Here is a 72089-nt window from a genome sequence, read left to right on the forward strand (position 1 = left end):
TTAATATTGAGGATAGAAGCTTTTTAAAGGTTGATTGTGAGAGTAGGGGCTTGTCAAAATCATAGCTAATAAATAGTGATCTAGTATTCCTTTTTGCAAAAGTCTATGAAGTAATTTAAAATAATATGTATTCAGATAGCTTTCATCAACATACATATACCCACAGTTCATTTTTGTGCATTCAAGAAAAATTCATAAACTCAAAACTTTATAAGTATTTTTTTTCTTAAGCCCTTAGGACCATATTTTCTCAGCCAACCTGGTAATTTTGTTCTGAACGGTTGTAGTTTTCATTAGGTAAAGTTAATACTTGCATGATACAGGACCAACTCTCTACCATAACTTTATTATTTAAAAGAACAATAAAAAGTGCTGGGAAAAGAAAATCAACTCAGGTAGAAAAAACTAGAGTCCCTAACATACTTAATATGATTAAATAGCAAGTAAAAAGATTGCAATTCACATTAAGAAACTCAGATGGCCAATCTGATGCCACAATTTGTATACTGTATCGCAACTCAAACACTGAGTGGTAAACATGGCATCAGTTTCACTATTGGCAACAGTATGAGAACATGGAAGAAGCTGTGAGATCACACAGCCTGTGATGTTTCCCTACTGCAGTCTGACTGGCTCAGATGTCACTGTGCCAGAGTAAGTAAGAAATCATTCTACACAAATATCAGAGAATCCTGTTCCTAAAATGCCTAGTGGAGTTGGGTAAATAAAAACAATACTTTGATAGGTTCTATCCATTGAAAGTCAAAAGTCTATGACAATCCTTCATCAATCTCTATTGGTCTCTCAATAAACCAAATAGAAATCAATTTTCGAAGCTAAAATTTGCTCTCAGATTTCAAGGAGATACGACACAGATGCTTAGAAACCAAGCTCAAAAGAGAAGAGGTTTTAAAAGATCTTGAAGATCAACAGGTTCAAATGCGTAAAGTAATTTTCTGTGGTGAATGTAAGTTTTTATAAAATTAAACCCACACATGGCAAATTTCAGAGCATCTCCTGTATCCTTGCTGTGACTCTCACAAAGAAAAATGATATTAGAGGGTCAATGATACTCTCTAAATAGTTGATCCAGCTTTTATTCTCAAAGTCAGGAGTAGAAATTGATGTAAAAGAGTTGAATTCATTAACTGTCATTTGAGAATTACTTATTTAAAAGAAAACTCCACCCAAAGGAGTTGAAAATTTATGTCCCCACAAAAACTTGAACACAAATGTTTATAGCAACTTTATTGATAATTGTCAAAACTTGGAAGCAATCAAGATGTCCTTCAGTAGGAGAATGGATAAATAAACGGGGTACAGCCAGACAATGGACTATTATTCAGTACTAAAAAGAAATAAGCTATCAAGCCATGAAAAGATCCGGAGGATATTTAAATGCATATTACTAAGTGAAATAAGTCAATCTGAAAAGGCTAAAAAACTGTGATTCCAATTATATGACATTCTGCAAGAGGCAAAATTATGGAGACATAAAAAGATCAGTGGTTGCCAGGGGTGGGGGCAGAAAAGAATAGTCAGAGCATAGAGGATTTTTCGGGCAGGGAAAATACCCTGAGTGATATTATAATGATAGATATACGTCATTATGCATTTGTCCAAACCAATAGAATGTTCAACACCAAGAGTAAACCGGAAGGTAAACTATGGACTTTGGCTGGTTATGTTGTGTCAATGTGGGTTCATCCTGGGTAAAAAAATGTGCCATTCTGGTGATTGATTTCATAATGGAGATGCTATAGATGTGTGGGGCAGAAGGTGTATTGGACATCTTGGTACCTCTCTAGCAATTTTGTTGTAAACCTCAAACTGCTCTAAAAAAGTAAAATCTTAAAAAGATGTTGAAAATTATTTGAATAGTCAAAATATGCATTTTAAAATTAATTACACTATCATCACATCATGGAATATTATTTGGACATTAAAATGATGATGAAGATATACATATGCTGACCTAAAAATACGCTCTCCTAGTATAAAGAAAAAAAGCAACTCCACAAAAACCAGGCAGTCCAGTCTCATTTTTGTTAAAAATTATTGCTCTTTTAAAAGTTATTGGAAAAAATAAACCTATTCTTATTTTTAATAAAATTTAATATTTTTAATTTAAAAAATCAGTAATTCACAAGGGAAAAAAAGAAAACTCCAGATTTGGAATAGTTCTTCCTTCCTATTTGCAAATTACCTCTCTTTTTTTTTCTGATTCTCAAGATAAAGATCAACTAACCAGTACATAAAGTCATTGGGCTGCTATGAGTGGCTGTCATGAGTGCATGAGTTTACTTGCAACCATTTCTGCTGTCTGGAGAGAACCTCGTCTTCTGTCCATCCCAACCAATGTCCTGGAGAAGGAGGCTGGTTAGCCTAGCTTGGGTAATAGATCCTCCTCTGGACTGATCAGTTGTAGCCCCAGGGAATTGTACTGTGCAAAAAACAAGGTTGCTAAGAATTGAACACTTTAGGAGAGGCAGGTCATTTTCAGAGAAAAAGTGAAAAATTAGATTATTGCCCAGCAGAGTTAAACTGCTTTATTCTTCGCCCTCTAGCTGCTATAATAGGGGATAAAGAGTAGAACATGCTCTCTGTTTTACAGAAGCTTGTAATCCTGTTAGGGAGAGGATGGCATTAATACAATTAGAATTATATCTAAACAATTAGATTTTTATAAAGAGTTCTAAAAATAAACTTTAGGCAATAATTACCCGGTATTTTATCAAGTGTAGCAATCTCATTAGAATATTGAAATAGAAGATCTTACCATTTCCCTTATCAATAATAATCAAGGAAATATGGCAAGATTTTCTAAGTATAAATTTCTGATTTTAATGGGAACTGCATAAAGAGGTAATTAGGTGTCTAATGAAATGAAATGGTTCTGATATTTGAAGCTATAAAGTAGTAGATATCTGAAGGAGTATTTAGTTTATGGCCTTCATATAAAATATGCTAAAGACTGAAGTAGTATGACCACTTATTAATCAATTTCTGAGCCAGTGAAATAAAAATTTAACATTATACATCCTTTAATGTTTTCTTTGGTTTTGAGTTGATAATCATTAGCCTTGACTACACATGTAATAAAAACACCTGTATAAAGTTACTTTGCAAATAACATCAACTCTAATACAGCTTATCGTATCTATCCTGTCAAAAGGAAGAGAGGTATCCGAAGAGGACCTCTAAAACTTCTGTCCTAAAGCTGAGCCATCATCTTATAAAAATGGAAGTGTCTGAAGTAGTTTAGGACTAAACCGATCTAGGTTTTCCATATACAGAACTGATTTTCTCTTACCACAAAGAATTGTACATCAGCTTCAATGTGCAAAGAAAGGCGTCACCCTTTTGTCATATTAGACTGGAAGTATCTTGAGAATTGGATCTTTTTTTTCCTGCTAACTCCAGTGTCTTTCAAAATAGCTGCTCAATATGGGTTCAAGAAATGATTGTTGAATTTTTAATAAAGTAGTGACCATACACTCACTGAACATCAATAATTTCTATTGGTGACTTTGTGAAATACCACCTTTAGTTACCTACTGGTTCCATATTTGCTTATCTCCATTTTTTAGGATAAAAACATCCAGGAGTTATAGCAGACATTAGACAATAAAATTAATGCTATCATATTTGCTTATTGCCTTTCCTTCATAACATTATAGCTCTGTAGATCAGAAATTAATACTAGGGAAGTAAAAAATTATAAAGAGACTAAAAAGGCATTGATTAGGGGTCTTCAAAGATGTTTAGACCCACAGAGAAGCAATATGTATGACTAGTGAATTGGATTATAAAATATTCAAAGTATGATTGATATATATATATATATATATATATATATATATATATAACTTTATAAAAGTCTCCAGAAGCTTTGTTTTGTTTTGTTTTTTGAGGAACATTAGCCCTGAGCTAACATCTGCTGCCAATCCTCTTCTTGTTGCTGAGGAAGATGGGCCCTGAGCTAACATCCATGCTGATCTTCCTCTATTTTATGTGGGATGCCACCACAGCATGGCTTGACAAGTGGTGTGTAGGTCCGCACCTGGGATCCAAACCAAGGAACCCCAGGCCGCCAAAGCAGAACGTGTGAACTTAATCACTGCATCACTGGGCTGGCCCCCAGAAGAAGTTTTAATATATTTTTCTACCAAATAAATAATACTAGATTAATTTGTGTTGATACATTCAAAATTGGTGAGGAACTTTAGGAATGAGTGGGCTGTTTGGTTGGTTACCTATGGAACCATATTACTTTGTATATTCTAAGATTTTCTTTTACAAGGTTGCAGCTCTATTTTCCAGGATCAAAATTTCCCAGGTGTAGTAAATAAGAACCATAAACTCATCTCCAGCTTGCTAACACTGAATTGCTCAATTTCAAATTGTTTTACATTCAATTTAGTTCTAGCTTTTTCCCCAGTACCAGTGGCTTGATGTTGAATCAACCAATGGCGTGGTTACTTGTGTCAATTAAATATGAAAATGTAATTGTGATCTTAACTATAATAAACCTATGTTTTGTGAAGCATAGCAGGATACATACCCTACTCCCATTTAAAGGACACTATGTTGTCACTTTTCTGAAACATCAAGAAATTAACCACTTCACTGAATCATACAAATCTTTCTGTTTCCCAAAGAGGTAGCAATCATTTAAGATTAGCAGAATTGAGAAAACACACAAATTCATTTTTAAGGACCTGAGATTCTAGAAATGACCTAGTTAAATTAACCTGGTGGTTAATTTCTTGATGTTTCAGTAGAGCGTCTAGTGAGGAAATACGTTGAGGATGTTGGCAGACTTTTCAGGTGCAATTACCAGCTGGCATCCCAGAAAAAGTAAAGGAAACAGTCCTTTCATGTAAATGCATCTGCTGCCAAATCCTCTATTTCCCTTTTATAAATGCCAAAAAATCCCTTCCTCAAAATTCTTTGTTCATATTCCAATCCAGGCCATGATAATCTTTTAGTTTAAATATTTAAGTAGACTATCAGTGAAGTGAAGCTTTGCTGTCAACCTGTCAAAGCAATTTTTAGTGTCATTGTCAAAAGCCTCAAATGATGTATGATGAAAGTATATGTCACACTAGATAATCTCCTTTCTTAGGGCAAAATTCAGGTCTGTGGAATTTAGTGAGAGTAGTGACACCAACTGACCTCATTTTTATTCTGAGCTTTTACTGCCCCTAGTAGTACTGGTGATAAAATCTAGTACCATTAGCATAGCCTAGGAGGTCAGAACCAGGTTCTGGCATTAGGTTCCCTGGGTTAGAAGCATGGCTCCTTCACTTACTAGCTGTGTAAACTTGGACACATTTCTTAGCCTCAAAGTTATTTGGTTTCTTTATAGGGATTATATTGTGTATTTTAGGGAATTTTATTAGATTTAATAAGTTAACCCACCTAAAGCACTTAAAACAGTACCAGTCATACAGTAAGTGCTACATAACTAAATGTTCAATAAAATAATCAAGATGTTATTTCTTCCCTAAATTGTTAATATTTCCTCTCACTGTACTTTCTATAAAATAGCTGTAAAATTCATTGGTCATATGACCCTTAAATAAATCAGCCTTTAGGCTTTCAATTTGGAGTTTACATAGTCAGCAATTTGTCTGTGTTTCTAAGACATTCCGGAATTTTGAAAAAAAAACACCTTGAAATTATATTGATGGCTCTGACTAACCTGTACAGAAGTATAGTTTCTTCGACTTTTATTAAATCCATTCATCACTTGAATTTGAATACTGTATTCCTCACAATAGGTTAGGGCAATTCGTTACTTACTATTTCAGTTATCTATTGCTAAGTAATAGACTGCAAAAATTAGTGTCTTGAAACAACAATTTATTATTTCTCATGGTCAGATGGGTTGACAATTTGGCCGTTTCTTCTGCTAGTCTTTTCTAGAATCATTCATGAAGCTGTAGTTATCTGACAGCTCAACTATGGTGGATGGATCCCATAGAACCTCATGCACTAATCTGGTACTGCAAGTGGGATTTCTGAAATGGCAGGAGGCTGGCAGGTTTTTTCTTTCCTCTCTCTCTCTTTTCTTTACTTTCATTCTCCAGATCTTCTTTGCCATGTGGCCTCTCATCTTCATAGAGATTGACAACTCAAGGCAGTCTCAGCCACTTCTACAGCAATCTATTCATTAAAACAAGTCATAAAGCCAGTCCTAATTGAAGAAGAAGGGAAATAGGCCCTAACTCTGGATAAGAATGGTAAAGCCATTTGCAAAAGGGCATGGTAGGAATCATTACAGCTGTTTTTGAATATCTACCACAATCTGCCTTCTGGGCACAGCAATTTGTATCCTTCCCACTTGCAAAATATCCTTTTTCCTTCTAATACATTGTCTCCAATCACTTTTAATCCAGTTATGACATTAGTCTCAGCATTTAGTCTCACGTTCTGAATCAGGTCTGAATGTGGACGAGAATCCTCAGAGACAGTTCCTCACTATGGTTCCTCTTGATCTAGAGGCCTGAGAAGTTAAAAGACAAGTTCTCTGCTCTCACACACCCAATACGCAATGAGAGACAAAGAGAATAGAACCTCAGTAACATACCACTCAAAAGAGGAAGGACTAAGGAGCACATAGTAACCAAAGATCCATAGCAATTCTGCCAGGCACATGTTTTCAGGTTTCTGTATCCAAAAGCCAGATTTTCTTTCCTCTGACCCAGGAAGCCTTTTCCAGCCACTAAGACACTCCACTTGTAGGTCCTTGTGCCTGCAGAACTCTCTGCCAAGATCGTCAAATGAATGGCTCCTATCTTTCCAGTCTTGGGTCAAAAGTCACCTTTACTTAGAGATGATGCTGACAACTCTACCTACAGTTGATCTCTCTCTCTCATATGTCCTTCATGGAATTTACCACTTTATATAATTATCTTCCATATTGATTTATCTACTTAAACATTGTATGCTTCCATCCATAAGAGAAACATGAGAGCACAGCCCCTGTTTCTTTCCTATCTCATTAAATTATTCCCAGAGCTTAACACAAAGCTTAGTACTTGAGAAATGACCAATAAATATCTGCTAAATGAATGAGTGAATGAGACCTTACAACTACCCTATATAATTGATGTTTTCCTGTTTTAAAGATAAAGAAACTCAGTGAGGCTGAAACAGGTTAAATCACTTGCCGAAGGTCACACGTATCTAGTCAAGAGCAGAACCCAGCTTCATCCTAGCAACATGCTATTCCTACAATTTCCTATTCTTTATAAATGGAAAAAGAGTACATGACCTTCTGAAGGTTGACATTGTTTCAGAATCTTCACTTCTTGCATCATTTCACCATTTCATGTAACTTCAGGTCATATTATGTCAGACAACTCAAGAAGAATGCCAGTGACTTTCACCTTGTTCTCCATTTCTGTTTATAACCTTTTTACAGACACTGTATATTATTTAATAATTGAGCAAATGGGAGCCGGCAGATGAACCCACCCCATAGTGAGGAAAAAGACAGTGAACACATGTTCTCTGCCTAATTTCCACTGGGTTGGAGTCAGTCTGTGTCCCCCTCTTGGAAAGGGTATCTTTCTTTACTCTTTCTGCTTATCCTTAGAGAATGTTCATTCATTTATCTAACATGTCTGTTTTGATTTCCAAGCATATGCTTCCACAATGTGTAAAGAATTTCAAATATAAAAACAAAATTTTTGTATTAGTCTTTCCTTAGAGGGGCATCACTGTTGGAAAAAAAAAACGTACTGAAACATTATTAATTAGCACAATTGCAAAAGAGATTTTAGAAACTAAAATCCCATCTTTCAAGGATTACCTGAAGTTTCAAAGGCAAATAAATTCACTTAAACACACACAAACACATACACATTGCTATGGACACAAAAAGGGGAGTGAAAATACATTCAATTCTATTATCGTTAGTAAGTATGAATGAGTACCTACTATGATCCTAGCACTCATTCTTCTTGGTAATGCCTATCGTTTGCTTAGGCTCACAACAAATCTTCCAGATCGTTACTTGCAGTCCTATTTTACAGCAGAGGACCCTGTGTCTCAAGAACTAATAAATTTTAGCAATTCCAACCCAGTTTCTATCTATCACACCGTCCTAGGCTGTTTTGCTTTCTCTTGTGATATGAAAATTAATGAGATAATATAATTTAAGGCAATAAAGGAAGATCAGGGTGCTGAAGTGCACCAGCTCCAGTAGAGGAAGAAAATCAAAGCTTTGCTCTTTGCAATGTTTGTTTTTTTCTTCTTCTTTTCCTGAAGAAGGAAGTGACAAAGTCCACTCTCCAAAAAGTATGTCTAGAGTAATTACCCATTAGATAATCAAATCATTTAATTAATGCTTACTGTAAATATTGCTAGCTAACTTTTTATTAGATCAACTAAACAATAAACATATAATTTAACAAAAGTAACGGAACATTTTTGTTCCATTGAATCCAAGTCCTGAAGGTATTTCCACCATTAACATAAACTGTGCAGTACAGTTAGGACACTTTCAGCAGCAATTCACAGAATCACCAACACAGATCGCCTTTTTCAATGAAGAGAAATTCCCTATCACATACTAGAATGTCCAGAGGTTAGTCTGGTGGGAAGCCATAGGCATAATATAATCAGCTGCTTTAAAATGTTGTTAAAAACCACCAGAAAATCATTTTGCTTTGACTTGAACTAAAATGTTATAATTTAGTTTGAATAAATTTTATGCACTGTGACCATACATTTAGGAAGAATATACATCTTTAGCTATATCACTCAGTATTGGTGTGATATTGGGCAATTTGTGTACACTTTCTGCCCATTAGTTTTCTCATCTGTAAATACTAATGATACATACCTTATAGATCACTGTGAATAATTAATACAATCCATGAAGGGCGTTTACCACAGTTCCTGGCAAATGGTAAACAGAATTTAAAATAAGATACTATAATTGCTACCAATTTAATTTTCTAAAGTGATTGTATCAAGGTATATTGTAAACATATAAAATTCACCCATTTCAACTGTATGATTCAATGATTTTATTAACTCTACTGAATGGTTGCAACCATTACCATAATCCATTCAATTTTAACACTCTTATCTGGAAGTTTTTGGTTCACATTGAAAATCTGTAAAATGGAAAAATAGGATGGTTGCCAATATTAGAGATTTAATATAGAGATGTGCGTATGTATGTATATATATATATAGTTAGCTCAAAAGACAGATAACACACATAAATATTAGAACTTAGAAAGAATTAGCTAAAGTTTAGTCTCTCTACCATATCTGAATTGAATTTGTGAAATAATTGTTTTTTCAATGATTTAAAAATTTATCTTTCTCTGTTCCATAATGTGATAAACATAGTTTTCACTAAGATATACTCAAAATTGTGTGTGTGAGTATGACAACAACCAACATTTTTTTCCAAAAGGAATTCATATATTTCACACCGGAGAAGCCAGAATTTGGTTCTTCCATTGCAGAATATCCTGAAACTATGTTTGTTACTCCATCCTGTTCCCCCTTTTGCACTTCCTATTAATAGTAAAAACCGTAAATAATTCTGAGATGTGGGCATGGAAAAAAGGGGGAAATTTGCATGTTAATTTTAACATCTGTCCTTTGATATACATGTCATTAATTATTATATATAATATTTTATATAATGCATAGCAATTATTTGGGAAACTAAGCAAATGAGGCTGGAAAAGCATTTATTCAGGACCCAAAGTGTATAAAATTCTCTTAAAAATGCAGCTGTTTACTCAGTTTTCCAAGGTTAATAATTCTCACTATTTTATGAGACATGGTTGCTTTTTTTATGCTATTATTACTGCTTTATTGGTACAAGAACATTGAAAAAAAGAATATTCAGTGCCTTATTTCCAGTAAATGACACAAAATGTAAGTCCTGAAAAATACAAAATATAATGGTAAATCAAATGGAGAATCACACAGACCACCCCATGAGTTCAATTTTACTGCCTGTTTCAAGCTTTCTTTGAGTTTTCTTTAGCTCTCTTTTAAATTTCTTCTTCTGCTGTGGTCAAAGTCACTAGTTATATTTAAGATTATCCTGCTCCAGCAAGGATTCTAATTATAACTTTGAGTACGTTAAGTAAATACCAATTACACGTTAAGGGCCAAATTCTGGCCTTGAATTTAAACAAAGAATTTACACTTACTTCAATTAAACCAGAACATCTAACACATTTATTACAAAAAATCTTTAACGTTGAGATTCATCCACACATGTAATGATATAGCTGTCTAGGGAAATAAAACATTTAATTAAGTATGATTTGAACTGGCATCAGGTGTCACCAAAAAATATTCCATGAGCATCTTTCTATTTTACATTGAGCCTCTCAATGCTAAAATTCAAAGGCTAGTGTGATTTAGTTATAGAGAACTAAATATCATAAGTGTCACAAATTTTGTTTTTGGAATATTTTTCCTTGTCTTCATGTCTTGAGATTCCTTTAGCAAGAATAAGAGATGAATCCCATAGACAGAAAGGACGAGTCTCTCTTCTCACAAAACTTACAACTTAGAAAAGAGAATGAGACACATGAAAGGTGAAAACACAACAACTTGTACACTAATGCTCATAGCAGCACTATTCATAACAGCCAAAAGCTAGGGGAAGAAAAACAGTGTCCATCAACTGATGAATGGATAAATAAAATGCGATAATGTAGAAACTGGAATATTACTTGGCCATAAAAAGAAATAAAGTATTGATACTTGCTACAATATGGATGAAACTTAAAAATAATATGCTATATGAGAGAAGCCAGTCACAAAAGACTACATATTACATTATTCCATTCATATGAAAGTTCAGAAGAGGGAAATCTATAGAAACAGGAAGTAGATTCGTGGGTGCTTAGGACTTGTGGATGGGGTTAGAGGATAAGGGTGTGATAGCTAAAGGATTTGGGGTTTCTTTCTAAGGTAATAAAAATGCTCTAAAATTGGCTGTGATGACAATTGAACAAACCAGTGTATATACTGGAAATCATTGAATGGCACAATTTTAAACAGATGAATTGCATATTATGTGAATTATATGTCAATAAAGTTGTTACAAAATAAAAAGAATTAGAAAAAGAGTCCGTTACCTGCTAATAGTCTAATCCAAGTTTGATTTATAGCAATGTCCCAGGACATTAAATGCAGCCTTAGAGATTGTGTATGTGTTTAATTTAGTTGTTGGTGACGTTTTCCAGAAGTTGAACTGGACTTCTGTTCTGAACTATTGACTATTATGAACTATTATTTTAATACAGTGTTTCCATTTTATAGTCATCTATTTTTAGACTAGAATTCATTGAAAAATGACTTTAGATGTTGAATTACATCAAAATGACCTAAAGTGCTTTTCACACATAAATATTATTTGTCAACATGTGCTACATTCTACGTAATAAATTATCCAAATCTAATGCTCTGATCAGTTACACCACACCACACTATTTAAAGCTTGAAGCCCAGCAGGGCATTTTTTTTAATTTAGAATAATTTTAAACATTACAAAAATAGGTCTCTTCCAGCTCCCCTGCTGTGTCTTAGATTGTTGCCAAGGCTTTTTGTAATACGTTATCACTAGAGTAACATCCTTCTATAAATATTGCATCCTTGATTCTAATGTCACCCAAAATAGTAACATGATATACAGGATACAGAAAGAAGAACTGTAAAGAAAGAAGCTCAATTTTTCTGTATTTTATAATCATCATAACTTCCATATCATCACGCCTTTCGAAGGATCTGCATACCTTCTAAGTGTAGAAGTCTCCCATGGGATTCAGGATGTTTTTTTTCAAGGTCAAAAGACTTTTTCTTAGAAAATTAAGCTCAGTTAGATAGCTGATGTGTCATTTGAAAAAAATGTCACTGAACTTTGTTGAGTACTTCATAAAAACCCTACTAACCATGTCTCTACCGCTTGGAGATTTCTCATTTCAGTGACCCATTTCACGAAGGAATTTCTTCACTGTACAAATTTTAAAGACATAAACCAAAAAGGCTTTGGGTACAGTCTGAATCTAGACATGAATTCTAGAGAGAATGGAATTGACATAGTTTGCTTTCATTTTTTTCACTCCCAAATTTTAATCCTTTATGTATTATGAGGAAAATGTAGTCCACATGTGACTAATTGTCAATCATACTTTATTCATCAAACTATATTTTAAAAGAGCTACTTGAGGCTCTAACTCAAATAGCTTTTGAAATAGACTTTGGACATTGTTTTTTAATAAGCTATTAAAATATTGTTCTTGAAAAAGAGAAAGTCATTATTCTGAGCCCAAAAGACTCAAGTTGAACTTAAAATATTAAACCCAAAATGCTCAATAATTCCTATATTTAATACAACTAATTTAAGTTCCCATTCTGGCAATCTGCCCCTTTGCAACAGCCCTCAGCACATGCGACCATGTGAACTGCCAACTTTTGTATGACAAGAAGAAAGTGTTTTGTGGGGACTGCAGACTGACTTTTAATCCCTGGATAATAACCTACTGATTTTGTCAGCTTGATTAGGCAGCTACATAGGCCAAAATATTTTCCTCAAGTTCCCATGGAGCCCCTAATAACTCATTATTTTGGAGCCCCTAACAATTTATTAGCAAAGGCAACCGAAAAAATGCAGTCAGAAAATTAATTCTTAGATGACACCATCATTCATCCATAACATTAGACTGAATTCTAGGAGCAACTGTATGCTTATTTGAAACCCCATCACCACCATCTTCCTGCACTTTATGAAGTAAAACTATAGAAGAATGGCAATTTTTAAAGTCCAGGAAGTGAAGGTACAGTAGGCAGGGAAAAATTAGGAGGGAGATGGGAGAGTGTTAAAAATAAGTTTGAGATTTAAAAAAAACCTCAACAACTGTAGGCATAAAAATAAGCTAGAACTGTAAGTTGTAGATATTTTACACACTGGAGAAAATTTGAGAATTGATAATAACATACCCATAAATAGTAAGGAAAGATGTTTCTTGGTTATAGATATAACTGTCATTTCTGAAGGATCTAATCTAGCTCATAAAAGCAGCAAAACCAAAATCAGTTTCCTATATTTGCTCATCCCACACTCCAACTTTCTTGCTCAAATGACAATTCCACATACATCTTTAAGGGTCTTAAATCCCATGACATTGAAGTAGTTTAAGTTTATTTTTTTATCCTTACTTTTGGGCCTTTATTGTTTTTACAACAGACCTTCTATCTTTTACTAACTTTAGCTACCTGACACTCTCACCTCTGAATGTTTCTTAGTTTCTCTGCATTTCTGCATTCCACGGGACCCACACTGCAGAAGCACATTGGCCATACCACTGCATATGCCAGAATGAATATGGTTTCTAGAATGCCATGACTTTTCCATGTTAGTATCAGTATCTCCAGGCTTAACCTAATTCCAATAGCTGCCTTCAATTTTTATTTCTGAAATACTGAAGTGAATGTCCAAAGTATGGGAGAAAGAATAATGCTATGAAATTAGGTTTAAGTTTTCTTACATTCTTTATGAAGAGTGACATCTCAGAGAAATATTTTGTACTTAGGGAAACTGTACCTCCCAGAGTTATTGTTTATAGATGTGAAAGTGCTTGAAACTGCAAAATATGAGTTACAGAAACTGAAGACACATTTTGGAGAAGACTGGTCTTATCTCCATAATATACACAATAGTGTCTTAGCCCAGGTTTTCCTAAAAACTAAGCCTGAGACAAAATTCACAGGCTCACGTTTTAGTGGGAAGTTGTAATCTCTGGGACACAAGGAAGGAGGAAAAGGGCAATGAGGTAAAGCAAAAAGCAAAATGAAGCCTCATGGATCTGACCAGTTTCCACAGAAAGCACATTTCGTTGCTCCATCATGCTGATGTCTGTGTCGATGTAGTGTGGAAAGGCTGTTTCTCTGAACATTCTGTTAGGGAAAGAAGATGGGAGTATTTATTCCAGGCACATTCCCATTACTGGCCTTTCACTGATCAAAGTCATTACAGGGCTAACTCCCCACACCTCTCCACTGTGTTAACTGGCCCCTTTGGGCTATGGAGACAACATCCCCTGAGAGCAGCAGTGCCATCTTCTTTGTTGTGAGTCATAAAGAGACAGGGTGAGCCAGCAAATGGCCATAAGTCAGTAACACTACTAGCCTACCTGAAGCCTACAGTTTGATGCAACAGAAGAGCATTAAGGATAGAGGCCCTTGCCACTGTGAGGTCATGACCTAGGTACCTGGATCAGCTGCTGCAGCAGGCCCCACAGACTTAGCAAGCAGAATACTGCAATGGATGATATCCTCCATGATGACAGTGATGCCTCTCAATGAACTTCTCTAACAAAAATCAATACCTCCTCTCTACAGACTGCAAGAAGGTGGCTTATCCCAGGTGACCTTCCTACAAGGCCATAAGAGTTATCAGCAAAACGCAGCCATGAAAAAATCTAGAGGGTGTTTGGGGAAAGACTTTAGGAATAAAATACAAGGAAAAAAATATTTATTGAAATTATTTTTTTTAAAAACCTTCAAATAAGAAAAAATAATTCCATTGACCATTCTACAAAAACTACAACCTGTTGACCCGCTACCTTCCACTGTCATCCAGCATTTCTAATCCTCTTTTCCTCAGTTTCTCTTTTTGCCATGACACTTAATACTTTCTATTGTACTATGAAATTTACCTAGGATCATGTTTATTGCCTGCCTGCCCCACTACACTATAAAGTCCACAAGGGCATGGAATTTTGTCTATTTTGTTCGCTGAATGATCCAAGAAACCAGAACAGTCCCTTTAACACAGCAAACATTCAATAAGTATTTATTAGTAAGTTCACGTGAAGAAAAATATTGTATTAAAAAATAGATTCTGCTGGAAATAGAAGAAAACTCTACCTACAATACTTAAAGAAAATGGGGATTCATTTGCTCATATGGCTGAAAAATCCAAAATAGGCTTAGTTTCATGTAGAGCTCAAGAAAGACTTGAAAAGTTGTCATCCTGCTCTGTTTCTATCAGTGTCTTCATTCCCCCTTTCCTGCATTTTCATGGTGATAAAATGGCTGCAATAGCCTCTCACAACTTTCTGGATCCAACTCCACTGTGAAAGACAAAATGCTTCTTTTGTGATGCTCAAAAGCCCCAGGATTAGCCATGATTTGGATTTGACTCAATTCCTTGGGGCCAGGACAGTATATAATGTGTCATCAGAGGCCTTGGCCACATGGCCCATGTGCCAGGAAAAGGGCAGCAGCATCAGAAATGCATGAATTTAGAGTGGTGCATTAGAGACTTATATATTTCGAATGTTTTGAATAAAGTCATGATTAAGAACACAACAGGAGAGGAAAGGCTTCCTAGTTAAAATAAACTACAAATTATTTCAGAGGTTGAGCAGAAATACCATGGAAAAGGGTATGCAAATAGGGAGGTCTCAACCAGCCCCAACCTCCTCGACCCTGGATCAACCTCATATTTCATCCATAGTGTAACCTCATATATGTGACTATAAAAGCATTATACATGCATTATGAAAATGCAAAAGAAATTGTAGAAGAACATAAGACTAGAAATTATAAAGAAAAAAAAATTCTATCCAGCGCAGTATTCTGCCTGAGTATAAAAAGAATTTCAGTAGGATATTGTTTGCATTTCAACGTATAAATATATACTACCAAATATATGGTATATGTTTATTGCCATCAAGCTCTATGGACTTCTGATAACTTGTTAATCTAGTGTTAAGAAAAAAGAACTCCTGATTTAATTTAAAGTGTATGTAATTTTATTAAAATCTTAATAAAAATTTTATTAAATTCTTAATAAGAAATATATAAATGATACATGAGACAAATTTTTCCCAATTCACATTTAGTCCATGTGCTATATTTACCCTTTCCTAATAAAGACCTTAAACCATTTCTGGAACAAAGCAAGATTAAACAAATAGCATGGGCAATACTTAATTTCCTCGTATGGTTCCCAGTAATGGTTCTCCCATGCCTTCTAAGGTTTTGCTCCTTCTAAACATTTATAAGTAAGTGTGCCCGCACAGTTGGAATTTCACCTTATGCTATTCTATTTTAAGGCTACATAACCAGAAACAGATTGCATCTACATATAGAGAACAGTGCTATTATATTATCTTTAGCTTTAAAACTATCAATCAAATTAGAATTAGGAATCTATTTATTTATCTTAAAGTAATATCATGTGTCAGCTAAAGAGTTTTTCCTATATGATTGTCACATTATAATCAGCTAAATAAGGATGAATTCTTTTGGCATTATCTCCCACAGTTAATACTTAAATATAAGCCTCTGTTAAAACTCACTGCCCTTGTTAAAGAGTGGTTCTCTGTGTAGCTCAGTCACATCACATTAGCCCTTGAATGGACCCACAAATCATCTACTTGGAACTTATTCCTCTGACATGGAGATAAGTTGTATTCACCTCTAACGAACTATAGCTAGAAGCCAATTCTCATAATCTCATGCTATTTCCAATAAAACAGATTTCCTTCTTCTGACATTCCATCACTTTATAAAGAAGAGTAAAACCTATAGAATGTATTCAAGTCTCTTTAGATTTGGTTGGTAGTTTAAAAACAAAGTATCTACTACTTGATTGATATATAATCAAATATAACTCAGAGTTTTTCTAGGCCCTTCCAGACCAGATATCTTAAGTGGATCATGCTGCCAAGTGCATAACATCAGAACTTCACTTACTCTAAAATCTCACTCAGATATTTCTAGGAGTCCCTGGGGTGTCACATGAAGATGACTGAGTGTTTGTATACCCACAGGGTGTGACCATCCCCACATGAAAACCACTGTACAATGTCAACACCCCCCAACATACACACAAACATACACTACATACTTCCCCACCTGGCCAGACTCTAAGTAGATTTAGAATTTTTGCTTGAATACATATTCAAAGTTCCTTTTATTAGGTCTATGTAAATATTATTCACACCTGACCATGTAGCATATTATGACGACTCTTCCTTGGACAAACTTATGTGAGACCCAAATTTTTAAAATATTTTTTATTGAATAATAATAGACATATAGAAAGGTACATACATTATAAGTGTTTATCTCGGTAAATTTTCACCAAGTGAACAATCTGAAAACCTAGAAACTATATCAAAAAATATAACATTACCAGCACCCAAGAAGACTCTGCATGCCTCCTCCCAGTTATTACTACCCCAAGAGGTAGTAATGACTGCCTTCACTTCAAAAAGAAAACCTTCTAAAATTTTTATCAGGATTGTATGGAAGCTAAGGATCAGTTTACAAAGTATTGACATCTTTTCAATATTGACCTAGCAATCCATGAAAATGGTATAACCTGGTATTTATTTGTATAATCTTTAATTTCTCTAAATATGTTTTATAGAGTTATAAATTTTCTACTAAATTTCATTGGAGATATTTAATATTTTTATTGTTACTATAAATGTTATTTTTCAAAATCATTCCATTTGCAATAACATGGATGGACCTTGAGGGAATTATGTTAAGTGAAATAAGCCAGCTAGAGAAGGATAATCTGTGTATGACTCCACTCATATGAGGAATTTAAAAATATGGACTAAGAACAGTTTAGTGGATACCAGGGGAAAGATGGGGTGGGGGGTGGGCACAAAGGGTGAAGTGGTGCACCTACAACACGAATGACAAACATTAATACACAACTGAAATTTCACAAGATTGTAACCTATCATTAACTCAATAAAAAATAAAAAATTTAAAAAACAAACAAACAAAAACAAAAAAGAGAGAGTTGGGGGTGGAGACTAGGAGAAGGAAGGAAGGGAGGGAGGGCAGAAGGAGGGGAGGGAGGAAGCGTGGGCAGAAGGATGGAAGGACAGAAGGAAGGATGGATGGACAGAAGGATGGGCGGAAGGGAGGAAGGATGAAAGGGAGAACTGGAAGGAGGGAGACCATCCAATCCCTGTGACCAGTTAAATGGATATGAATTAACACAAAGTCCATAGAGCAGTTTCTCTGGTTCATTGAAAGACATAGGGTTTCCTACAGGGCCTTAAATCTACACCTGGTGATATAAATAAATATCTGACTTGTGTAAAAAAAAAAAATGTTATTTTAAATTTTATTTTCTACCTGTTTGTAGCTGGAATATAAATATAAAATGATTTATATTTGTCTGCTAAATTAGCTTTTAGTTTCAATAGTGTATGTATAGGTTCTTCGGACTTTCTACTTACCTAATCACATTCACCTGTGAATAATGTTGATTGTATTTGTTCCTTCCTATCCCTTATACTTTTTCATTGTTTTTCTTGTCTACTAAGAGCTATGACTCCCAGTACCATGCTAAATAGAAGTGGCAGGAGAGGGCATCCTTCTATTGTTCCCAGCCTCAGAGGAAATTTTTTTGAAATTTCACTATTATGTATGGTGTTTTCCAAAGGATTTTTGTACATAGTTTTTCAGATTAAAAGTATTCTTTTCTTTTCCTAGTCTGCTAAGAAATGAGAGTTGAACTTTATCAAATGATTTTATGTTTATATTTACTGTACGATTTTTCTCCTTTGTTGTGTAAGTGTAGTAAATTACATCGATTCATTTTCAGACATTAAACCAACGTCCCCTTCGTGAAATAGACTCAGTTTGTTGTGACATATTACCTTTTTTATGTATTACTGGATTCAGATGGTTATTTTGGAGGAGGGCATCATGAGAGAAATTGGCAAGCACTGCATTTTTCATAGCAAGCTAATTTAACACTAAACACACATTTTTAAAACTTTACTTGATCCTGTAAGAAGCCTTGACTGTCAGTCAACCGGTTTGCTTCATGATAAAAATGCTATCTTAAAAAAACAAAAAGACTTTCAGCAACCCCAAAGTTACTCTTGCAAGCATAACAAGATTATAAAAATGAAAACTCTTATCAGTTTAAAAATTTCTCTTCTTACTAAAACCATAAGAGTTATTTTAACTCCTGGACACACATCTTTCATCTGCAGTTGGTGAAACTAAATAAATTAAAATATTGAGGCATAAAAAAGGGTAGAATTTGGTAAGTTTTTTTGCAAGAAATTCAATATAAAATTTTTTTTTAACTAAATTATGAATAGGAAGCGCTCCAAAAGTAAAAAACCTTATAGGAAAGATTGATATACAGTTTTCACTAGAAATTATTTAAAATGTTCTTATGATTAAAAAAATACCAGAATAAATGTTAAAGGCAAATTGCACACTGGAATATTTCCAACATATGTGACAGAGAAAAGGTAAATGTTACTCCTAGGGGATAAACAGCTTTACAAATACATTTTAAAAATTAATCACACGAGCAGAAAAACGAACAGCTGAAACAAATCAGTGAGACATTAAATAGCTAAATCTATGTATGAAATATGTTTTTAACAATCAAAGAAATAAAAGTTAAAGAAGAGAAACACCATTTTTTTAACTACCAGATTGAAAAAACTGTGTCACACTGTTGACAAGTAGAAAAAAAATGAACTTGTTCAAATTCTGATACAGATGTAAACCGTAAGAACATTTTTTTGCACCAATTATGGAAATTTGAACAGAAAACCTTAAAATTTTTATACATGTAGCTCTATCCAGTAATGCCACTTACAGAAACTAATCATAAGAAAAAACCTCATTGAAACTTACAAAAGATAGTATGAAACCATTAAGAGTAACATAGCTGAAATATATGTATCAAAATGAAAAAATACAAATACTATATTATAGCATTAAAAAATAAGATACTATTTTAGTTTTTTATTGCTGTGTTACAAATACCACAAATTTAGCAGCTTAAAACAGCATCCATTTATTAGCTCACAGTTCTGTAGATCAAAAGTGTGGCATGGCATTACTGGATTCACTGCTTAAGGATATTACAAGTCAGCTATCCAAGTGTTTGCGAGAGGCTCTGGGGAAATACCACTTCAAGCTCATTTGTGTTGATAGCAGAATTCAGTTCTTTGGGACAGTATTACAGGGTCCCTAGTTTCTTTACTGTTTGTCAGCTGAGGAGTGGGGGACACACTCAGCTCCAGAAGGCACCCCCTCCAACTTCTAGCCAGCAGTGATGTAGCGAATCCTTCTCAGGCTTTGAATTTCGGACTTCCCCCTACATATTTGGATTTTAAGGACTCAAAGGATTATGATATACTCTGCATCTTAAGATCAATTGATTTTGGATCTTAATTACATCTGCAAAATCCCTTCACTGCAGTGGATAAATTAATTTTTTGTTGAATAACTGAGAAGTATGTGCGCCATTGGCAGAAATCTTGAGAGTTATTCTAGAATTCTTTCTACTACAAGCCCAAAAGAGAATGGATTGTGACCCCCAGTTATATATATATAAAGTTTTCACATGTCTGCCCAGTTTCTGTAAAGATAGATTCAACACTGTTAGCAGTATATATGTATACTATCAAATGGTGTTACCAATGTTATATTTCCAAACCAGAGACCAAATTGGTGGTGTCAGAGCAAGCTTATATGGGGGCACAAAAATACACTTAGAAATTTTGCAGTTACTTCGAGCAGTTTTTTAACTGCATGCTCAAATGAAAATTAAAAGTTCAAATATTGATTTGCATAGGAAATTAGCAATTAAGTACCCATATAATTAACTCGCACCTGCCAATTGATACACCAATTAAGTTTGCAGATACCTTAAAAGAAACTTCTTAAAAATAAAGTTTCTAACATTTTTTGACATTAATCTGTTGTAGATGTTTGAAAGTACACAATTCTACAAAAAGGTACATGTGGTGGCCAGGAGAATGTTACCAAGTACAGGGAGGATAAGTGACCAAGGGCTCAGCTGCCATGAAATTCATCAACAGGTTGGCACAGAGGACAGACTTCCCATAGGCAGCTCGCTGCCAATGAATGAATACAATACGGATGCTAAGGCAGATGTGTCCTTGGAGACTCAGGGCTTCAACTGCTGGCTTTAGCTCAAGGACTACCCAAAGGCCTTGCCACCTGTATTTGGCAGAGTTGAGTCCCCCCAAAAATATGTTGAAGGCCTAATGCCCAATCCCTGTGAATATGACTTGTTTTGGACATAGGGTCTTTGCAGATGTACTCAACTTAAAATGAGGTCATGCTGGATTAGAGTGAGCCTTAAATGCAACGACTAGTGCCTTTATAAGAAGAGAGATTTTCAGACACACACAAAGGAAAGATGCCCATCTGAAGACGGAGACAGAAATTAGCGTGGTGCAGCTACAAACCAAAGAATGCCAAGGATTGTCAGCTGCCACCAGAAGCTAGGAGGAGGCAAAGAAGGATTCTCCGCTCCAGCCTTCTGAGAGATCCTGACCCTGCCATCACCTTCCTTTCAGACTTCAAACCACCCGAACTGTGAGAGAAGAAATTTCTCTTTACCTGGGTGCTCACACCCAGTTTGTGGTAAATTGTTAGGGCAACCCTAGGAAACTAGTGTGCCACCTAACCTTCCTTTCTTCTGTACATGGTTCAGAGTTCAATTTCTACAGTGGTTTGACAACACTCCCAGCCTTGCTCAGCCCCTGCCCCATTTTCTCTCACACAGGTCTTTCCCCTAATACTATCCTTATGTGTTTAATTTCATTATGATATCTGTTTCTCAGAGATCCTGGACTAACACAGCACACTACACAGAAAATGAAGCAAACCATATTTAAGTTGTGTTAAATAACTTTTAAAACCATAAATGTGGAACAACTGAATTGGATTTAAAATATTTTTTGCATTTTCCTGATTCTTACTGAGGTTAAGTATATCTACCTTTGTGGGTAGGCCATGAGTACGGGTGTGTATTAGCAGTATACCGAAGTCAGGGCTATAAAGCAGGAGCTTGGAGTGGGGACACAGGCACTAATGGAAAACAATACCAAAAACAGATAAAGAAGGAGAAATACCATGAATCCTTCCTCTCTTGCCATCCTCAGTCTTCTGCTAGTGCCCTCAACTGGCCAATCTACCCCCATCTTGCTATAAGGGAGTATGAGAAGCATAGTTTGCAGAAAAAAGGCAAGGAATAGATCTGATACAAAAAGGAAATAGCCAACAACTAGACCCTTTGCCCATTTTTATATGGAGTTACTGCTCTTTTTTTCCATAATAATTTGTATGAAATTTTTTACAAAGTTGCAGATGTCCTAGCCCCAGTGATTTTTTTTCAGTTTATTGAGATATAATTGACATTTAGTCCTATGTAAGTTTAAGGCGTACAGCATAATGACTTGACTTACGTATATTGTGTAATGATTACCACAATAAGTTTAGTTAACATCCATCATCTTATATACTTGCAAGAAAGAAAATGAATATTTTTCTCTTGTGATGAGAACTTTTTGGATCTTCTCTCTTAGACAATTTCAAATATACCATGCAGCACTGTTAACTATAGTCAACATGTTGTACATGACATCCCCAGTACTTATTTATCTTATTACTGGAAGATTGTACATTTTGACCATCTTCATCCAATTCTACCACCCCCCACCTCCACACCTCTGGTAACCACAAATCTGATCTCTTCTTATGAGTTTGGCTTATTATTTACTTATTTTTATTTATTTTAGAGTTCACATATTAGTGAGATCATACAGTACTTGTCTTTCTCTGTCTGACTTATTTCACTTAGGATCTTGCTCTCAAGGTCCATCCATGTTGTTGTAAATGGCAGGATTTCCTCTTTGTTTTTAATGGCTGATAATATTCTATTGTATATATGTACCACAACCTCTTTATCCATTTATCTGTCAATTGATGTTTCAGTTGTTTCCACGTCTTGTCTATTGTAAATAACGCTACAATGAACAAGGGGTGCAGATATCTCTTCAACATAGTGTTTTGTTTCCTTCGGATATATTCCCAGAGGTGGAATTGCTGGATCATACGGTAGTTCTACTTTTGATATTTTGAGGAACCTCCATACTTTTTTCCATTGGCTGTACCAACTTATAATCCCACCAACAGTGCACTAGGTTTCCTTTTTCTCTACATCCTCTCCAGAATTTATCTTGTCTTTTTGATGACAGTCATTCTAAAGGTATGCAGTGATATCTCGTTGAGGTTTTGATTTGCATTTTCATAACGATTACTGAGGTCGAGCACCTTTTCATGTACCTGTTGGCCATACATGGATCTTCTTTGGAAAAATGTCTATTCAGATCCTTTGCCAGTTTTTTAATTGGATTGTTGGGTATTTTGCTATTGAGTTATATGAGTTCTTTACATATGTTGGGTATTAACTCCTTATCACATATATGGTTTACAAATATTTTTTCTTAGTCCATAGGTTGTCTTTTCATTTTGATGATTGTTTCTTTTGCTGTACAGAAGATTTTAGTTTGATGTAGCCCCACTTGTTGATATTTTATTTTGTTGCTTGCGCTTTAGGTGTCATATCCAAAAAGTCATTGCTAAGATCCATGTCAAAGCCATTTTTTTCTACATTTCCTCCTAGTTTTATGGTTTCAGGTCTTACATGTAAGTCTTAATTCACTCCAAATTAATTTTTGTGAGTAGTGTAAGATAGGGGTCTAGCTTCCTTCTTTTATATATGAATATCCAATTTTCCTGGCACCATTTATTGAAGAGACTGTTTTTTCTTCATTGAGTATTCTTTGTTCCCTGTTAAGTATTAGTTGACCATATATGCATGGGTTTATTTCTGGGCTCTTGGTTCTGTTCCTTTGGTCTGTGCATCTGTTTTCATGGCAGTACATTACTGTTTTGATTGCTATAGCTTTAAAATATAGTTTGAAATCAGGAGGTGCAAGGCCTCCAGCTTTGCTCTTCTTTCTCAGGATTGCTTTGGCTATTCAGAGTCTTTTGTATTCTATATGAATTTTAGGAGTTTTTTTCTACTTCTTTAAAAAATGCCATTGGAATTTGATAGGGATTGCATTGAATCTATAGATAGTTTTGGGTAGTATAGACATTTTAACAATCTTAACTTCTTTCAATCCACGAACATGGGATAACTTTCCATCTCTGTCTTTTGGATAAACATTTTCATGAAATTTCTATGTTTTACTTGACAATTTCCAGAGTTTGTATTTTACATAAGAATGCCATTCTGACATCAAAATTGTAAAAATATTATCCTTTGTTTATATATAGTTACTTTAATAGTTGATAGAATTTAGTTCACTTGGATTTAGGTAACCACAAACACACACGTACACGCACACGAAGCTTAAGCTTATTTCTTACAAGGACTGGCATGGCAGAGACAGTGGAGCTCATTAAATATTTTCTGTGCTCTCCTATACCTCTCAGTCTCCATAAATTTAGTTTTGACCAAGGGACTATGATCAGAGGTGACATGCGTCATTTCTGGTCCCTGTTACTTAGGATTCGGTGGGAGTCCTCTGTGCACTCTTTTTTTCTCCTACTACAGGAACTTGGAAGTCATATGCTAAGATAGTATCATCACAAGCTGGTGGCAGCCTGAATCTCAGAGGCACCAAGTGGAATTGAACTTGCGTCAAATCACATGGAACTTTATATAAATGAGAAATAATCTGTTGCTGTATTAGGCCATCTTAGACTCTTGAGAATCAAGCCTATAATGGGGATTCTTTTATAAGTGATTATTGAATGAGTGTCCTGGCGTGAAGCCTGTAAGTGAATGAGGAAAGAATAGTACGTGGAAAGAAGATAAGACACAGCACAGATATAGTTAGTTGGCATCTAACCTCAGCCTAATCCATTAATGGCACCATAGGGTTGGACTACCCAAGGTGCCCCCCATCTGAAGTTGAGAGATGTTAGGAGCTAACACTAACAACAGCTGGGGATGAGTGCACCACTGGTAAAGCAGATCTGGGCTATGTCTTAATAGAGTTTATTATAGTCTCTACTAAGGTTAATTTTCTACCATGTTGCAGCCTACCCTATCCTGTGTTGGCCAATAAAATTGCCAGTTTTCCTGAAGACATTAATTGGTAGTCCATTCTATCTACCCTGACTTGAAATGACACCCTCAGCATACATGAAATCAAACATGTAAGAGTGTTTCTGGGCTATCTACTTTTGGTTATTGATCTTTTACTTCTTCTTTTGCCAAATAATATTGTTTTAATTACTGCATGTTTCCAGTAAGTTTTTACATCTAGTAAGGCATTATAAGATCATTAGTCTTTTTCAAAAATTTATTGGTGGTTAGTATGTACTTTATCTTTTAAACAAACTTTAAACTCAGACTGTGAAGTTAGTTATATCAAAAATACCATTGTATTGGCTTGAATTCATAAATTAATCTGTGCAGAAGTTACATTCTTACAATATGGAGTATCCCTATCCAGGGACATAACATTCTATTTATTTAGGTCTTCTACATGACTTAAAATTTTACATGTTTGTTGTTGCAGTTGCTTTATTAGTTCCAAATGGATTTATCAATTTCCATTGTTAGTTATTTTCTAGCGCTCATTACTATTTTATATGACACAATATGTCCAATTACATTTTTAATTGGTTTTGCTAGTTAGGGCAAATACCCCACTTATACATCATAATCACTTATAATCACCCAAAGTCCATAGTTTAAGGGAAGTGTTATATATTCTATGGGTGTGGACAAATGTATAATGACATATTTCTACCATTATAACATCATACAGAGGATTTTTCATTACCCTAACAGTCCTGTGTGCTCCATCTATTCAGTCTCTGGCAACCACTAATATTTTTACTCTCTCCATAGTTTAACTCCTCCCAGTGTCATATACTTGGAATCATATACAGTATGTAGCCTTTTCTGATTGAATTCTTTCACTTAGTAATATGCATTTAAGGTTCTTCATGTCTTTTTGTGACTTGATGGCGCATTTCTGTTTAGCACTGAGTAATATTCTATTGTCTGGATGTATCACAGTTTGTGTATCCATTCACCTACTCACGCACATCTTGGTTGCTTCTAAGTTTTGGCAATTATAAATAAAGCTGCTATAAACATCCATGTGCAGTGTTTTGTGTGACAAAAGTTTTCAATTTCTTTGTGTCAATACCAAGAAACATGATTGCTAGATCATATGGTAAGAGTATTTTTAGTTTTGTAAGAAAACACCAAACTGTCTTCCAAAGTGGCTATACCATTCTGCATTTCCACTAGCAACGAATGAGAGTTTCAGGTGCTCCACACCCTTGTCAGCATTTGACATTGTCAGTATTCTGGATTTTAGCCATTCTAATAGATGCATGGAGATATATCATTGTTGTTTTAATTTGCATTTCCCTGATGACATATGATATGGAGCATGTTTTCCTAAGCTTGTCATCTATATATTTTCTTTGGTGAGGTGTCTTTTACGGTTTTTGGCTCGGTTTTTAATTGGGCTGTTCTTTTTGTTATTGTTGAGTTTTAAGAGTTGTTTGTATATTTTGCATAACAGTCATTTCTTAGATGCGTCTTTTGTAAACATTTTCTCCCAGTCTGTCTCTTGTCTTCTCATTCATTTGATGGTGTCTTTTGCAGAGCAGAAGTTTTCAATTTTAATGAAGTCCAGCTTATCAAGTATTTCTTTCATGGATCATGACCTTGGTGTTGTATCTAAAGTGTCATTGCTAACCACAAAGTTATCTAGATTTTCTCCTATGCTATCTTCTTGAAGTTTTGTAGTTCTATATTTTACGTTTAGGTCTATGATCCATTTTGAGTTAATTTTTGTGAAGAGTATAAGGTCTATGTTTAGATTTATTTTTTTTGCATGTGGATGTTCAGTTGTTTCAGCATCATCTGTTGAAAAGACCAACTTGACTCCATTATATTGCCTTTGCTCCTTTGTAAAAGATTTGTTGACTATATTTATGTGAGTCTATTTCTGGGCTTTCTATTGTTCCATTTATATGTCTATTCCTTCACCAATACCACACTGTCTTGAATACTGTAGCTTTATAGCAAATCCTAAAGTTGGGTAGTGTCAGTCTTCCAACTTTATTCTTCTCCTTCAATACTGCATTGCCTATTCTGGGTCATTTGTCTCTCAACATAAATTTAGAATCAGTTTATTAATATCCAAAAAATACTTTGTTGTGATTTTGATTGGGGTTGCATGGAATCTATAGATCAAGTTGGAAAGTACTGACATCTTGACAGTACTGAGTCTTTCTATCCATGAACATGGAATCTCTCTCCATTTAGGCAGTTTTGCTTTGATTTCATTAATCAGAGTTTTGAGGTTTTTGTCACCTAGATCTTCTACATATTTTGTTAGAATCATACCGAAGTATTTCATTTTTGGGGTGCTAAAGAAAATTATATTGTGTTTTTAACTTCAAATTCCACTTGTTCATTGCTGGTATATAGGAAAGTGATTGACTTTTGCATATTAACTTCTATCCTGCAACCTTGATATAATTGCTTATTAATTTCAGGATTTTTTTGTTGTTATTCATTCTTTCAGATTTTCTACATAAATGATCATGTCATCTGTAAACAAAGACAGTTTTGTTTCTTTCTTTGTAATCTATATACCTTCTTTTTCCCCATTTCTTGTCTTATTGCATTAGTTAGGACTTCTAGTATAATGTTGAAAGGAGTGAGAGGGGACATCCTTCTCTAGTACCTGATCTTAGTGGGAAAGCTTTGAGTTTCTCACCATTTAATGTGATGTTAGCTGTAAGTTCTTTGTAGATATCTGTTATCAAGTTGAGAAATTTCTCCTCTATTCCTACATTACTGAGAGTTTTTTTTTTTTGAGTAATTTCTCCCACTTTATTTTTATTATTTTTTAAATTTTTTCCTTTTTCTCTCCAAAGTCCCCCGGTACATAGTTGTATATTCTTCGTTGTGGGTCCTTCTAGTTGTGGCATGTGGGACGCTGCCTCAGCATGGTCTGATGAGCAGTGCCATGTCCGCGCCCAGGATTTGAACCAACGAAACACTGGGCCGCCTGCAGTGGAGCGCGTGAACTTAACCACTCGGCCACGGGGCCAGCCCCACTGAGAGTATTTTTTTAATCATAATACGTATTGAATTTTGTCAAGTTATTTTTCTACATCTATAGATATGATTTTTTTGTTGGATTAAATTAGCTAATATTTTTTCAAGGATGTTTGCATCTTTGTTCATGAGAGATACTTGTCTGTAGTTTTCTTTTCTTGCAATGTCTTTGCCTCGTTTTGGTATTAGTGTAATGCTGGGCTCATAGAATGAGTTTTGAAGTATTCCCTCTGCTTCTGTCCTCTGAAAGAGATTCGAGAGAATTGGTATAATTTCCTCCTTCAGTGTTTAGTAGAGTTCACCAGTGAACCCATCTGGGCCTGGTGCTTTCTGTTTTGGAAGGTTATTAATTATTGATTCGATATCTCTAATAGATATAGACCTACTCATGTTATCTATGTCTTCTTGTGTCAGTTTAGCAGATTGTGTCTTTCAAGAAAGTGGTCTATTTTTATCAAATTGTGAGCTTGTTCACCAGTTGTTTGTAGTATTATTTTATCATCTATTTAATGTCCTTGGGATTTGTAGTGATGTATCCTCTTTCATTTCTGAGATTAGTAATTTGTGCCCTTTCTCTTTTTTTAATGTTTAGCCTAGATTGAGGCTTATAAATTTTATTGACCTTTACAAAGAACCAGCTTTTGGTTTCGTGGACTTTCTCAATTTATTTCCTGGTTTCAATTTCTTGATTTCTGTGCTAAATCTTACTATTTCCTCCGCTTACTTTGGATTTAAATTTTTCTTCTTTTTCTAGTTTCCAAAGTTGGAAACTTAGATTATTGACTTTAGGTCTTTTTTCTTTTGTAATACACGCATTCAATGCTATAAATTTCCCTCTAAGCACTGCTTGCACATCACTACACAAATTTTGATAGTTGTATTTTCATTCACTTCAAAATATTTCTAAATTTTTCTTGAGATTTTGTCTTTGACCCATGTGTTATTTAGAGGTATATTTTGGGATTTTTCCACTTATCTTTGTGTTACTGATTTCTAGTTTAATTCCGTTGTGGTCTGAGAACAGACATCGAATGATTTCTATTCTTTAAATTTGATAAGGTGTATTTTATGGCCCAGAAAGTGGTCTATCTTGGTGAATGTTCTATGTGAGCTTGAGAATAATGTGTATTCTGCTGTTGTCAGATAAAGTAATCTATAGATGTTGATTATATCCAGGTGACCGATGGTGTTGTTGAGTTCAACTATGTCCTTACTGGTTTTCTGCCTACTGGATCTGTCCATTTCTGATAGAGGGGTGTTGAAGTCTCCAAGTAGATAATGAAAATATCTATTTTTCCTTGCAGTTCTATCAGTTTTTGCCTCATGTATTTTGATTCTCTGTTGTTAGGTGCATACATATCAAGGATTATTATGTCTTCTTGGAGAATTACCCCCTTTATCATATGTAATGTCCTTCTTTATCTCTGATAACTTTCCTTGCTTTGAAATCTACTCTGCAATTAATATAGCTACTTATGCTTTCTTGTGATTCATGTCAACATGATATATTTCTTCATCCATTTACTTTTTTTTTAGATTCATAAAATATTTATTTAATCACATCTTTTTAGGTGACATAGGAGACACAATGATGAATATGATTGATATAAATGTTGCTTTCATGAAGCTAAGGCATTTTTAGGAAAGACAGATAAACACAAAAGAAGGAAATAAAAGGACACAGCAGGAGAAAACAATGATTTCATAACTTGTATTGGCTTTTGACAAAGCCCTTCAATTAGGATAGCAGAATTTAGAATTTAGGAAGAATCTAGACTAATAGAGATCTAAACCCAGTTACATTTTGTGAATGACATACACAAAATATCAGAGAGGAGATTTGAGACTGTTGTGTTATTTTAACTCCATATATGGAAACTGGAATAGATCCCAGGATGAGAGTGTAAGAATTTGCATGAATAAAATTTATATGGATTAGTGATGTTAATAAAACTAAAATCTATGGAAGATAGTATTTCTCAGAAAGAGTTTACACATTATGGAATGCTTTGCACTATTAATGTTTTCTATCCAAATACAGAAAAGTGCTGATGCACATTTTTGTCACTGTTAATTTTCATTTCAGCTTATTTGCCTTGAGCCCAAGTTACATGATCCTTTGCATTTTCTAGGTGAATGGTATCAAAGTCTTATGATAGTTAGAATTTAGGACAAGAAATTATTTATAATGGAGCACATTTTAATAGCGGAAAGAGCAGCAAATTTTCCCTTATTTTAAATTTGAAAACTTTAGGTCTCGGTACACTTGTAAACTGTTGGAATCAATGGTTTATTCTGCTTACACATGTTGATAGGCCAAGGTAAGGGAGGATGTTATTCCCAAAAGATAAGAAATATGACTTTGAAAATTGTTATCAGCTATAAAGATCATCATGTGATAGAAAATGGGAAAACTAAAATACACACTATTTTTCAATGACATTTTCAGAATCACTAAAAACATAATACTTTAATTTCAGTTTCTTTTTTTAATTGAGGTATAATTGACATAACATATTAGTTTCAGGTATACAACACAATGATTCAATATTAGCATTTATTGCAAAATGATCACTACAATAAGTCCAGTTAACATCTGTCACCATACACACAGATATTTTTCTTTTGATGAGAACTTTCCAGATCAATTTTCCTAGCTATTTTCAAATATGTAATACAATATTATTAACTATAGTCACTATGCTGTACATTAAATCCTCATGACATTCATTTTATTAACTGGAAATCTGTACCTTTTGACCCCCATCATCCATTTTTTTCATCCTCCATCCCCTGCCTCAGGCAACCACCAATATCTTCTCTATATCCATGAGCTTCAGATTTTGTTTTTTTTCTTTTTTTTTAAGATTCCATATATAAGTGAGATCATATAGTATCGATCATTTTATGTCTCACTTATTCACTTAACATAATACCTTCAAAGTCCATCCATGTTGTCACAAATGGCAAGATATTATTCTTTTTATGGCCAAATAATATTCCATTGTGTGTGTGTGTGTGTGTGTGAAAACTTCTTTATCCATTCATCCATCAATGGACATTTAGGTTGTTTCCAGGTCTTGGCTATTGTAAATAATACTGCAATGAACAGGAGGGTGCATGTAACTTTTCAAATTAGCGTTCACATTTTCTTGTGATAAATACCCAGAAGTGGAACTGCTGGATCATTTGGTAATTCTACTTTTAATTTGAGGAAACTCCATACTGTTTTCCATAGTGGCTGTACTAAGTTAACTTTCCTAGCAGCACTGAACAAGGTTTCCCTTTTCTCCACATCCTTGTCAACACTTTTTTGTCTTTATGATAATAGCAATTCTGACAGGTGTGAGGTGATATCTCATGGTTCTGATTTGCATTTCCCTGATGATTTGTGGAGCATCTTTTCATGTAGCTGTTGGCCATCCATATGTCTTCTTTGGAAATATGCATATTCAGTTCCTCTGCCCACTTTTTAATTGGACTGTTTGGTTATTTGCTATTGAGTTGTATGAGTTCTGTGTGTGTATTTTGGATATATGGTTTGCAAATATTGTCTCCCATTTAGTAAGTTCCCTTTTCATTTTGTTGATGGTTTTCTTTGCTGTACAGAAGACTTTTAATTTGATGTAGTCCCAATTGTTTATTTTTGCTTTTGTTGCCTTTGCTTTTGGAGTCAAATCCAGAAATCATCACCTTGACTAATGCCAATGAGCATTCTGTCTATGTTTTCTTCTAGGAATTTATGGTTTCAGGTCTTACATTCATGTATTTAATCTATTTTGAGCTACTTTTTATGTGTGATTTAAGATAGTGGTCTACTTTCATTCTTTTACTTGTGGCTGTCCAGTTTTCCCAGCACCAATTATTGAAGAGACTGTCTTTTCCCTATTTGTTATTCTTGGCTTCTTTGTTATAAATCAATTGACCTTCTACACCTGGGTTTATTTTTGGCTCTCTGTTCTGTTCCACTGATCTTTGTGTCTGTTTTTATGCCAATACCACACTGTTTTGATTACTATAGCTTTGTAAAACAGTTTGAAATCAAGGAGTGTGATGTCTCCCGCTCTGTTCTTCCTTCTCAAGATTTCTTTGGCTATTCGCGGTCTTTTGTGGTTCTATATAATTTTAGAATTGTTTGTTCTATTTCTGTGAAAAATGCTATTGGAATTTTGGTAGGAATTGCATTGAATCTGTAGATTGCTTTAGGTAGTATGAACATTTTAACAAGATTAAGTCTTTCAGTCCATCAACATGGAGTATTTTTCCATTTATTTGTGTCTTCAATTTCTTTCATTATTTCTTATAGTTTTCAGTATACAGAACTTTCATCTCCTTGGTTAAATTTATTCCTATGTATTTTATTCTTTTTGATGCAATTATAAATGGGATTTTCTTAATTTCTCTTTCTGATTATTATTAGTGTATAAAAACACAACTGATTTTTGCATTTTGACTTTGTATCCTGCAACTTTACTGAATTCATTAGTTATTTCTAATAGTTTCCTTGTAGGTTCTTTAGGGTTTTCTCTATATAATGTCATATTATCTGCAAATAGTGGCAGTTTTACTTCTTCCTTTCCAATTTGGATGACTTTTATATCTTTTTCTTGTCTAATTGCTCTGGCTAGGACTTCCAATGCTATATTAAATAAAAGTGGTGAAAGTAGGCACCATTGTGTTTTTCCTGACCTCAGCTTTTCACCATTGAGTATGATATTAGCTGTGGGCTTGTCGTATATGCCCTTTATTATTTTGAGGTATGTTCCTTCTATAACCACTTAATTGAGAATTTTTATCATAAATCGGTGTTGAATTTTGTCAAATGCTTTTTCTGCATCTTTTGAGAGGATCATATGAATTTTATCCTTTATTTTGTTAATGTGTCTAACACATTGATTGATTTGCAGATATTGAACCATCCTTGCATCCCAGGAATAAATCCCACTTGATCATGAAGTATGATCTTTTTAATATATTGTTGAATTTGGTTTGCTAATATTTTGTTGAAGATTTTTGTATTTATATTCATCAGGTATATTGGCCTATGCCTTTCTTTTCTTGTGTCCTCCTCTGGTTTTAGTATCAGGGTAATGCTGGTCTTGTAAAATAAGTTTGGAAGTGTTTCTTCCTCTTCTGTTTTTTGGAAGAGTTGAGAAGGGTTGGTATTAATTATTCTTTGAATGTTTGGTAGAATTCACCAGTGAAGCTATCTGGTCCTGGACTTTTGTTTGTTGGGAAGTTTTGATTACTGTTTCATTCTCCTTCTTAGTAATTGGTCTGTTCAAATTTTCTATTTTTTCCTGATTCAGTGTTGGTAGGTTGTACAATTCTAGGAATATATCCATCTCTTCTAGGTTGTCAGATTTGTTGATATAATTGTTCATAGTAGTCTCTTACGATCCTTTGCATTTTTGTAGTATCCATTGTAATGTCTCCTCTTTCATTTCTGATATTATTTCTTTGTGTTCTTTTTTCTGAATCCAGCTAAAGTTTGTCAGTTTTATCTTTTCAGTGAACCAGCTCTTAGTTTCACTATTTTCTATTGTCTTTGTAGTCTGTATCTCATTGATTTCTGCTCTGATATTTGTTATTTCCTTCCTTACTTTTAATCTAGATATATTTTATATTTAAACTGGTTTTCTTTTAGACAACATATAATTGTGTCTTGTTTTATCCACCCTGACAATCTCTGTCTTTTAAGTGGTGCATTTAGATCATTGACATTCGAAGTGATTATTGATAAACTTGTATGAACACCTACAATATTCATTACTATATACTTTTCGCTGGCTTTTTACTTTCTTCCCATTTTGTTTTCTACTCGTTTTTTGCCTTTTGTGGTTATAATTGGGTATTTTATATGATTCCATTTTCTCTCATTTCTTAGCATATCAGTTATGCTGTAGAGTTTGCAATATTCATTTACAACTAATCCAAGTGCACTTTCAAATAACTATACCACTTCACAGGTAGTGTGAGTACCTTCTAATAAAATAATCTTAATTCCTCCCTCCTCTTTCTCTCATTACTGTCATTCATTCATTTATATATAAGCACACATAAGCATGTACATATTTATATATTAATGTATACTTAGCATACATAATCTAATAAATTATTGCTATCACTATTTTGACAAACTGTTAGAAGAATTAAGAATTAAAAATTGAAAGTTATTTTTTTACCTTCATTTATTCCTTCTTTGCTTTCCTTTCTTTATGTAGGTTCAAGTTTCACACCTATATTACTTTCCTTCTCTCTTAAGAACTTTTAACATTGTTTACAAGGCTAGTCTACTGTCTGCAATTTCTCTCAATTTTTGTTTGTCTGGAAAGTCTTTATTTCTCTTTTACTTTTAAAGGATAATTTCACAAGGTACAGAATTCTAGAATGATTTTTCTCTCTCTCAACACTTTAAATATTTCAGTCCACTGTCTTCTTGGTTGTATGGTTCCTGAGGAGAACTCTGATGTAATTCTTATCTTTGTCCCTCTATAGATAAGGTGCCCCCCACAACACTGGCTTCTTCAGGACTTTTTAGCTTTGACTTTCTGTAGTTTGAAAATAATATACTAGGTGTAATTTTTTTTGGCACTTATCCTTCTTAGTGTCTTCTGTGCTGTGTTTTGGTGTCTGACATTAAGTTGGAGAAGTTCTTGGTTATTATTGTATCAAATATTTTTTCTTTCTCTTCTTCATCTGTATTCTCTTCACATGTGTGTTAGACCTTTTGTAGTTATCCACATTCCTTGGATATTCTGCAGGGGATGGTTTCAGTGTTTGTTGTCCTAGCTTTTCAGTTTTAGAGGTTTAATTGATATAGCTTCAAACTCAGATAATCTTTCTTCAGCTGTGTCCAGTCTCCTAAGAAGCCCATCAAAAGCATTCTTCAATTCTGTTACAGTGTTTTGGGTTCATTCTTAGGATTTCTCTCTCTGCTTACATTGCCCTTTGTTCTTGCATACTATCTATTTTATTCTTTAGAGACTTTGGCATATTAATCATAGCTGTTTGAAATTCCCTGTCCGATAATTTCAACATCCCTGCCACGTCTGCTTCTGAAGCTTGCTCTGTCTTTTCAAATTTTGTTTTTTAAACTTTGGTATGCTTTGTAATTTTTTTTCTTGATAGCCAGACATGATGTACTAGGCAAAAGGAACTGCCATAAATAAGCCTTTAGTAATATGGTAGTGAAGTGTGAGGGGAGGGAAAACATACTATAGCCCTATGATACATGATTAGTCCCTAATGAGCCTATGCCTCTAGATTGTGAACTTCACAAGAATTTCTCAGTTTTTATTCCTTCCTTGGGTAGGATAGGATAGCTAGAGTGGGCTGGAGTTTAGTATCTCCCTTTTCCCACATGGAAGGCTAGAGCTGACTAGAGTTGTATATTTCCCTTATCCCAGATCAGTTAGGGTATGAAAATACCCCAGAAAGTTAGGCTCCAGTTAAATAGTTTCTCCTGAGAGCAGGCCTTATTAAGAAGAAGAGATGCTCTGGTATATTTCAAAATGGTTCCTTTTCCCCTCCCCCTGTTAGAAGTACGAGGTGATTTATCTCCAATATTTACTGTGAGAATAAGATTGAGCTCCTAAAGATAAATCTCACAATGCTGTGAGGGACCCCCTATGACTGAGTTCCCCTAGAGTGTTTAACTCTCAGACTTGTCTGCAGCAAGCCTCCAGCCATTTGTCAATTATAACTCAGGCTCTCCTACACTGGCACTGGTTCCTGGGGAGGTTTCCACTGTTGAGTCTCTGTTTTGTAAGCTACAAAGGTCGGTATTCACCTGTCTGTCTCTCCAGTCTTGGGGGCAGTAGTTTGCCCTGTTTCCTCCCCTTCAACAACAAGAAGAGTTGTTGATTTTTCAGTCTGTTCCTCTTTTTACTTGTTAGGATGGAGTGTCAACTTCCAAGCCCCTTACATGTGGAACTGAAAACTAAAAGTCCTAATGCTTGTTTAGAATTTTACAATTTGCCAAACTCCAGTGCAATATACTTCACACTGGCCTGCCATCTCACCTCTATAGTCTTTCCAGGAAATTTTTTTAAAGACACCTGGTAATATCACTTCCTACTCTAAAATCTCTTCACTCTTCATTGCCCTCAAAATAAAGTCCAGTCCTTTTATGACCACATAAAAGATCCTTCAAAACTTAATTGTAGGTGATCTTATAGTCTCAGCTTCCATCATAAACCTCCCTTCTATGTACATTATAATCCAAGTTCTCTGAAGGAACTGTGCATTTTAATACCTCCGGCTTTTTCATCAGGTGCTTGGTATGCCTAAAATTCTCTTCCTATTCCTCATTGTTAATGACCTCCCATCTTTAAAAACTCATTTAGAATATTCTCTCTTCAGAGCAGTTTTCTATAATCCCTAGAAAAGTCTATTCCCTTAGCCCTTTGTAAATTTATGCCCCAAAAGGTATTCTGTAATGCATTATTATCTCTTTATGTGTCTATCTGTTCCACTAGGCTATGATCATCCTGAGGTGAGTCCTTATGTCTTCACATCTTTTGTGTCACCATTCAAACATGCTTCATGAATAAATAGATGGGTGCTGCTTACTCTTATGACTTGGACTTTTAAGTATAAGACGGAAGTATGACTTGGTTTCTCATTTCATTACAAAACCATGAAGTGAAAGAACAGAGGCTACCTGAGTGTGTGCCCATTAACTGCCTATAAGAAACCTCATGTAACATTAATAACTTGAAAGTTCCTGACTTAAATAGTAATGACAGAGGATGGATAATGATTGGCATAAAACCATGACTTTCTAAATGTCCAGGTTTCCTTTAGTTTGGAGGGAAGCAGATATTCTTTGGAAGTAGAATTTCCTAGTGAAGTATTGGAGCTAGACATGATTACTGATACTATTTGAACAAGAAATTATTTAAAGGAATATCTGTTCTCAAGTATTCTTATAATCCCCTTATTCTTTTTTTTTGTTTTATTTTTTTGGTGAGGAAGATTGGCCCTGAGTTAACATCTGCTGCCAATCTTCCTCTATTCTATCTGAGATGTCACCGCAGCATGGCTTGACAGGTAGTGCTAGGTCCATGCCCAGGATCCAAACCTGTGAACCCTGGGCCACCAAAGTGAAGCATGCAAACTTAACCACTATGCCACTAGCTGATCCCAATCTCCTTATTCTTTTAATCCTTCCTTTTTTTATTGAATATAATTAACATACAATATCCTACTAGTTTCAGGTGTACATTATAGTGATTCAATATTTATATACACTAAAAATAATCACCACAATAAGTCTAGTTATCTTGAAGCAGAAGAAACTATCATAGGCCTTATGTCCTTAACTATTTACCTTCCAAATTGTGACACAACTCCAATAGAAAGCTTTCTCTCTCCATCCTGGCCTGAGTTAAATGATCTCATGTCGATATGTAACTGTAATGTTCCATTCACATTGCTATCACTGTACTTACTACTTTATAACTTATTGTTTATACATTGTAGATTTCTCAAAAGAGGCTGGGTCTTAGTCATCATTTATTCCTACTTCCTAACACAGCTCCAGGCAAATTATCAGCATTCATTAATATGTGTTAGATGAAAGCATCAATCAATTGATCAATATTATAAAATTTAAGATCATAGACCAAGGATTATAAAATCTACCTAGCTGCTTAAATTAATCTTCATGAAAAATTTTCTGTATCCTTTCCCATGTCTAGAATAAAAAACAAACATTAAAAAATTAGAATTCCTAAACGTAAGAGTTAAAATTTCCACTTTCAGCTCTACACAGCATATTATTTATCACCCCAATGCTTTGGCTAGAGTACTTAAACAGGGTTAAGATATTCTGTTGTTAGGAAAGAAAATATTCAAAATAACAACGTATAGAGAAAATACATGGAGAAAAACAAAAATCGCTACATAAGCCACACTCTTTCTAGATGCTGACACAGTCACTGACCCAGAAATATTTTTACAGCTTGCTAAATCTTTGAGTATTTGGTGTACTGTTTCATTTCTATTTTCTTTTCTAAGTATTCTTGGTTTTGTTGGCTTTTTGTTTGTTTGTTTACTGTGTTCTATGATGACTACAATAACCTTTTGGAGCTGTTTGTATATCACATTTGGACTTTATAAAAAACTTTGCTATAGCAGAGAGGCTAAAATTATTTTTGAAAAACAAGAACCTTAGAATAGATAAGCAGTTTCTATGAATAAGACTAGAAATATATATTTTTAAATCTTGAGCATCCTTGAAAGAAGAAAATGACCATGGATTTGGCACCATTTCTTTCTGCCAGAACCAATAAAACAATGAAGGAGTCTGTTCTCAGATAATCCTGTTAAAAGATACTAAAAAGGTAAGGATCTAGAATTCAAAGATGTGCGTGAAGCACCATAGAAATATTGTGAGTATATAAAAACAAGGTTGCATTGTTCTCAAGTTCCTGGCAGGTTAAGACTGGGATGTACAGAATAAGGAGCTGCCTTCTTTCAAAGTTTCAAATCTGAGAGGAACAAGACCTCTTAGCAGACACTTTTGCGCTAGCTGTTGACTCCTGCAGTAAACCTGTACTATTAGATAGATCTACCAGTTCTCTCTAGCTCTTTTTTCCTCAGTCTCTTACCCAGCACAAAAAAAAAAAACCAAAACTTGTTTTCTCTTTGAGGGTTAGTGCTCTGTGATATACTTCAGTCAGCCTCCCAGATGTAGTTACTCCCATGCTTTGCATATCATGAATATTCATGAATATTTGCTACCTTTATAACAAAAAAGGTATAGGTTCAAGTTTAAAAGGATTTGAGCTGGATTTGAACACCAGCTCTAACACTATTGAGTAATTACTCTCATGTGGTTGAAATAAAAGCAAAGATTATATTGTTAGCAAGTTTAAAATTATTGGAATATTATTTTATAGACTTACTGTGATAGCTAAATGGATAGTACATGTAAAAAGTCATGCACATAATAAACAACAGATCCTTGTTATTGTTGATATTCTGGAAACACTTGTGTTAATCACTTGGAACTTAGAGCAGAAGTGCAATGCCTGTAGAAGAGTTCTCTAGAAATGGAGATGAGAAGGACAAGGCCCAGTTCTTTCCTTGCATACCTGAGAGGTATTGGGTTCGCTTTTCTGTAGGGCGCAGTAACCACTGTGACTCCAGTTTACTCTGACATGAATTTGGAAGCTGTCACTCTTAGTTTTAAAGTGGCTGTGAAGTACAGAGATGAATGGCTCTTTTAGTACTGAATGGCTTTAAAGATATCTTTGCACAGGATAAACTTATCAGGAGTGGCAAGTGATAAATGAGGGTTATAAAAATTTAGGAATCTTTTACTTACCCTAATTGATGGCTCTCGCAAGAGGATTCATAACTTTTTTGTTAGTTGCTCTTTACTTTCTTCAATGTCTGAAGTCTTAAAATGGCAGAGAGTTTGGAGGGGTTTTTGTAAAGTTAATTAATGTTAATTGTGTCATGAATTACTTTAAGGGGTCTGTTGAGTGATGGACCCAGCGAAGGGGGTCGATACCATTTAATGTTCAATAGGGGATAATGCTGGTCTTTGGCACCGTTTTACGATCATTAGGGCTGTGCAAGAGCTTGTCAGGAACAGCTCGAAAGATCAGTTGCTCATGGCAATTAAAACAATTGAAAATGACCTGGTATTACATTATACATGATGCAACACTGCTCCCCGTATGAACAAACTTTCATTCCATTAGTGATTTTCAATTTCATACCAAGCACTGCAATTTATTTTTCTTAGTTACCTTACTATGGCTGTCTGTGTGCTTCTAACAGGATATTATTAATATTTATCCTATTATCTCATACAACATTTCGTGCTTAAAGCACTTTGCAATCTTAACTAATTAATCTCTATATCCTGCCTAAAAGGATGGTAAATACCCTTTTAAAGTCAGGGAAACTGAGTTGAGAGTGGTTAAAAATTGGCCATCAAGAAAATGACCTGATAAATTCCAGAGTCTGGGTTTAAGGCGCTTTTATTTTCCCCTTGGAACTAAAATTAATGAAAATTCGGTCCTGAAGCCCAAACTCTGAAGTCTAGATGCCCCTCCCTCCACCCCTAGAAGAAAGGTAAATGGAATGATTTAACAGAATTTACTTTTTTTAAAAAAAAATCCACCATGAGTAAAAAGAACAGAAAGAAGTTTAGTCATTTTATAATGTTAAAACCATTATCTAAAGGAACTCAGGAACCAAATTTTACTTAAAGCACATAAAAAAAGTACAAGTTTTTCAAAACATTATGTTCTAGAGCATAAAATAATGTAAAAATTGCCTAATAGCCAAATGACAGGTACTTTAAAAACATTATTAACCCATGCCAATAATTTGCAAATTTGGTACTTACCCAAATTTACTGATAAGGCAACTGAAGCTTAGGGAGTTAAGTGACTTGCTGTAGATTACCACATAGCTAATAAAAGACAACGCTAGAATTAAAGCCCAAATCTGCCTGATTCCAAAGTCCTTGGTGCTTACAATACAAGAGTGCCAGTTCTCAAGTAAAGAAACTAATGCCCAGCTAACAAATCCTGTATTTAACTCATTGATGGTCTGCTTTTTCCAATCCACTGGAATGCTAGACACATGACTGAAGACCACTCTAGATGCCCTCAATATGCCAACTTTATACAGAGATCGTGCTCCTCAACCCAACCAGAACTCCTGCCTCCCTGTATTTCATCCTCCAGTATTCTGAAAGAACTGATACAAGATCCCCTCCTCTTAAAAATCTGATTTCTTGGGGCTGGCCCCATGGCCGAGTGGTTAAGTTCACGCGCTCCGCTGCAGGCGGCCCAGTGTTTCGTTGGTTCGAATCCTGGGCGCGGACATGGCACTGCTCATCAAACCACGCTGAGGCAGCGTCCCACATGCCACAACTAGAAGGACCCACAACGAGGAATATACAACCATGTACTGGGGGGCTTTGGGGAGAAAAAGGGGAAAAAAAAATCTTTAAAAAAAAAATCTGATTTCTTCACTCCCGAGGGAGGCCCCCACTCTAACCTGAATAGGTTTGTTACCTTCATGGGGAAAGGTGTCCAAATTTCAAACAATGGACTTAAAATTGTGAAACCAACCTTCCCATGAACTGAAAACATACCGATATAATTATGATGTTATTGTCCTTCTCCCCCGCCTCATTCTTCTCTTCCACCTCTTCCTCATCTCATAATTCCAAGCTTCTAACATGATGAAATTAAGAAATGTTATTTTATATGCTCAGAGGTATCAAATTAAATAAATTTTATCTAGATAACTGATATTTATTCCAGAAGGACCCCACTTTGCGTTCCCTTTGGAAATGTTAAATAATGTGAGGCACACTTGGGAAAAGTCCTACTGCTAGTAGGGGGACTTGTCATTAGGAGACCATGTGCTGACAACAAATCTTGTCATGTTTGTAGGGTAGACAGTTGAAGCAGATCAAGTGAGAGAACAAAGGAACACTGATAAGTCAATAGAAACCACTTCTATACAAGGTGGTTCCTGTTACCTGTAGATCTCTAATTCCTCCAGATTCAGTTATGTAGAAGCTAAATGGTTCTGCAACATAAAAGACCCAAGAATTTCAGGTAATGGGGGCAATCCGGAGAGATGGGAAAACCCAGCAAGGTTGATGGTGTGTGGAAACACAATGAAAATGCCAAGCAAGTAAATAAATAATCCTCATGGCTGTTTGGCCAAGGGGAAATTGGAAAGAACAAAAATGTGGGTTACAGTATTCTTCATAAAATGCTACATATTATGACATATGACTAAACTCTTCCATAAAGACTACAAAAATAAATTCTTGCTGTGATAGTATATTTTTTTCTTCCTGTTCATTGAAGTTCATTTTGACTATATCTACACAAGGTCAAAAGTATAAATTAAAAGGCAAAAAATGTAGCCAATAAGACAAATGCTTCTATATATGACATTATACTTTTTCAGTCTTCTCTCTTCTTTTCTGGTAATCCAGTTCTGTTTCTCTTATTCCTACTTAATTTACCCATTTTTTTTCACCTGCGGGGTACTGTTACTACTTTTATTTTTGTGTCTTTTTGGCAAGGAAGAAGGGAGAGCTGAGGAGCCATTTTCAATGTGTTTAATTAAAATATTTGGAGAAGTTAACTGTTTTGAGACCTACTATATGCATGACTCTTTGTCAAGCACAAAGAAGGATTATAAATGAGCAAAAGCCATATTTAAGCTTATTGGTAAACTTCATGCTTGCCTGAGTCAGCCTGGGCTGCCAAAACAAAATACCATACACTGGGTGGCTTAAACAATATGAATTTATTTCTCACAGTTCTGGGAGCTAGGAAGTCCAAGATCAAGGTGTTAGCCAATTCAGTTCTCAGGTGAGGGCTCTCTTCCTGGCTTGTTTGCATCTGCCTTCTGGCTGTGTCCTCATATACTAGAAACAGAGAGGAAGCAAGCTTTCTGATGTCTCTTCTTATAAGGGAGCTAATCCCATTATGGGCACTGGCCATGACCTCAGGACCTCACCTAAACTTAATTATCTCACAAAGGCCCTATAGGGAAGGAACATAATTGTCCCTCTACCCTTCTGAGTTCTTAGAGGAGGCCCTTGTAAGAAAAGACAGATTTACAAGAGAAAAACAAATCAAAGTTTATTAACGTGTATATGTCATGTATATGTGGGAGATACCCAGGGACAAATGAGTAACTCCCTAAAGGTGGCTTAGAACTCAGGCTGAAACATCATCAATAATAGAAGAAGAGGAAGGAGAATGTAGCCCTCTTAGAGAAGAGCAAATGGTTTTTAAGGAAGATGAATGGGCCCTTAGAAGACTAGATGGGAGGTATGATAGTTTGTGACAAAGTTTATTTGGGTGTGGTGTCGACTTCTAGTCTCCTCTCCTGTGATAAGAGTCTTCCCTGGTTGGGGAAACTTTCAAGGAGGAGATCTATGACAATTGAATTCCTTTTGAAGGATCTGTCTTTAGGCAGATAAGGGGATTTCAGAGAAAGCCACTCTGTGCATCTGCTATTTTTCAAGTGCCTACAGCTCAAGATAATCAACATGCCAAAGTGCATATTTTGGGACAGCATATTCTGCTACCCTTCAGCCCCATCTGCAAACACCATCACACTGGGAGTTAGGGCTTCAAAGTACGAATGTGAGGGACACAAACATTCAGTCCATAACAATGCTTATTATCTACCTGAGACAATAGCACATTGAAATATAAAACCACAAAGAATGATTCTAATAAATAAGTGCCCGAAATGACTATTAGAGTCAGGGACTACTCTAGAAATCCTGAAGAGGCATTCTCATGACCCTTCTATGTTTTCACTTTTAAGATCTATTCAAGACAAATTAAAAGATTCAAATATATTTTTAGTTTGGGGTAATTGGGATAGTGATCCAAATTTTAGAATCATAGCTTATATACTTTCTGTGAGAAAATATACATACATTATCATGTCTGTGCCCATTGAGATGTTAAGAAAAATAATGAGTCTAATGTGATTGGCAGATATGCAACTATGTTTTGGATTTGCATCTACTTTTTCCAGCTTCTGGACTTGTGTAACCAGTAAGTGCCACAGCACTCTAAAAACTGTGATAAACATGCCAGAGCATTACACAGGTGAGTCGTAAAAAATCAGTGCATTATCTATCACTGTCTTACCATTAGAGTAACCATGTGAAAGTAGTTTTTCCTAATTTATGGATATCTAATGAAAGAGAAGTGATTTTGAAGAAAGCGCTCAGAAACATTTTTGGCTTAGTTCACTTTTTAGACAGTAGAAGATGATATTTAGAAGTGCCATGACATAAAACATTATTATTATTGAATCTGACATTCCATATTATACCTGTTATTCATGAGAATGAGGTTGGACATTGCTTTCCTGGGCGACTGTTGACTCATCTGAAAAGACAAGTACATATGCCATAGTTATCTTCTAGCATGTCACACAAAACAGATGGTGTTTGAGCCTTCTGACACCATCAAAAATCAGGCCAGCTAAAGAAAAAAGGAGATAAATCCCAAGAAATTCACTTATTTTTGTCCCCATATCTTCCAGCTTATATCTTATATCAAATTATTCTATTTTTCCTATCAGCATTCTTCCATTCAAATTTCTTTTACAATTCATATTAAATATTAAGCTAATGGTCTTTATACATGGGTTTATATTTGATTTCCTACAATGTACTAAAGTAGTAGATTTCTACTATTAGATATGTTACTTCTTTTAAAGTGCTGCTTTCTGGTAAAGAGAACAAAATAACTTTTAAAATTACATCACAGAACAACATGTAAATTACTGAGAACAAACTAGTAGAACTCATTTTCTGAGTGAATTTAGAGCTGCGTATTTGTTCCTTCAGCAATACCTAGTAATGCACAAACAGCTCTGTATTAGATTATTTGTCAATGTTATTTTATGAAGAAATTTAATAAAATTTACTACTCTGCAATCCATTGAGCACTTCCTAACTTAATTGTCATATTCTGCATTTCCTGAGATTTACAATTAAAATTGTGATGAGCCAGACATACAAACCATTCCTTGTGTGACAAGACAGGTTATTTGTATTTTACCAAAATTATCTGAGATATTCACTTATAAAACAAAAGTTCTATGAAAAATTGATTTCACCCATTTATAAGTACCTGTATGGGATGCATTTTAAGTCTGAATATTTTTTCAGCCCAATTTTCTCTTAATGCCCACTACCAAAAAAAAAGATAGCTCAATTTACTATTTATGCCCATGCCAGATCCAGTTAATAAAAAATAATGGCTCTGACATTTTATATTTTCCAAGGATGATCAAATAAGAAATGGTCTCCAGACCAATATAAGCATTTATTTTGATTAAGAAATGTTTAGTCTTCCTATATTATTGTCACTAGTCACCAATATTACTTCCTAAATTTTTAAGACTACATTAGGCAATGTATTAACTTATAATATTTTATGCCATTGTTTTTTAAACCTAAGTTTAATTGGTAGAAAGACCAATAACAATATGAGAGACCACATTACTATTGGTCTTTTGCTATTTTGTGTGATAATTATGTGGTTTGTAAATAAGAAACAGCACAGGACTGAAAATGAAGGACTTGTTTTTACTATTTAACTTTGAAGATAAATTTATCTTTAAATATTTGTGACAATTTCCCACTGACTTTAACAAAAATAAGATATCCCTTAGTGATACAAAAATCCATGTTTCCTCATATTCATTCTCCTGTTTGTTCTTTCCAATATCCTGGGCGAATGCAGTGGGAATGAAGAATATGGAAAGATTGATGACTTTGTAAGTGATCTCATACAGGCATTAAATTGAGAGTCAACTTTAAAAATCATTTGTTTAGTCATTTCACTAGACTTTGAACAAATACTGATTGAGTTCCACTACTGGACTGGGTGACAGGCTGATTAAGACAATGATAGTGCTGTTATTAAGAAATTTGAGAAAGGGAGACCATTTGCAAGTAACACTCGAAGGTCCATTTTACAAGGGTTTCTGACCAGTTTTGGACTTGCTTGGAGAAGTTTTGGACATGTTGAAATATCTCTGTGCATGACATCTGAATATTCTTTGCTTATTTAACTTATTTCATGACTTAGAAAATTAACTTCTCCGAGAGTCAGTATCCTAAACATAAAATAGAATTAATACCACATACCTTACATTATTGATATGTGGGAAAACAAGTACATGCATAGTATATACGAAGGTGCTTTGTCAACTACACAAAATTATACAAATTAATTACATTTCTGTTAAGATATTTAACTGGAAATATCCTGAGGGCATTCATGTACATGGAAGCTGAGGGTACAGGACTGTAGATTCATAAATTTCAGTTAGAAAACAAAAAAAATTTAAAAGAAGTCTTAGGAGCAATTGACCACTCCTAGTCAGAAAGGGAAGGAAAAGAAGCAGAAACCAAAGACGGAATCTTAGAATATATGAAGAATTACAAGGTTCATATGTTACAAGGTAGAAAGATAAAAGAACTTAGATGAAAAGTGAGGCAACATCCAGGATGTGAGAAAGAAAGAAGACAATGAAGTCATAGAAGCAAGAGACACCAAACTAACTGAGGTCAGAGCCATGATGGAAAGCCACACACCTCATTGACGGATGTATAGGTGTTTGTTTATATTCAAGAGGTTGTTTTCAGAAGAATAATCATGAAGAAAGATTAAGAATTTCAGAGGGAATAAGGGGTGTTGTCTTTCATAAGTCTGTTCTCCTTTATCTCTGAATCCAATCAATTTGCCAATTCTAATTGTGTCTATCTGAACAAATATCTCTTTAATCTACTCCTTCTTTTCCTATCAACTGCCATGAGAACTTGAGAGGACTGATATTCTAATCGATACTTCCTGGTTTCTCATGCCTCAGACTTGAAAACCATATTCCTAGAGAGCGAGAAGGAAGCAATATGGAACTTGAAGACAAGAAGACTTTACTCTAGGCCTGTAGTAATTAGTCTGCTCTGGCGACCATAATAAAATACCATAGGCTGGATAGCTTAAACAACAGAAATTGATTTTCTCACACTTCTGGAGGCTAGGAGTCCAAGATCAAGGTGACATCAGGGTTGGTTTCTGGTGAGACCTCTCTTCCTGCCTGGTAGATGGCCATCTTTCACTGTGTCCTCACATGGCCTTTCCGCTGTGTGCTCAGAGAGAAAAATCTCTTCCTCTTCTTATGTGGACAGCAGTATTATTGTATTAGGGCCCCACTCTATGACTTGATTTAATCTTAATTATCTCCCTTATGGACTTTTTTCTAAATACAGTCAGATTAACGGTTAGGGCTTCAACATATGAATTAAGCGGGAGGGTAGGGGGGTGGGACACAATTCAGTCCATAACAAGGCCCAAGATTATCAAGGTTATGTGGGGACTAATGAATGATGAAAGCTGCTCTCATCTAACGTCTGGGACAACATAGTGTTGAATTAATAAAAATACTTTTATGTGAAGGAAGCAATTCTAAACAAGATATCTATTTTTCTCCTACTGAAATGTCTAACTAGCATTTCTCTCATATTTTCTATCTTTGACTTTCCAACCTGTCCTCTACATAGCTATGAGTTACCTTCCTAAACTTTGTCAGAACTTTTTACTCTTCTCTTCAAAAACCTTCAGTGATTCCCCACTGCTTAATGAATAAAATTTTAATGGTTTAATTATTCCTTCAGCTCTCAATAGCCTGGCTCCAACACGAATTTTCAGTCTCATCAATCACTCTACTCTTCAGCCACAGAGGATTTCTCTTGCTACCTAGACTTCTCATACTTTTTTATGACATTCTGCCTGTGCTAACACTGTTTCCTCAGCCCAGAATGTTCTCTCCCTGAGGGTTCACTTCTAAATTCTAGAGCTTCATTGAAGCCTTCCTTGATCTCAGTGAGAAGAAATCATTCCCCAAACTCTTTAAGCTAAGTTAACTGCCTTCATATCTGTCTTTCCCAAATACTCTGAGCTTTTTAGGGCAGGGAATGTTTTATTCATATTTTAACGAACGTAACTTAAAACACACACAGACACATACACACACACCCCATCCCATAGGAAGTGGTGAATAATTGCTCAATAAATGAGAAATGATGAGGAAATGGGAGAGGCTATGTAGAGTATTTATACGAAATGTCTCCTCGCAAAGAAAGGTAAAAAATAGAAAAGATCCTAAAGAAGTACATGAAGAGTTGTTATTTTCTCCAAGAGCAGAAACTGTCTTCATTTTATAAAAAGAAGCTATGAACATGCTTCCTATGACCATCTGTATGGAATGGCCCCATAAATGACAGAGAACCAGACTCTACCTAATTCACCAGGCATTACAGAACACAGCTTGATTGAAGAAGGTTTATATATCCATTTTCCTTTTGTAGCAACAAGAACACCAACAACAGAGGTAGGGATAAGAGGAAAACACTTAAAATATGCCCCAACTTCCTTGACCACATAAAGCAAAAATCTCTGTACGTCTCTTTATAACCCAGGAGAGAGGAGAAAAGTATTCTGTGAACAAATAGTCTATGGTACTAAAAAAAAAAAAAAAAAATCTTGTTCAGAGTTCACACTCAGTATCTTTTCATAAGAAATTTTATAGCAGCACAATTAAAATGAAATACTAATTGTAACAAGAAAAGATGGTGGCTGCAGACTGTAACTCAGCCTTAATAGATTTTCTAATGCCTTTCTTTATATCAAAGGGGAGTAGCCCTTTAGCCAATAAAGTAAATTTTCTGATCTCCAAATGGGTACTTTATCCTCATTCAGGCTGATATTGCAGCGACATCATGAATTTCCCCGACAGCTTTGTGAATCAGCAGAGTATTTCAGACGAGAGCACTGACTGCTAAAAGCAAAGTCGTTATTTTTTAAACAGCCTTTAAACTAGTAGATGAAACATTTCATTTTGGGTCAAGGATGCATTTGCTCCAGCAACCTGGAAGAGCCAAGAGGGCTGAACCGGTTGGGTAGGAATAGAATAATGTTACTGTATCAGCCAAACCTCAAATTGTGCGGTTCTGCAGGTCAAACATTTTTGTCTTTTTCCTTTTAGTATCCATGTCTATAATTCTTATTTCCAAAGAGCTTAAACATTGATATTCCATGAACTATCACCCTATATTTCCAAAGAATCTTTGAAAAGCCATTAACTAATTTGCTCATAATAAACTTTGAGTCTAGAAAAAACTGGTTCTCTTTCTATTTAAATAACCTCAAAAAAAGGAAATTAAGGCAAGAAAAATGTATGCTTCCTAACGCATCCATTCAACAAGTGTTCCAAGGGCTACCATATGCCAGGCACTGAGCTTGGTGCCGGGAATCCTGAAGCAAGACACAGTCCCTTTCCTCACTCCTAGTGATACCAGAAAACAATGACTAATGACAATATACAGTGTTCAGAGACCAAGCTAACTGAACTCAAAATATCCCCATTCTTCTCTCTTTCTTTGTTCTGGTGCATTTATGAGTGTTTCTGAATGCTTTCATGAGGTGAAATTGAGATTTAAGTCTGACTCAGTGTTAAACAACTTAGTAGAGACTTGACTTAATCAAAACTTTGGATATATTTTACTTTCCACTTTTTACTGATGTAAATATATCTTAGTTTGGGAGCTGTGGTTTCATCAAGCAATATCTTTAAAATGTTATATTGTATATGGAATAGGATTGAGCGTATAGCATAGGCTATCTACAAAAATATCTAAGGCTGAAATTATGTGCATTGAGGGAAAACATTTTCTTACACAGAATAATTTTCCTAGATTACTGGTAAGTACGTTGATTGATTGCTATAGCTATGTGTATCCTTCAGTCTTTATATGCATGTATTCTTGCCTCTACTCACTCATGTGTGTCTGTATATATTTAGTATGGACAGTTTAACCCCCAGATTTCCTGTGGCCACAAACAAATCTCAGTCTTCAAATCACCATTCTATGGTTTTACTGTGGCTTACTGCCAACCTTTGAAACTAATCTAAAATAGAGAGAGGCTAAACTGCAGAATGTTTATTCTTAAAATAGTTTTGTCAAGTTAATTTTATTCATAATTGTCATATCTATGTCTCACCTGTACCATTGTTTATATATATTTTCAATTCACATTCTATTCTTTGTTTTATTATTGAGGTAACATTGGTTTATAATATTATATAAATTTCAGGTGTACATCATTATATTTTGACTTCTGTGTAGATTACATCATGTTCATCACCCAAGGACTAATTACCGTCCATCACCATACACATGTACCCTGTCACCCCTTTTGCCCTCCCCCATCACAGCTCCCCCTCTATTAACTACCAATCTAATCTCCTTGTCTATGTGTTTGTTTGTTATTGTTGCCACCTTAAATAAATTTAGATTTATCCAAAACAACAATAAATTGAAATTGATTTATTATTATATATGTGTGTGGATGTATATACATGTATACGTACATATATAATACACATATATAACACACACATATATATTCTATTAAACAATAGCATTAATATGTGCCACTTAAGCCAAGGATCAATGAACTTTTTCTGTAAAGAGCCAGGTAACACGTTAGGTTTTGCAGGGCATACAATCTCCATCCCAACTACTTGACTCTGCTGTTCTAGTGAAATGGAGACTACAGACAACAATGTAAACAGATCGGCATAGTTATGTCCCAATAAAACTTTATTTACAAAAGCAGACAGCAGGCTGGATGTGGCCCATGGACTGTAGTTTTTAGACTCTTGATCTAGACATATCCCACATCACCAATGATAGGCACACCATTCTTCGTGAAACAATGCTTCCACATAATTCTTGGGAGTTATGATGCTAATCTATACATAGCCCTTTTCTATTCCTTGAGTGGCATTCCTAGTGCCGTAAGTATGGTGGGTTTCTGTCAAGTTTTGCTCAACAGTGAGGAGGTTGAAAGAACCCATGCTGATATTTTGGTTAGCAAAGGACAAAGCATGGTTTGCTGATTGGCATTTTTCCTGCTGGTAGATTAAGAAAAAGCAGTATAAGTGAGCAGGCTTAGAAATCTTAGGGTACAAATTTTTTATAATACTATCACATTTATTACATTCATTGATAAAGTGTGTGTGTTGGCTACATATCATGTCTTCATTATTAAAACGTAGATTCGTTAAGGGAAAGGACCTTGAATATTTTTTCTCGTTTCCCATGCATTCGCCCATATAGTAATTTTCTGACAAATTCTTAATGAATGAGAGTGATATTGAATAGGGAAGTAGGAACACAGAAAATGAGAGTAAAAGAAACGTTTAAGTAAGTGGTGTTCCAATTTATTTACAGCAGTAGGATTTCTGGTTAAGAAAATGAAGATCAGTCATGGCATTAGACAAGGACTGTAAGGATGTGAAAAGCAATAGGTCAGTTTTGTGAATTAGGAAGCAAACTGTACATAGCAGTTGACATGTGTCCCCAGAAAAATAGTGAAATAACATCTAAATGGAGACTTTACTATGATTAAGTTGATGCAATTTGAGCAAACTTTAATTTTCAATAGAATGGGAATATCTGAAAAATTAAGTATATTGAACTCCTACTGTTCTTTTAATTCAGTTTTTAACATGGCATGTAATTTTCTTATTACATTAACTAACATCTTATTCTTTTCCTTGTAGCAAGAATTAAATTTGAGTGACTATTTGAAGAAGCACAATATATGTCAACTAAATGCTAAAGTACCAGAGGGTTTTTGTTAAAGTACTTTTATAGTTTTGAATGATTTTTAATATTATCATACATAACCCACCTAAGTTATAAGAAAATCGAGTTTTAAAAAAGGAATTCGTTTTGTAGAAGGACTGTTGATTGTGTTTCATTAAAATTGTATTTCATTTTTCATACTATATGCATATTTCCTACTACTCTAAAACTGCTTTTATGGTTTGTTAGGCAACTAACGTAACATTTAAAACAGATAGAACTCTATTTATGCAAGATACTATATCAGTTTTAAATAGTTATGGGTAATGGTTAAAAAGTAACATAATTTAAAAGTAGTTTTCATAAATATTTACAAGACTGGGCTCTCAGGGAGCTGACAGATACTTCCACTAAAGGATTGTTTTGTTTTGATTTTATCTGAGGAAAAAGCTAGCACTAAAAATAAGGTAGAGAATATATTGACAAAAACATTAAACCAGCATCGCTCTCTACATTTTAACATCGTGTTTGATGTTTAAAGAATCGACCTTCATTTAGTTCACAGTTACAAAATCTTACTTGAACCAAGTGGTTAGAAAATAGAGTATTGGAAATAGTAATAATCTCCATTTCCTAAGAAGTACAGAAATGCCAAAATCTATAAAAATTAAACAGCAAAATTTTTTGTGTGTCTAAAATTTGAAATGTGAAAATGGATTGGACTATTTAGGGAAAAAGTGGAAAATTTAAAAACAACAGCAATAATAAAAAAGGATATTTTTAAATGAAAATGTAATACTATAATTATTAGTGAAATAGTTCTTGTAATTCATCCACTATATGTATATACGCATGTGTAGTATACATATATAAGATGTATAATTTGTAGAAATGCAGAAATATGGTTATACAAATACATATATATTTTATATATAGTTTGAAAAATATATATAATACAGTGATATATGTCACTATATTATTTCAAGACAATTGAACAGGACTATCTTTTTTTAAATGAACAATATATTCACAATTCATTTGCTGAACAGTGCATTTAGAGAGAATTTTCTGTTTCCTTTTTTTGCCTACCTACCTTTTCTAAATTTCCTACACAGGAAATATATTACTTTATAACAAAATGGGTTATATTTAAATACACATCACATTTCTTAAAAATGTTCACTAGCCACTTCTTTTTTTAAAGCATTAGTTAATATATCAAGACCATGACTGGCAGATGTGACTCAAATGTTAGAGAAGTGTAAGATTTATCCATTCTTATTTCTGTCAGTAATACTTTGAAGTATTACGAAATTTACAATGTATGTTTAGTGGAATTAAACACTCAAAAAGTGTATAATTGTTGATATACAATTTGCATTAAAAATCAATTGATCCAAGTTAGATAACAGGACATCTCGTGGCAGCTAGTATCCAAAAGTATTCCTAGGCAGATGGTGAATACAAAAAAAGTTTTAAATAAGATCTTTACTGAAAAGCTCAAATAGGTAACACTTGAGGAGTCAGCTGGTTGCTTTTGAACCCCACATCTACACATGCAAAATCCACTCACAGGAGTTCAGCTGAAGGTATTAAGTGAAAGTATAAACCCATCTCCAAGTTTTGCGCTAGTATTTATTTTAAGGTTGCACGTGCAAAAATTATTAAGTCGAAAGCTTAAATGTTTTTGATATTTACACAATTAGTTAGCAGACACCTGGACTTTTCTCTAATTAAATATTTAAGTTTAATGTGTGACACACAGCGGGAAAATATCCTAAAACAGGCCTAAGCTTCTGAGTAGCCCCAGGTCCTTGCCAGGACGCTACCTTCATCACTCTGGGTCCCATTTCCTCTCTGTAAGGGAGACATTGGGATTTAATTGCTAAAATTGTTTCCAGTTACAGAATCCAACGCCTCGGTGAATGATAAAAGTGTTGCCACTAAGAAAAATGCTCCTCTACCATTAAAATAAAAACATGTAAGTTATTCTGAAAACCCTTCCTTAGAAACCCTTTTCTAATTTTCAAATTTCAAATGTACAAAGTAGATGGTGTTTTCCAGCTTACGTGTTAACTTGAATAAGAAGGAAATTATTGTCCTTGAAGATTTATGAGATCATTTTTACCTAATGTTCAATCTTCACTCTGGATGAAGGCAAATCTGACTGCAGTAAGCAAATTGTTCAGACTCGTGAGCCATTAGTGGACACACGATTGAGCTTTCTCTCTTATCTCATGTCACTCCTTTCTCTAACATGGCAGTTTAGATTGGGAAGGGTGACGATAACAAGAACTTGTAAAACAAAATGATAAATCTTTATAAAAAGGAAACGTGTGTGTAAAATATGTGACAAGCAATATTTATTTTAGCTAAGCCAAAACCTGTTTAAATATAACATATCAAAGAGCTTTTTTCATAAAGTTTCTATGATGTAGAGGCTCTTAAAATTGACGTCTTAATTTATTTGATGAAAAAGCTTTTGTATATTTTCAAGTTCTTCTTGACCACTAAGTTTTTTGCCTACGTACCCAAATCAAGTCCTCCTCCAGAAGATCTACCAAGTTCAAACATACACATCACAAAATTATCTTTTTCTCATAGATTTCTATTTTGTATTATATAATATTTATTGTTGAAAGAGTAGAAAATAAAGTACATGAAAGAAAAATTTTAAATTAAGTCTTGCAAATATGCTATTTTTCATCCTATAGAAACATATATAAAGCGTATATACACATTATTAAATAAAAATATTGGATATAGCATTTGTTTCCTACTGTATTCATCATTTTATAATCTGCCTTTTCATTTATAATATTTTTCCATGATATTAAATAACACTTTGTTCATTGAATGGTTATTATACAAAAGGCACCATGCTAAAAGCTGATGTATATTTTATCATTTACTCATATGAACAATCTCTTAGAGCATTAAATTGACTTGCTGAAAGTTAAAGCATCAGGTGATGGCATTGGAATTCAAACCTAGGCCTATCTTCAAAGGCTAAATTCTAAAGCCCTCTCTATATTTCCTTCATTTAAAAAAAAAAGGCTCCACAATTTTCCATTATATCAATCTATTAAATTTAACTGATTTCCACTTTGGGAGATTCTGCTTGACTACATATTTCTTTTAATTGTCTCAATGTTTTTTATAAACATTTTATCATAAATTATTTTGTGACTATCTGATATTTCTTTAGACTGAATTTCTATACTATGCATATACTTTGTTATTTATATATAACTGTCCCCCAATTTGCACTTCCATCCATAGTTATATATTTAGAATTCAGAATGATTCATATCCCATGCCTGAAAACTTATATTTATTAAGAGCAGTAATATTTTAAACACAGGGTTAGCATCGGGCAGTATAAGATATTCTTCCTTTTTGTCCCCTCTTTTCAACAAAGAATTAGATAGCATCCATGAACAAAAGCACTTGTGTGGGAGCTGTGGGATCCAGCATTACACACCTAGAGACCCGAAAAGAGTCTTGCCTTCCTGTGCATCTGGTAATAGGCAGACAGAGCTCAGTAAGGGCTGTGGAACAAGCACAGCAGCAAACCTGCCCCAATCCCTCTCACCAGGGTGGAGAAAAAACCTAGAGAGTGCTGACCTGGGCAGAAAACCACAAACAAGACAGAAATAGAAGTCCAGCTTTCCCAAAGGCGAATTCAAGCATACCACTGGAGAAAGACAAAAACAAAAACCCACAATTTGGACATGGTGGAGATGGTAAGAAGTACCTTATCATCACTGCTCACCACGCCCCAACACAAGGCAACACTTCACAGAGCTGTACTATCCAGGCAGTGGCGACCTCTCCCACAAGGGAAAAGGAAAGCCATGAGTGAGTGCCCAGCTACTCCAGTGGTGTCGGATGCAGTTGGAAAAACCCATTTCTCTCCAAGAGCACTCAGAGTACTAAGGGAGGAGATCTGGAAAGAGGCAGATAAGAATATGAAAGGGCATTAAAGGGACACAGTTTCTGCTGATTGAGCTGAATATGAAATCCACCATGAGCATCAGGCAGTACCAAACCTGAGGATCTCCCTACCTGGTCCGCTAACACACCTAATGCCCTGGGTGCTAAACCCACACCTTTTCCCACTCTGTGGCCAGCTCCTTGAATGTGCTTCCAAGTGCAGCTGTGAAAAGAAGCTCTGGTAGACAGAGAGTTAGCTCAGAAAAAAGCCAGGGTCTGTGGGCAAGGGAGAAACCACAAACTTGAGCTATAATGACACCTTCTAGGAAAAAAAAAAAAGTTTTCCAGTAGCCACACCGATGAGTTGCAAGAAATGGAGAAGAGATAAAAGCTGAAGAATTCTGCCACAAGAAGTATGGAGCAACTTATCCATACAAGGTTGGGGAAAGTAACAGATATAAGCAGGACAAACAGAATATCTCCCACCAGAAAACAACAAGTACAGATTTGAGGAGGCTACTACTTCAAATGTGAAGACAGTAATGCCAAGCTCCAAGGAACATGAAAAATCAAGGAAACATGTCATCACCAAAAGATAACAATGATCCTCCAATAATTGAATTTAAAAGCATGAAATTTTGTGATTTAGCTGATAAAGAATTCAAAATAGCTGTTTTGAGGAAACTCAATGAGCTACAAGAAAACACACAAAAATCAACAAAAAGAGGAAAACAATTCATGAAAAAAATGAGAAATTTAACAAAGAGATAGAAATCATAAAGAAAGAACCATATGGAAATTCTGAAGCTGAAGAATTCAATAAACAAAATAAAAAATGCAATAGAGTGTATCTACAGCAGAAAAGAACAAATAGAAAACAGAATCAATGATCAGAGGATAGGACTTTCAAAAAACCCAGTCAAAGGAGAACAAAGAAAAAAGAATGAAAAAGAACAAAGGCAACCTATGTGATCTATGAAACACCTTCAAATGTACAAATACTAAAATAATTGGGGTTCCACAAGGCAAAGAGGGGGAGAAGGTGGCAGAAAGTTTATTTAAAGAAATAGCTGAGAACTTTCCAAACCTGGGGAGAGACTTGGACATCCAAGTTCACAAAGCTAGCAGCTTACCCTATTATCTCAATGTCAAAAGAGCCTCTCTGAGACACATTATAATGACACTGTCATTATCAAAGATAAAGATAGAATCTTCAAAGATCTAGTCATCAAAGATAGAGAATTCTAAGAGCAGTCAGGGAAAAGAAGATTGTAATGTATAAAGGAACCCCCATTAAGCTATCAGCAGATATCTCAAAAGAAACTCTATAGTCCAGGAGAGGGAGAAATGATATATTCAAAGTGTTAAAAGAAAAAAAATTGCCAGAGGTAAATAATGACATCAAAAATATAAAAGGTAGAGGGTAAACGGGTGAACCTTTTGTAGAGAAAGTTAAGTTGCTACCAGTTTAAAATGGACTGTTCTTTCTGTGGAATGCCTTATGTGAGCCTCATGGTAACTGCAAAGCAAAAACCTAAAGTAGATGTCGAAAACAGAAAGAAAAGGGGAAAAGATGAGGGAAAAACAGCAATTTAAAAAGGTAGGCAGTAAAACTGACTGACAGGAAGGACAAAGGGAAGGGAATTTGGGAGAGGGAAAAACGAATATCGAAATGCACCCACTTCCACAGTTAGCAGAAGATATTTGGTTTTACAGCATTGATTTGTGGAAAGTGTTCAACCTCATTAAGTCCAGTTTTGAGATTTGGGAGAAAAAAATCTCTCCATCCCATCTTGGATTCTGTAGGATGCTCAGATGTTTGATTTTAGAAAACTTTTAAATGAAACTGTTATTAACCCTAGTCATCTTGGCCTTCTTTCTCTTCCTAGTGCTGAGAATTTTATGCCAGTGGTTGGAAAGTTGTGTCCCCTTGGTACTGGAGGCATGTGTCAGAGGAAGAACTACAGGGCTGCTGATGAGAAGAGATGGCAGCAAAGAAGCTTGGAGGTGGTCAAGGGAAAGATTGGATTTATTTCAGTCTTTTACACTGATGATACAATACTGACATCAAAACTGTTTTTGTATGTTTGTGTGCTTACATGCTATGAGTTGGAGCAACTACAAATCAAGAACAATTTAGGAAAAATAACATAATATTTCACTATCTAAGAAAAAAAAAGATAGGCAGAAACAGAGAGAAAAAGAAACAATGGAAATCTAAAACAAACAGAAAACAATAAGATGGGATTAGTAAGCCCTTAAATAGCAATAATAACTCTAAATGTAAATGGATGAATTCACCAATCAAAAGGCACAGAGTGTCTGGAAGGATAAAAAAAAAAAAAAGACTCAACTATATGCCTACAGGAGACTTACTTCAGCTTTAAAGACACATAGACTCAGAGAGAAGAGATGGAAAAAGGTATTTCATACATGTGGAAACCAAAAGAAACTGAGTGTAGTTATACTAATACCACACAAAATAAACTTTAACCCCAAAACAGTAATAAGAAACAAAGATAGTCAATATAAAATAATAAAGGAGTCAATTCATCAAGAAGATATAACAATCATAAATACATATGGACCAATGTAAAAGTACCTAAATATATTAAGCAAGTGTTAACAGGTCTGAAGGGAGAAAAATATATCAAAACAATAATAGGAGGGGACTTCAATACCCTCCTTTCAGCAATGGATAGATCATCCAGACAGAAAAGCAACAAGGAAACACTGAACTTGTATCATACATTCGAGTAAATGGACCTAAAGGACATTTACAAAATATTCCAGCCAATGAAAGGAGAATACACATTCTTCTGAAGTGCACATGGAACACTCTCTGGGATAGACCACATGATAGGACGAAAAACAGGTCTTAGCAAATTTAAGAACACTGAATTCATACCAAGAATCTTTTCCAACCACAGTGGTATGAAACAAGATATAAACAAGAGGAATGCTGGAAAATCTACAAATATGTGGAAATTAAACAAAACTCTCCTGAACAACCAATGAGTCAAAGAAGAAATCAAGAGATATAAAAAGAATCTCAAAACTAATGAAAATAAAAGCAAAACATACTAAAACTTATCCAATGCTGCAAAAGCAATTCTTAGAGGGAAGTTGATAGTGGTAAATGCATATAGTAAGAAAATAGAACTCAAGCAATCAAATATTACACATCAAAGAACTAGAGAAAGAAGATCAAACTAAGCCCAAAGTTAGTAGGAGGAAGGAAATAAAGATCAGACTGGGGGAAAAAAAAATAGAGATGAGAAAAAGAATAGGGAAAAAAATCCCTGAATCTTAGAGCTAGTTTTTCAAAAGGATAAACAATTGAAAAACCTTTAGGTAGGCTAACCAAGAAAAAAGGAGAGAAGCCTCAAATAAAATCAAAAATGAAAAAGGAGACATTACAGCTGATAGTACAGAAATAGAAAAGATCATAAAAGACTACTAGGAACAACTATATGTCAAAAAATTGAATATGCTATAAGAAATGGATAAATTCCTAGAATAATACAACCTACCAGGTCTGAATCAGGAAGAAAGAGAAAATTTGAACAGACCAGTAACAACTAAGGAGGTGAAATCAGTAATCAAAAACCTCCCAACAGACAAAATACCCTAGGACTAGATGACTTCACTGGTGAATTCTACCAAATATTTGAAGAATTAATGCTAATATTTCTCAAACTCTTCCAAAAACTGAAGAAGAGGGAACACTCCCAAATTCATTTTATGAGTCCAGCATTACCCTGATATCAAAGCCAGGTAAGGACATTACAAGAAAATAAAATGATAGACCAACATCCCTGATAGATATATGAGTAAAAATTCTCAACAAAATATCAGCAAACAAAATTCAACAAAACATTAAAAGGATTATACACCATGGCCAAGTGGGGTTTATTCCTAGTGTGCAAGGATGGCTCAACAAATACAAATCAAGTTATGTGAGACACCACATTAATAGAATGAATGATGAAAATCCTATGATGCGATTTCTGGTCACTATGATGGTGACAGGTCATGTCTCATTTTGCTCCCTCTCACAAGAAGAACAACTAACAAGTATTCATGGACAAGACACTACTGAGGGAATCCTACAACATAGGGGTGAGGCTGAGGCACCCACTGCACCACAGAGACCAAGACAGACTGCATTAGAAGGATAATAGGAGCAGCTACATGCTGACAAGATGACATTGCCCCTTTCCCAGGCCAGTGCAGCACCATGTGGAGAGGTCTCACCTGAGTCTACAATTCCTCCAATGGGAAAGAAAACTCAAGGGGGACATCCCGTTCCCCCAGCATTATGGGTCACTTCTTGGGAGCCACACTTTGATCTTACCACACAGGGATTGCAGAGGAATCTGAGGGGCTTGACCACTGGGAATCTGATTGTGACAGAGAAGAGGTGAGGAACTTACAGCAACCAGCACTCAGCTCTTGGCAGACTGAATTCCTACTTGGAGAGCCCACATAGTAATTCCAACCAGTGGCTTTGCTCATCTACAGAACCAGGTCAGTGGTGCAGTCTGACCAGGAAACTAGAACCCAGCACACTACTGAGCATAGCCCCTGGCCCTGTTTGACTAGAAAAGGTTGGCAAGTTCTCCTGGAAGCTGAGTAGCCCAGCAACACACAGAGTCCAGCAGACAGAGTTGATTGCCTGCAAAGTCAAGCCAGTGCAGGCATGGAGGATCCTCTGCTATACTCAAACAGGGGATTTGATTCAGATCCCTGCTAGCTGCTGAGGTTAGCTCCCAATTCCTCTCAGGAGCCTGATCAGGAAAATTTGGGAGGTGCTTGAACCTGCCCCTCCCATCCTTCTCAGGTAGGAAAGCTGAGTCAAGTCTTCACCCACTGCTAAGTAAAGCGCAGGATCCTGCCTGACCAGAAAGGCTGATCAGAACACTTGGAAAACTACATAGTCCAGGAATGCTTAAACAGAGTCCCACAGGCAGGGCAAAGCCACTGACCCTATTTGGCCAGGGAACTTGGGGCATGGGTCAGCTTGAGTTAAGACAAAGAGCCTTAGTAGCCTTGGAGCTGGTTCTCTTGTTGTGCCCCAGCAGGAAAACTAATTCATATCCCTGCTTATTGCTGAATACAGTCTTTTACAGTCCTACAAGAGAACCTGAATAGAGCACACAAGAATCTGCACAGCCCATCCAACAGCCCTGCTAACAGAGGTACTTGACTAGGGAACACAGCCCATGGTTTTCCCCATCTGCCAAGCAAAACTGGTGGCCTTGCCCGGCCAGGGAATTTCGTGCACACTCTTATCTGATTCAGGTCCCCAAACAAAAAGGTGTGCAGGCCCTAGTCCCCTTCCTGCCGCCCCACCAGGACAGTGAAGCTAATTCATAAGCCCCACCTACTGCTGAGTATAGTACCCAGTCCCAACTGTCTAGGAAGCCTGAGCAGAGAGTCCAGGAAACTGTGGAGGCCCTCCTGTAGCCTTGTTTGGGCAGGGCACCAAGTCAGAAGTCCTATCCAACTGTTCTCAGTCTGTACCCCTCCCCTCAACCTCAGAGCTTGGGCAGTGGTCTTACCCCAAAATAGACTCTGTCAGCAAGCCTCACCTGCCCAAGGACATTATCAGCAGACACATCCAGTAACCCAAACTGAGCTGACTGGTGAAGAACTGTCTCTGCCAAAGCAAACCTGTAAAGACTGGAAGAGGGGACCACCTACTCAAATGCACAGATACCAAGGTAAGGAATAAAGGGCCATGAAAAATAAGATAAATGTTACATCGTCAAAGAAAACTAATAAAGCTCCAATAACTGACCCCAAAAAACAGAGATTGATGAACTATCAGACAAAAATTTTAGAATAATCCTCTTAAAGAATTTTGGTCAACTACCAGAACACACAGACAACTAAACAAAATTAGGAAAACAACACATGAAGAAAATGAGAAGTTCAACAAAGAATAAAAACTGTCAAAAAAAAAAAAACAACAACAAATCCTAGAGCTGAAAATACAATGACAGAACTGAAGAATTCAACAGAAAGCTTCAAAAGTAGACTTGATTGTGCAGGAGACCTAAAAGACAGGACATTTGTAATTACCCAGTCAGAATAGCAAAAAGAAAAAAAAAATGAAAAAGAGTGAAGCAAGCTTATGGGACTGATGGGACACAATCAAAAGAAACAATATTCACATTATGGGAATTCCAGAAGGAAAAGAGAAAGAGAAAGGAGCAGAAAGTATATTTAAAGCATTACTGGCTGAAAACTTCCCAAAGTTTATGGAAAGAGAAATCTATGAGGCCCAAAGGACCTGAAACAGTTGAACCCTAATAGGGCTATAATGAGAAACATTATAATTGATGTGTCAAAAGTCAAGGACAAAAAAAATTTTGAAAGAAGCAAGAGAAAAGAGAGAAATTACATACAAGGGAACCACAAGACCATCAGTGGATTTCTCGACAAATTTTTCAGGCCAGGAGAAAATGGGATGATATATTCAAAATATTGAAAGAAAAAGACTATCAATCAAGATTTCTATACCCAGCAAAGTTGTCCTTCAGAAATGAAGGAGAGATAAAGACTTTCCTGAACACACAAAAGCTGAGAGAGTTCATCACCTCTAGACCTGCCTTACAAGAAATGCTAAAGGGAGTTCTTTGAGTGAAAGTAAAAGGACACTAATTAACATCATGAGAACCTAAAGTAGCATAAAACTTACTGGTAATGGCAAATACATAGTCAATGTTAGATTCTATAATATGGTAATGGTGGTGTATAATTTACTTACCTAGTTTAAAAGTTAAAAAACAAATGTAGTAGAAATAACCATAACTACAGTAAACTGTTATTAGTTACACAACATAAAAAATATGTACACTATAAGACCAATAACCCAAAATGAGGAGAGTAAGAGAATTAAAAGTGTAAACTTTAGGAATTCTATTGAAGTTATCAGTTTAAAATAGATTGTTACAGTTTTACAATATTTTATGTAAGCCTCATGGTATACACAAAGGAAAAACCTATAGTAATTACACAAAAGAACATGATAAGCAAGTCATAGCATACTGATACCAAAAGACATCAAGACACAAAAAAATACAGCAGGATAAGAAACAAGGAACAATGGATCTACACAGAGGCCAGAAAACAGCTAACAAAATGACAATAGTTAGTCTTTACCTATCAATGATTACTTTAAACATAAATGGATTAAATTGTCCACTTGACACAGAATGGCTGAATGGATAAAAAATATGATCCAATGATATGCTGCCTGCAAAAGACTCACTTTAGCCTTAAAGACACTCATAGACTGAGTGAAGAGATGGAAAAACATATTTCAAGAAAATGCTAAGCAAAAACAAAAGCAAAAAAAATTGCTATATCTTTCAAGAAGATATAACAATTATAAATATTTATGCACCCAACATCAGAGCATGTAACCATACAAAGCAAAAAAGAACTAAAGGAAAAATAAACAGCAATACAATAATGGTTGGGACTTTAATACCCTGCTCTCAACAATGGATTGATCATCCAGAGAATCAAGAAAAAAACAGATTTGAACAAAACTGTAGAACAGACCTAACAGAAATCTATAGAACATTCTATCAGGCAACAGCAGAATAGTCATTCTTCTAAAGAGCATATGGAACATTTTCTAGGATAGACTATATGTCAGGCCACAAAACAAGTATTAGCAAATTAAGGAAGACTAAGTTCATACCAAGTATCTTCTCTGACAACAATGGTATGAAACTAGAAATCAATAACAGGAGGAAAACCATAAAATTCACAAGTACATTGAAATTAACCAACATTTTCCTTGGCAACCAATGGATCTAAGAAGAAATTAAAGGAGAAATAAAAGTATCTAGAGAGAGAAAAGAAAAAGAAAACACCACAAACGCAACTTATGGGATGCAGCCAAAGCAGTTTTAAAACGGAAGTACATAAAAATAAATACCTACATTAAGAAGCAAGAAAGATCTCAAACAATCTAACTCTATGCCTTAAGGAACTAGGAAAAGAACAACAAACTGAGCCCAAATTTAGCAGAGAAAGGAAATAATAAAGATTAGAGCGTAAATAAGTGATAGAGAGAACAGGAGAACAATAGAAAGGATTAACAAAACTAAGAGTTAGTTCTTTGAAAAGAATATTCTAACGAACAGAAAGCCCAGGACCAGATGGCTTCACTGGTGAATTTTACCAAACATTTAAAGAAGAATTAACATGAATCTTTCTTAAACTCTTCCAAACGAAGTCAGAGGAAACACTCCCAAACTCATTTTATGAAGCCAGTATTACCCTGATACCAAAGCCAAAAAAGAACTATACCAGAAAAGAAAACATGAGCCAATATCCCTAATAAATAGATATGCAAAAATTCTCAATGAAATACTAGCAAACCAATTTCAGCAGCACATTAAAAGGATCTTACACCATGACCAAGTGAGAATTATCTCTGGGATGCAAAAATGATTCAACATACACAAATCAATCAATGTGATACATCCCGGTAGTAGAATAAAAGAAAAATAACTCACACAATCATCTCAATAGATGCAGAAAAAGCGTTTAACAAAAGTCAACATCCGTTCATGATAAAACTCTTAACAAATTAGGTATAGAAGAAACATACCTCAACATAATAAAGGCCACCAATGACAAGCCCATATGATACTTAACAGTGAAAGGTTGAAAGCTTTTCCTCTAAGATCAGGAATAAGACACGGGTGCTCACTCTCACCACGCCTATTCAAAATAATACTGGAAGTCCTAGCCAGACCAATCAGGCAAGAAAAAGAAATAAAAGGCATCAGAACTTAAAAGGAAGAAGTAAAATAGTCTCTATTTGCAAAGGACGTGGTTTTTGTTTTTTGAAGAAGAAGATTAGCCCTGAGCTAACTGCTGCCAATCCTCCTCTTTTTGCTGAGGAAGACTGGCCTTGAGCTAACATCCATGCCCATCTTCCTCCACTTTATATGTGGGATGCCTACCACAGCATGGCATGCCAAGCGGTGCCGAGTCCGCACCCGGGATCTGAACCAGTGAACCGAACCCCGGGCAGCTGAAGCGGAACGTGTGCACTTAGCCGCTGTGCCACTCAGCCGGCCCCTCAAATGACATGGTTTTATATGTAGAAAACCCTAAAGACTCCACCAAAAAACTGATAGATCTAATCAACAAATTCAGTAAAGTTGCAGGATATAAAATTAACATACAAAAATCAATAGTGTTTCAATACACTAAAAACAAAATTGTCTGGAAAAGAAATAAAACCATCCATTAACAATAGCATCAAAAACAATAAACTACTTAGGGTTAAATTTAACCAAGAAGATGAAAGATTTCTACTTTGAAAATCACAAGACATTGATGAAAGAATATGCGGAGACACAAAAAAATGGGAAGATATCATATGTTCATGGATAAGAAGAATTAATATTGTTAAAGCGTATATATGTAACTGAAAGCCATGTATATATTCAATGCAATCCTTATCAAGATTCTAAAAGCATTTTTTACAGAAATAAAAAAATACTAAAATTTGAGGTTCCACATAAAAGACCCCAAATGGCCAAAGCAATCCTGAACAAAGAACAAAGTTGGAGGCATCACACTTCCTGATTTCAAGCTATTTTGTGAAGCTATAGTAATCAAAACAGTATAGCAGTGGAATAAAAAGACACATAGACCAATGAAATAGAATCGAGAGCCCAGAAATAAACTCACGCATATATGGTCAACTAATATTTGACAAAGGAGCCAAGAATACTCACTGGAGAAAAGACAGTCTCTTCAATAAGTGGTGCTGGGAAAACTGGATATTCACCTGTAAAAGAATAAAACTAGACCTCCATCTTACACCACTCACAAAAATTACTCAAAATAGATTAAAAACTTAAATATAAGAACTGAAACCAAAAATTTCCCAGAGGAATATATAGGAGAAAAGCTCTTGGACATGGGTCACGTCAATGATTTTTTGGATATGACACCTAAAGCACAAGCAACAAAAGCAAAAATCTGCAAGTGGGACTACATCGAACTAAAGAGCTTCTACACAGCAAAAATAAAGATCAGCAAAATAAAAAGACAACCTACGAAATGGGAAAAATTATTTGCAAGTCGTATATCTGCTAAAGTGTTAATATCCAAAATATTCGGAGAACTCATACAGCTCAATAGCAAAGAAACAAGTGATACATTTAAAAATGGGCAAAGGACCAGAATAGACATTTTTCCAAAGAAGATAGCCAAACAGCCAACAGGTGCACTGAAAAGGTACTCAACATCACTAATCATAGGGAAATGCAAATCAAAACCACAGTGAGATATCACCTCACACCTGTTAGAATGGCTAATAGCATCAAAAAGACAAGAGATGACAAGTGCTGATAAGGATATAGAGAAAAAGGGAACCCTGGTGCACTGTTGGTGGTATTGTAAATCGGTACAGCCAGTATGGAAAACAGTTATACAGGTTCCTCAAAACATTAAAAATAGAACTACCATATGATCCAGCAATGGGGGTGTCTATTAAATTCTACTGTTCTCATCTCAGCATTGCAAATTGAGTTTGTCAGGGTCAGATAAGTTGTCTCCTAGTTTATAGCTCTTTATATCAAAAGGAGCCTGAGGAACCTCATCCACACCTGGACCTGATTTAGATAATGAGATACTGAACTTTGAGCCCAAGGCAATTATGGGATGTGACTTTGGGAGTCCTAGGGAGTGGTGGGAATATTTTGCATCCAGGAAGAATTTAAGTAATTTGTAGCTGCACTAAAGATGGCCAAAGACTTTTTATTACTCTTTCCATCAACATGTGGAGTTTATTTCCCTTCCTTCTTGAATCTGGTTTGGCCCTGTGACAGCTTAACAAATAGAATGTAGCAGAAGTGACACTGTGCCAATCATAGACATACTTTTTAGAAGAACTTATAAGCATCTATTTCCTCCTTCTAGGAGTGTTCTCACTCTTGGAACACTTCTTGGAACTCAGCCACCATTCTGCGCAAAGCCCAAGCCACATGTATATGACATATGTTGATGTTCCAATTGACAGATGAACTCCCAGCCACTAGCTAACATCAAACGGCAGCCATGTGAATGGGCCATCTTGGCTGCCCAGCACAACTGAGCCCACAGATGATGCAGCCAAAGCTGATATCATATAAAGTAAGAAAGCAAAGCAGCTTAGCCTAGTCAACATCAAGACTAGTGAGAAATAATAAAACAGCTGCTGTTTTAAGCCACTAAATTTTGGAGTAGTTCATTACACAACAATAGGTAACTGAAATAGGAGTCTTCCATGTGTGGGAGATAATGAAGTCATGGGAATGGATGAGACTTAATAGGCAAGTACGCGACATGCAAGAAGAGAGGCTTAGAATAGAACCCTGCGAACTCCAAAACTGCTAGACAGAGGGACAGAAGCCAGCAACAAAGTCTGTGAAATATGTCCATGAAGGTAGAAAGAAGTCTAGGAGATTGTCAGTGACCTGTAAGCCAATGGAAGAGAGAGGGGTCACAGAGGTGAGTGCTAATGAGAGATCAAATGAGATACAGCTGATAATTGCTCGTTACATTTAATGACATGGAAGTCAAAGGTGGCCGTAGCAAAAACAGATTTGCAAACTGACGGAAGAAGTCAGGTTGTTAGAGCTAGAGGTAGTTGAAGAACGAACAGTAAATGAGCAGAGAGAAACAGAGTAGAGATTCTGTTAAAGAGCCAGGAAAGATGACAGGAGAAAGGTGAGGTGTGTGTGTGAGAGAGAGAAAGAAATCTGGAAAGATTGAAATTACTTTAAATGCTGGTGAGAAGGAAAAAAGTATAGAAGTCAGAGTAAGAGGAAAATATAAGTGAGTAATATTTTACTCTTTCCAGAAAGGATCCTCAAACCACAGAACATCCATTTAGGCGCTATCTATGTCCATTGTCCAAACACACAGTAACCTCAAAAGAACATTTGCTACAAAGCAGACTTCGTAATAACTTAGCTGTATCGTGGATCCAAAGGAAATTATTTACTGACATATCAAAATGACCTTGTTAAAATGTATGTAATGGAATCTATAGTGCAGATTTAATCTTAAGATTTTATAGCTAAAAAATTATCTTTTTAAATTTTAGGCAAATTCTTCCTTCTGAGGCAAACAGTGAAATTTACCTTTTGAGCAGATCATCTCTCATTTTGAGAGGAATTGTTGGAGTAATATTCAGCAGTACGAAAAATATCCACTTACTGGTGTGAAAGAGAGCATACAAAATTTGTGATTGAAAGGCTTCTGAGGAAGACTGCGGGTACACAGGTTAGATGTGGGTAAAGTTAGATGTCCTTCCCAAATGTACGTCTGTTCACCCATGAATTTATACGCACACAGAAGAGCCTCCTGGGAGCCGAATGGCTTGTACCCTGGTTCTTTCTCTAGGTGTTTCAAAGATGTGGAAGCAAGTTCGATAGAATGGCTTGCTGTATTCAACTAAGATCAAGGAGTGGCAAGGAAAAATGGTGCTGAAAGAACATACAAGGGAGGAAAGATGCTAGACAAGTGCCTTGAGATCAACCCCAGGATGGGGCGGTTAGAAAGAACTTCCTAAGCACAGAATGTGACTTGATGCAAGAAACTGTCCTGATCTAGATACGCCGGCAGTGTGAGGAGGGACCTTGGAGAAAGCACTGTGAGGGTGTGAAGTGAAAGATATGTTACACTAAAGACCAGTAAGTTGTTCTTCAAGATAAATGCAGTTTTCCTAGAGAAATCCTCACAGAAAAGAGACTCATCCTCCCCTTGAGATTCCTTGCAGTCTGAAGAAATCATATGCTTGAGCTTGGGGGAGTCAGGCCACTGGCCCACTTTGTTTTCTGTATCTCGCCCTTGTTCTAATTTCCACTTTCCTTGGTCATAATTTTCTTTGCCAACCCATTTTCTTCTTTAATTAAGTGAGTCCTACAGGAAATTAGCAAAATACAGGATTTTCATCCTGTTCTCTTCCCTCTTCCAGAATTTGGAAATTTCAATTTTTAGGAAACCACAAAGAACAAGAGAAGTAAAATTCTAAGACCAGTTAACAAGACTATATATGCTCATTTGTTTCTAAGATAAGCTTATGAGGCAAAAACCCAAACCAGAGCAGAATTTTTCATAATGCATAAGCAACACCTGCTTAGTTCCACCTGCTGCAGTTGAAGAAAAGTAAGCAAAGGGAACATGGACAAAGTAATTCTTGCAAGCAATCAAATGTCCATTCATTGATTTCTAGCCCAAGGAGAGCAAATCAAGAAGTTTCCATAAGCTCAGTGAGTCTCCAAAATATGTCTTTGTGCTGGCTCAACTCTTGCCAATTCCTACACTCTCTAAGCATCCTCAATTCCTCAATATTTTGACAATAATTGTAAGTGCTTTCAAAGTTAAAATATGTACTTCAAAAAATATGTGCCAGATAACTATACCAGAACACTTCTCACTAAGTGCTAAAAGATTTTAGTTTTGTGTCCTAATTGTTAACATGAATCAAACACAATAAATAAAAACACAATTGCAATACCAAAAATGTTGTCTGGCTCACTTAGCACCAAACCATCAGTAATGAGAGAAAAACTTTAAAATAGTAACCAAATGCTCCAAATTAAAATGAAGCCAATCAATTTCCAAATTGTAGAATGTATATATTTAGACAGTGGTTCCAAGCTGGGAGTGGTTTTGCCTCCCAAGAGACACTTGACAATGTCTGAAGACATTTTTGTTTGTCACAACTGGAAGGGGTGCTATTGGAATCTAGTGGGTAGAGACCAGGGATGCTGCTAAACATCTGGCAATACACAGGCCAATCCCTACAAGACAAAAATTATCAGCCCAAAACATCAATGGTGCCAGATTTGAGAAATCCTGAGTTAGAATTATCAGAAAGTCCAATTTCGTTTCGTTTATTTATGAAGCCCCCTTTGGTTTGTAACAATAAACTAGTAGCATAGGCATGTAGGAAGAAAATGCATCTTCCAATCCATTCTGGTTTTCAGGGAGTGGAGAGGAGAATACTATTGCTATATCTGAAAACAATACCAGGTCATTAAAAATTTAAGTGAAAAGACAGTGCCCAAGACACTGGAATCTTTGTACAACTTGATCTTTTAGATAAATCTGAAGTCTAGGAATGCTTTGAAATATGGATAAACTCTCCAGTATTCTGAGTTTACAATAAACTTTCTAGAATTTTCTAAGAGTTGTTTTGCATGCAAATGCTAAACAAGATATGAAGGTACTTGGAAACAAACTGACTCCAGATTTCTATAAATGAGTCTAATATCACCATGGTTGTTTAAAAGTTCTAGACTAAAGAAAATTAATAAGGGAAACTAAAGTAAAAGATGTACTATTTAAATTAATTCAGGTAAATGTAATTAATTGGTACCCACTTCCATTAATTTTATTTTTCCAACCATTCAGACTTATATGCTAGTTTTCAGAGGCAACAAAAATGGAGAAAAGGATGTGGAAATTCTTCACAGTGATTCTGTGAAAATGATCTCAAAAGGCCCAGTGGCAACAAGCAAATTTAGGGAGGTAAGGGAAACAAACTGACTCTCTGGGAACTTTATCAGGTAAGAGGTAGACAGGCTTGGAAAATGGCCCTGGCACTGAACAGAAGGAAAATCTTCTCTGGTGATGTTTTCTTTCACTTTCCAATCATGTGTTTTAAAGAAAATTCCATGCTCAAAATCATGGGAACAAGGTCTATGACCTATGTGCTTTATCATACGATAGGCTAAGGGTTAATCCATATTGAGCTTTATCAAGGATGTAACCAGATTACAAAACTTCAATTCTTTTTGTAATTTTGAATTTTAAAAATTCCACAGTGAATGGAATCATTGTTTTGGAATTCATTAAAATCTCCATTAATAGAGATAGATTTTTTCTGGTTAAAGCCCTATTCTTCAATGTTATATTAAAGTAAAAATAATCCAGAATGTTTAACACATTTTCTCCCAGCAATCATTAATATCAAAACTTAATTTATTCAATGAGCTCTAGTAGCAGATTCCTAGTTTGGAGAGAGAAGGGTAATGATTTTTAAACTAGGATGATGAATTGACCCAAAAGTTCCTTTCCCAAAGGGGATTCCTTAGAACACTACTTTCTTAAGTTGCCACATGGAAAAAAATGGTTCCAAAGAAGTTTGGGGCACAGTGCTTATGTTAATTCATGTTAGAGATTCACAGAGCATATTGGAAGAGTAAAGCCTTTGAGAAATTTACTTAACTGTTAACTGCAAATCACGAGCTTTTCATTCACTTACCTAGTGTGGTCTGTAACACCAATTAACATACATTGGTATTAATGTCCTGAGCAAAATTTAGGAAATAGATATCTAGGACAAGACGAGTAGTGTTGGATATATGGGTTATCCACTGCTATGTAACAGACTTCATTATATCCTAATTTCCATAGGTTGGGGGTCAAGGAACAGCTTAGCTGGGTTTACTGTTCAGGGTCGCATAAGGCTGAAATCAAGTGTGGATGGGGGCTTGGGTCATGTCTGAAGCTGAGGATCTTCTTTCAAGCTTGATTGTTAACATAATTCATTTCCTTGTAGCTGCAGGCCTCACAGTGGCTTGCTTCCTCAGGGCCAGCAGGAGAGGGTAAATCTCTGCTGCTTCAGGTCTCTGACCTCTAGTCCCTCCCACCTTTAGAGGGCTCACTTGATTAGATGAGACCCACTAGAACCATCTCCCTTTTGATTAACTAAAATCAACTGATTAGGGACCTTAACTGCATCTGCAAAATCCCTTCACCTTTGCCATAACTCATAAACTAATCAGTGGAGTGACTTCTGTTATATTAACAGGTCCCACCCACACTCAAGGGCAGGGGATTCATGGGGCCATCTGGGAATCCAACCTACCACATTGGGGAACTTCAAGAAAAGCAATAAACATAGTAGGGAGCTCAAAGGAGAGGACAAAATATCATAAAAGGACCTGAGACCCACAATTAGCCTGTTTCCCAAAGGCCTACCCATAGCCAGGGTCTCAATAGAAAACATTACCATGTCACAGACTGCATTCTTCACTCTGCTTCATTTAAAAAACAAGTAGTCAGTTTTACTAAGACTAATGGCAAAATAAAGCACATACCTATTCAGGTACTTACTGCTGAAACTTTTAAGCCAGGACTGAAGTAACAAACAAGGAAATAGCAAATATTTTTCTAGCACCTTTTCAAATTTTCTAAGATAGTGTCTTTCCGGCATTTTCTTCTAATAAACATTTAGGCCATTAAATCACTACACAAAGGAGGAAAAACATATTGTGTCAAGCCTGGCCTGTAACGAAAAAAATTGTCATGCTTTCCTTAAGAAATAGAAATATAGGCAGATAGATAAATGATCCATAAGTAAAAAGCTCAAAAGAATTTGTCAGAATTAATTTCTAGCAACTAGAATCTAGATTTCAAAAGTCTTTTTTTGTTAAAATTTATCTTCACCAAAAGAGTGTAAAACTTTTCTGATTATAATCACCATTTAGAATATTTTTACTATCTTGGCATTTATTAAATAATCCTTTTAAAATAATTTGCCTAACCCTTACATTAATAATCAAACTTGAAGAAAGAACATGATAGAAAAAGTGAGGAGATAAAATATTATCTTTATCACAATTAACTTTCTTCAGTAAACATTTTTAATTCAGAAACACAACCAAAGAAAATAACATAGACCAAAGCCTATTACTGCTTTTGTTGTTTTATTAAATTGTACATAATATGCTTTTCAAGTGAAAGTAGCATCTCATTCCGTATTTACAATCATGGTTTTTAGCTTATTGATTTAAAAAATATTTTGCTTCTCTTTTCAACAGGAAGTATGAGATCACTGATAAGCTTAAGCCCATATGTCTTGATAGAGCACTATTGTTTCTACCAGTTACACTCTGTACTTATTGCATATTTTAAATTATTTATATT

The sequence above is a fragment of the Equus quagga genome, chromosome 8 (genome assembly GCF_021613505.1).
Source record: "Equus quagga isolate Etosha38 chromosome 8, UCLA_HA_Equagga_1.0, whole genome shotgun sequence".
NCBI lineage: Eukaryota > Metazoa > Chordata > Mammalia > Perissodactyla > Equidae > Equus > Equus quagga.